Source organism: Solenopsis invicta, chromosome 6 (assembly GCF_016802725.1).
Source record: "Solenopsis invicta isolate M01_SB chromosome 6, UNIL_Sinv_3.0, whole genome shotgun sequence".
Lineage (NCBI taxonomy): Eukaryota > Metazoa > Arthropoda > Insecta > Hymenoptera > Formicidae > Solenopsis > Solenopsis invicta.
Genome location: NC_052669.1, coordinates 17822524 through 17880769, shown reverse-complemented (window position 1 = coordinate 17880769; position 58246 = coordinate 17822524). Strand labels below are relative to the sequence as shown.

The 58246-nt window shown below is 35.5% G+C and overlaps 1 protein-coding gene across 2 annotated transcripts; it reads left to right on the top strand.

Annotated features, from left to right (window-relative positions):
* The first annotated feature begins 46189 nt into the window (after positions 1-46189).
* On the top strand, positions 46190-49723 carry LOC120358065 (O-acyltransferase like protein-like). Of its 2 annotated transcripts, XR_005575026.1 has the most exons (5): positions 46190-48342; positions 48433-48528; positions 48826-48991; positions 49101-49180; positions 49430-49723. XR_005575026.1 is itself a non-coding variant. In XM_039450689.1 (3 exons), the coding sequence occupies exons 1-3, from the start codon at positions 48845-48847 to the stop codon at positions 49482-49484; spliced, it is 282 nt and encodes a 93-aa protein (XP_039306623.1). In that variant the 5' UTR covers positions 46190-48844; the 3' UTR covers positions 49485-49723. The 2 variants fall into 2 exon arrangements, 1 of the variants encoding a protein (XP_039306623.1); XM_039450689.1 differs by having other exon boundaries at positions 46190-48991.
* The last annotated feature ends 8523 nt before the right edge of the window (positions 49724-58246 follow it).

Here is a 58246-nt window from a genome sequence, read left to right as displayed (position 1 = left end):
GACTCTGGATAAAAGAAAAATTTAATGTAAAAGACATTTAATTATGAAAAACTTAAATTCTATTTGGTTACATTTGGGATTAACATAATAAATGAGTTTTACATAGATGTGCATGTGTGTGTATAACACATAAGTGTAGTATGCGGTAACATTGGCAGAGTAAGAAAATCTAAAAGAGTTCTTTCAGATTCATGGAGAGATGTAAGTCCAAATTTCACAAAATTACTATTAGTTTAATTACTTCAACGAGGTTGATAAGCTAGATCAGTGGGAAGTAGGAAGCTCTTCTAAACGTGAGAAAGTGTTAAGGGGAAGTAACGGCGGGGCTTTCTTCTTCTATTTGAAAAAAATTTATGGAGACAGAAATGAGGATTTCTTGTACTTTTTAGAAAAATTGTAGGGATCTATAGGGATCGAGGAGGATGAGTAGTTTTTTTGCTTCTTGACGGGAGGCTGAGGGAAAAGAAGGTGTTTCTAGAGGGGTTGGAGGAGGAGGTAAGGAGACAGTTTCTTCGGTTTCACGACGATATGAAAAAGGTTAGGCGAGAAGGAGTTTTCCGCTAGGTTTCGCGGAAGAGAATTGGAAGAATGATAAAACAAATCAGGGGAAAATGAAGAAAGAAAAACCGTTAGAGGAAGAGATGGCTTCCGAAAGCATGCGTTCTTTGGCGGTGTCGAATAAAGGGGGAGAATATTAGCGAAATGATTCAGGAGATCGGTCGGGACTAGGTTCCAGGTGCGATTGCAAATAGTCGTTCCAGCAGGCCGATTATGATTTATGAATGACGAGTTACAAGAAAAAAAAAAAAGAACGATTACCGATACGGCCGATGTTTTTTAGATGACAGTATCGTAAACAACTTTTCATCCAATAAAAAAGACACCTTTTAGACATCTTTTTGTGTTATACAAAAGATGACTAATAAAAGATATCTTTTCTTTATCTTTTAGATATCTTTCCATCTTGTACAAAAGATGACTAAAGCAAGATATCTTTTCTTTATCTTTTAGTCTTTGGTGCTGTTTGGGGAGTTGGTCTGTTTGAGTCAATCTGATCCGACTTATTATTTTCTATATTTGCAAAGATATAAAAACAAAACAGACTGTTAAAATCTTTATTACTAAAAATTCAGGGTTGGGTAGTGTCTAGTTAAAAAGATAAAAGTTAAGTTAAAAAGTTAAAAAGTTAAATATTTTTAACTTAACTTAGTTACATTTTTAGACTCTTGACTTTTAATTTAATTTAGTTACATTTTATCGGTAACTATTAACTTTTAATTCAACTTTTTTCAGGGTTGGGTAGTGTCTAGTTAAAAAGATAAAAGTTAAGTTAAAAAGTTAAAAAGTTAATTATTTTTAACTTAGTTACATTTTAGACTCTTAATTTTTAACTTTATTTAGTTACATCTCATCGATAACTATTAACTTTTAATTTAATTTTTTTGAAGTAAACCATGCCATAAATGGCCGCGAGATACCGCGCGCCTGCCTATAACTCTACATTTACAGTACAGAGTATAGGTATATAGGTGTATAGGTGTATAGCTTTAAGTCTCAAACTCAACTGTAAATTGTTTGCATACAAAACTGGCCATATTCCGTGTAGTGTGATTGTATGCTTCTAGAAGAATTGACCAATCACAAAGCTTAGAACGGCCCATTTCGTATACGCTAGTCGCAGCACTATTTACTATTTTTTCCCGCTCTCCATGAACGCACTAAACGCAGTATAGTCTGTATAGTCGATGTGGCTTCCACCTCTTTATACTAAACGCTGTTCGTGAAATTCCAATTTTGCAATTTACATCGCGAGTCTCTGAGATTTTGTGTAAAAACACTAAAAACATAAAAACACAATGAATGTTGACATTGTTGACGAATCTAATTCGTCTACGTCGAATGAAAAAGATTTCGATATTTCAGATTCGGGTTCCGATTTGTCGCAATCCACAGTTGATCGCGAAAGCATGCTATGTACGTGGTCTCACCTTCGTAATTTTTTTGAGTTCGACACTCATGATAAAAAAACCGGAAAATTGTCATTTCAGTGCTTGTTATGTAAACCCAAGAAAAAATACATATCGGCGTCAGTGTCTTCAAACTCGAATTTGAGAACGCACATCAAGGTAAATAAATATCCTAGTAAACTAAAAAAACATTTAGGCTATGTTTTCAATATAAGTTATATTTATATTTTATATTTGACATTTGTTAATTGTTATACATACAGCATTACATCCTAGTAAATTGGACGATTTTAACGAAGTTTCGAAAAAAAGAGCAGTTAAAAGAAATTTAGTACACGAAACGTTTGATGGGCCAAAGCGAGAAGTAAAGCAAAGGAAGTTGGATAATTTTGGAAAAAAAATCTTTTTAACTAAGCAAAAGTTTGAGCAAACCACTTTAAAGCTTATTGTCAATACTGCGTCTGCATTTTCATTTGTCGAGCATGAAGCATTTATCGAGTTTTGTGAAACAACAATTCAGCAAAGGCCTATGTCTCGCAAAACTCTTATGACGCACATTGATAAAACGTTCGAAAAAATGAAAATGGAATTGATCGAAGAGCTAAAGAAAGTAGAATTGTTATGTGTAACGGCAGATTGCTGGACGGCATTTAGAAGGTAGTACTGATCTATTTTTTTATACACAATTTTATTATAAATCGTCTCTTTTTATTCACTGTTATTGACCAATGATCGAATTATATTTTCGTCGTAGACGAAAGGACGAAGATCCTACTTGGGCATGACAATACACTGGTTGGATCCTGATACTCTGGAGAGAAAGTCAAAAGGACTTGCGTGACGTCGAGTTGAAGGGAGACATACACACGATGTTCTTGCAAGGGCAATTGAGATGGTATTAATTGAATTTGATGTCCAAGATAAGACGACATGCATTGTAACGGATAATACTAGAAATTTTGAAAAAGCTTTCAAGTAAGCAAATTTAGTGTCTAGTGAACTTAATTACGTAGTTACCTATATACATTCACCTTTAACGGAAAGTTAGAAAGTAAATAAATGCAATTTTGTAATTTAAAGGGGTTTAATAGATAATATTGTGGAATTAATAATACTATTTATATTTACAGAGTGTATAGTGAGTATAGTGACAATAGTGTCATTAAAGAAGAGGCTTTATTAAACAGAAAACAAACTTGGAGAACATCTCGAATCAATCGAGATATTGGAATTTTTAGCCAATAGTGAAGAAAGTTATAGACTACCACCTCAACACAGATGTGCTTCCCATACACTAAATTTAGTTAGTACCACCGATACGGCTTGCGCTGAAACAGATACTAATTACAAAGGAATTAGCAGAAGGGCATTTGCAAAATGTCAAGCTATTTTCAACAAGCAAAATCAATCGTCCGTTACAGCAGATATGGTTAAAACAAGTCTTGGAAGATACTTAAAAGTTCCAAACGCTACAAGGTAATAATTAGCCACTCAAACTTGTTTTTATACGATATAATACCTCGATACCATCTTCAGCTCAGGTTGTTCAGTGCAGGAGGGCTCGTTTTCGATCACCTTCGAGGAAAAATGTCTGATAAAAATTTCGAAATGGCGTTGTTACTTAATTTTAATAAGTATCTGTAAACAAAATGTAAAGTATGTTTCTTCAAATAAAGTGTATAATAAATATAGTGATGTTTGTTATTTCCGCTATTTGTAAGACCGTGAAACCCTGAAATCATGAAATAAAAAAAATTAACTTTTAACTTTTTAATTACTTGTTATTATTAACTTAACTTTTAATTCAATTAATTTCATTATGGGTTAACTTGTATCTAACTAAGTTAAATTTTCAAAGCTGTTAACTTTAACTTAACTTAAAAAAAGTTAAAAAAAAAATTAACTTACCCAACCCTGTAAAAATTAAAAAAAAGTAACAAAAAATAAATAATACATCCATCCAAAAATAAAGAAAAACATTTTTAATAAGTTGATACAATTTGAACAAAAATAACTTGTGTGTAACTTACAAATGTGTTTCTGGCGATTACTACAAACGTACAATATTTGTTTTGTTGTCATTGCTTGATGGATAAAATTTGCAGCGAGCACGTTTAGTAGTCACAGACGTTGAAGCAATGACTCGATTTACTTACTGCACTTTTAACTTTTACTACAATATTACGCGATTCTCTAATTCTTGGTATATAGTTCCTGCATGTAATGTGCGCATTTATAAGAGACTTGCCAAATTCTTCCATAAATAATCTTTTCTTTTAGTAAGTTTATTTTTATTCCAATCAAAATTTATTGCAGAAATAAATATCCACCCTGGCGAAAATAAAAGCATTTACAAACGTTTCTTTGGGGTTTACGTGAGTGTTTCGTAAGGATTTGTTAAGATTTTGGAAACGGCTAGAAAAGAATTTGTAGAGAGGAAGTTGCAACGTTAAGCGTTTGAAAGGCGCTTGTGTAAAGAGTTTGTAAGAATTTGTAGAGCGTTTATACGGCATTAAGCGTTTGTTATGGAATTGTGAGCGTTCGTTAAGCATTTGCTATGGATTTGTTCAGCAATTTTTAATCTGGGCTTCAATTCTTGAATTTATACGAAAAGTTTTTATAACTAAAAATTAATACTATAAACCAACAAAATTTTTTTAAATTTTTTTAGCAGATTTTATTATTTTTACTTTTATCTCTATTTATGTTTTGCATGTATTTTATTTCACAAATTATAATTGCAGATTATTTTGCACATTTTTAAAAACAAATTGGCGCGACGGGATTCAAACCTAAGATTTCGGAACGGTAACCTAGTACACTATCACTGATTGTGAGCTAATCGCACATTTATGGTGTCGTTAAAATTTAAATTTGAAGTTAAACTGACCAGGAAGATTTAAACAAACAAAAACTTATGCCGTGCAAACATTGTCGCTAGCCTTCAGATTCTTTATCCTTAAAAATTTTATTTATTTAAACAATTTTTTATTTATCCTTAGATATGTCTTATTTTTTATGAGTTACAGATTCAGCTATTATGTCCTATTTTTCAAAATTTTAAACTTAAAACTAATGCTTTAATTTTCCTACATACTTTAATTATAACTTAAATATTTTATGTTTTAAAATAATGGGATAAATCTTACATTGAAAAAATGTTTGTAGTATTAATAAATAAATTTAAGAAATGTTTTAATAACAAAATTTATTGTATTAACAAATTTTGTTTTCAGAATTCCTTTAATACATACAATGAATTTGATCATTGAGCTAATAAACAAACTTTATTAACTAATAAAATAATGCGTTAATACGTTGAATGTATTTAATCATTTCTATAGAATTTTATAATACACTTTATATAAGATAAGTTTATTGATTCCATGAACATGTTTATTTAAAAAATTAACTTTTTCATTGGTTCAGTTAAATGTTACATTAAGTTATGATTGTAAGCTGACGTTATTTGTCGTTTTCCTGATATCAAAATGTCATCAAAGACATTGTTTTGTAGTCAAATTAACGACAAATAACGCTAGCTTGTTACCTGGGATACAGTCAAGTATATTGTATTAATAAATAGTGATTTGTTCTATTAATGAATCAAATTAAGGCTAATAAAATTCTTTGTAATATTCACAATATTAGTTAAAAGTTTATTGTATCAATAAATTTCGAGTCAATGATCGTCATTCGTTGATACTACGAACATTTTTTCAGTATAAATTATATATATGTAAATAAAATATAGTTACAAATTTTTTAAATGTGTACATTATTAGTTATTTCAATTACGGTTAATTAAAATGTCATTCATATCCGTAAACAAAAAGTATAATGAATTTCAATACTCATAATTTTTAAGTTGTTATAAACTGAAATTTCATTAACACATACATTAATAGTTTCTTTTTAGTTACAGAGAATTTAAACTTCATTTAACTGGTGTATATTAAAAAATAATGAAATTTAAGAATGTAACTAACAGTGTGAGACATATTTCCTCACAAAATGTTGATAAAAAGAAAAACAATGACTCTTACTTTCCTATCTCTTAAGATAGAATAAGAGATGAAAAAGTTGTGAAAATATTGTCTATCAGCATTTTACTTAATTCTTGTACAAGTAGTTAAATGTTCTAAACATTTATTCATTCAAAACTACGTGGCTCTAAGACACATCCTCAAAATTAAAAGAAATGACGAAATGATGTGTATTAAACTGTCGCTCATCAAAGAACCATGTATTGTAATAAATTTACCTAATAATACTTATGTGTGTGAACTATCTTTTGGTTGTTAGCGGGATGATTAACCTGAAATGTATTCTAAATTGATTTATATAGTAATAAATTAATTTATAAATTTTTAATTTGTAAATTTATTTTTTTATTCCTTATTTATAGACAATTTTAAATGTATAATAGTTTTAATAAAATTATAAAAAATGAAGAACGTTAGAGGCTAGTATTAATTATTTTAAAGAAAATATTATTTCATTTTGGGAGAAAATGAACTTTCTTTTTTATTAACCTTCCATGTGAATAAAAATTGGAAAGAGATTTACAAGATGAGCATTTCTTGAACGGAGGGAAACGTTTAGTAAACGGCATTGGGAAAAGTGTTTACTAAACGTTTGAACGTCGGGCAGCAAATTCTCTTTACAAAGTTTTTTCAGTGTTTACTAATGTATTCTAAACAGCGTTGCTTGAGCGTTGCTAATTTTCATCAAACTTTATATACAACGTTTCATAGAAGTTCAAAAGCATTCTAATCTAACAGCGTTTCATAAGCGTTCTTACAAAGTTTGAAAGCGTATCAACTTTTAAAAAACCCTCAACAAACGATTGTAAAGGCTTTATAAAGTTTTTTATTTTTGTCAGGACACAGAACAAATGCATTGTACGCGGAAATGTTAATTATGCTGTAAAACACAATCATTGGCCAACGCTTTGTTTTTTTCTTACTAAAAAATTTTGTATAAATTTTGTAAAGACTAAACAAAACAAGTGCGCGCTACAAAGCTTTAAATATTACATAATTTCTTATACAAATTACATATTTGTAATGTTACTATTAATGTTACTATTAACCTCTCAATTTACATAGTTAAAATATGCGATTTTCACAATGACAACTGTTCACGAAGTAAGCGCTAAATAAGGTCCAATCAGCATAGGGTAAACTTGGATAAGATAGCCATAGTTTTTTAAAATCCAAAAAACATATTTTTATTTTTGTTATTTTTTAATAATATTTGATATATCACTTCACTGAAGCTTTAAGTTAATAATATTATCGAATTTAAAGACAAAATACTTAACAGAAAGTTAATCAAAGTTATCAAAATATTAAAACATATACATACATTGGCCATCTTACCTGACTTTTAAGGAAAAAATGGCCATGATATTACGGGACAGTTGGCCATACGTGTTTTATGTTAAAAATAAGTGTAACATTTTGCAAAATGATAAATAAAACTTCATACATTTATTATAAACATATATATATATATATATGTTTATAAAAAAATTACAATTGTTACGTTAATATTGCAGTATTTTAATTTTAATGTATTAATTTTTATTTTTGCAATATTGTAATAATTAAATTATGTGTAATAATATATACATTTATTTTAGATATATATGTATATAAAATTGCATATAATTTAATCATTATGATATTGCAATAATAAAAATTAATACCTAAAAATTAAAATATGATATTGCAATAATAACATAAAATTTACAAGTTTTCAAAATAAGGAAACAGATTTCTGTAATTGAAAGAAAAACAATGAATGTATGTTGTTAAACTTTTGATATAATTTTTCCACACACTTGACAAACATCAACAAATGGTGCACACGTTTAATGCAGCCATCGCTTGCAACGAATACATTGAATCCAATCCACTTTCTATGCTGTCAGCTCATAATCTTCCTCACATCCAACACATATATTTGATAGATTATTGGATACATGCAACTTAATTTTTTGTTTCAAACAACTTGGAACAGCTTTAGTATCAATTAGCGTTTTTTGAATTTTATTACATGTTTTTCTCATAGTTTTCTTAGGCGTATTTTTTAATTTTAATTTTATAATATTTTCAGAAGACGTTAAGTTAATAGTTTGATTATTTTGGCGTTTCAACCTAAGATTTTTTACAGATGGTATTGGAAAAATTTTATTTAAAATTTTTGTAGGAGAAACAATAACAGGTTGTTCCTTTTGATTAACAATATCAAGTTGAGCATCAACAATATTAGAATGGTCAAAAATATCAATGTTTTGTATACACTTTACTGAATTAACCTCAATTACGTTATGAGAATTAACAATACTAGAACAATCAAGAATATCAATGTTTTATATACTCTCTATTGAATTAACCTCAACTACATTATGAGAATTAACAATCCTAGAACAATCAAGAATATTAATGTTTTGTATATCTTCTATTGAATTAACCTTGCAACTATGTTATATTTATTTTCCGAAGGAATTGTAAGTAATGGAGAAATTGATCTCGCCAGAGTAGAATTTGTTGATGTATTATCATCAGATTTAACGTACGTATACTCAGGAATTGCATCAGGGTTGAAAGGATAAATACCAGTAGCTTTAAATCCCGAAATAGCATTTGCTGGTGTTGCTGATTTGCCCCAAGTCTCCAAATTGTAATCGTGTAAGTTTTCGGCCAAGATGATTTTTCAGCCATTTAGAGGCAGCATTAAAACAATTATTTTTTACTGACTTAAAAACAGCACGATCTAAAGGCTGTAAATAATGTGTGGTATGACTGGGAAGACAAATTAATAAAATGCCTTCAGATTGTGCAAATTCAAGCATTTCAATAGAATTGCAATGAGAAGAATGATCATCTAGTATCAAAGCTACAGTCTTTACTGGCTTTCGGGAAAGAAAATGCATTCTAAGCCAATCAAAAAATATTGTTATGTTTATATAAGCTGATTTTTCAGACATATAAACAATAAATCCTGGAGGCATCTTCAAATTCTGATTTTTTGTTTTTTTCGTTTCATTATACAATCCGAAGGAAGAAATATACCTTCTGCATTATAACAAACTATTACTGTTATTATTTTTTTTTCCAGATGTTACAGAAAAAACAGATTTTGTACCTTTCTCAGCAATAACTTGACTAGGACGATTATTTAATTGTAAACCAGTTTCATCCATATTAAAAATAGAAGCTGGCTTATTAAACAATCCATTTTGTTCAAAAATGTTATCAAGAAGTTTAAAATATTCGCTTACTTTTTGTTTATTCAAACTAAGACTTTTTACAAGAGATAAACTTTCTGATTTATGTATAGAAATATTAGGATGTCTAGACAAAAATGAGTAAAGCCACTCATATCCAGCTTTTTAAGTATCATTATTGAATCTGTGTTTAATATAAAATACTTAATATTATATGAAAACTGTTCATATATATTCATATCGATTTTAACCCTTACACACGTAAGTGGGTCTGAGAGATCCCATATGAAGTTTTGAATGCTTGCTATGTGAAGACGGAATGAGATAGAAGATTCAGACCAAGACGTAAAAAAAGTTTGAAATCTCCTCTTTTGATTGATATGGTTGATCAATTTTTTTGGTCAACTAGAATTCGAACGGCACGGCAGCAAAGTTTTGTTAGGGTCAATGCGACCCATATAGTGTGTAAGTGAAACTTTTTTTGTGAGTATTTTACATAAAAAAGCTTTACATAAAAAATACGTACAAACAAGTCGGTTTGTGGATGTTACTCGCATATATTCTTTCTAAAGTTGGAATACTATAAAATGCTGTAGAAAAGAAAGTTTTTCCGAAATATATCATGAAACACATAAATTTTCAATTTTAGAAACAATTTAATCAAAAATACCTCATATTCGCCTTGTTACATAAGTACATTTTTTAATAGAAGTGACAATGATATAATTTTTTTTTGAAAGTATGAATCTTTAGCTTTAAAACGTCATATTGTAAAGTTCTTCAAAGTTTTTTGTTGCAAAGATATGATTTTTTTTTTAAAGTGGATGGTTTAGATGTCCAAAAATACCTCATATTCTCCATCTTACATAATTATACTTTTTAAAAGAAATGACTTTGCTAAATTTTATTTTGAAAGTGTGACTCTTTAGCTTTAAAACGCCGTATTTGAAAGTCCTTAAACGTTTTTTGTTGCGAAAATATGATTTTTTGAAGAAAAAGTGGATTTTTGATCAATTTCTCATTTTTGCTTAATGGTTTTTCTTTTATAACTTTACAATAAATTGTTTTTCGCCAATGCCGATTGTGCAGTCACACTCCTGAGATTTTGAACTTTTGTTTTAAAAAAAAATTGTAGAAAAATATTGATTGTAATCAAAGTTATTGCTTCTCAAAGTTGAAAAAGTCTCCCAGACCCAAAAATGTGTTTCCGTATTTTACAGGATCGGTGTGTTTCGGCCGATGCCCTGGCGTGGACCTACGCCAGGGCAAAAGCCATCCGCCTTGAGGGGGGGATAGTCACCCCCAGGGCCGCCGCGTTGCTACGGGAGAGGGCCCGTCGGCGGGTGATGAGGTCATGGAAGAGGAACCTCATCGACAACCCGCCGGCGGCCGGATCTCGGATCTTGGAGGCCGTCCTACCTGGACGAATGGGTGGGCCGCCCGTTTGGCGGCTTGTCCTACAGGACGACACAGGTGCTCACCGGGCATGGCTGCTTCGGTGAGTACCTGTGCAGGATAAGGAAGGAGCCGACGACACAGTGCCACCACTGTGGCGCCGCCTGGGACTCCGCGCGGCACACGCTGGAAGAGTGTCCAGCGTGGGAAGAGCTGCGCGGAGTCTTGAGGGCCGAAGTGGGAGATGACCTCTCCCTGCCGGCCATCATTAGTCAGATGGTTGGCAGGGAGAGCGCCTGGAAGGCGGTCTCCTCCTACTGCGAGCGAGTCATGCTGCAGAAGGAGGAGGCCGAAAAGGTGCGGGAGCGTCAGCCGGGGGGGTCGTATGCCCCCAGGCGACGCGAGGAACAGAAGGGGCGGCGGAGACGGGGGTCACGTTTCGTCTCGGCCCCCGCCCCGACCAAGAAGAAGCGGCCCCCGCCCCCGGAGTTCCACCGGTCGACGGCGGGGCAGAAGAGCCGTGGCGGTCGCCCCCTCGCTCCCCACTATTGCGGAGGAGAGGGACGACGGCGACCGCCATCGAAATGATGAAATGGAGCGACCCTTCTCCCCTGCGGCTGCCGGCCCAGCTTACGGGACGCGCGACCGTGGGAGGAGGGCCCCTCCCCATGTAAGTGAGCCCGGCGAGGCAGACCTGACTTAACGGTCCGGGGGAGCGATCGCGCGTCACAATGCGCCATCGCTCCCCCTCTAGCGCCTCGCCGGGGTGCTGGTGGGGGGAGGGGAAGGAACTCCTTCCTACCTCCTCACCCCCCAACACGGAGAAGAGTATGCCGCCGCGCCGGACTAGTCCGGCGCGTAGGGGCCCGGGACATCCGGCCGGGGGGCCGGACTCCCGGGCTTTACCCCCGTAAACATCAAAAGGGGAAGAGGTGGGGGAGGGCTGGTGTCCCTCTCCCCCGACCTGAGGCCGGCTTGGCCTCACGGCCCTGCCGGGGGACCCGCACCAGGTGCCCCCGGCGTGCTGAGTCGGCCTCGGCCGACCGGTCCGGGGGGCTCCGGAAGCATGCTGCACGCGTTCCCGGAGTCCCCCAGCCAAGGACCAGAGCCGGACACCCGGAGGGGTTTTAGTGGGTATGCCCCCGTCGTCACGTCGACGGCGGGGGAGAGCCCCACATAACCGCCAGGTCTCCCCCGAGGCCTGGGGTATGCGGTAACGCATTTCCCCTTCGTCAAAAAAAAAAAAAAAAAAAAAAGGATCGGTGTGTTTAAGGGTTAATAAACCCTAAAATCAATTTTTCTCTAAATTTTTTATATAATTTTTTAGAATTTTTCAGAATATTTATAATTTTATAACTTTCTCACTTTGTATACGAATTGGAACATTTTTTAGAAATACTCAAAAAAATTTTCAAAATCTACATTTTTTTCTTAGAATTTTTCAGATATGTTATGAAATTTCCAAGATTTTTGTTCTATAATTTCTGATAAAATCTAAGAAAGTTAAAAGTATTTTTTAAAAATTATGGGATAAGAAATCTCAGAATATTTAAGAATACAACATGTATGAAAAATTCTAGAATAAAATGTAGAATTTTTGATTATTTCTAAGTATTTCTGAAAAAGGTTCTAATTCGTATAAAAATTATGAGATAAATTTTCATTCGAAAAGTTTAAGAAGATTATATATTTTTATAAGTACAATATTAAAATAACATTTAAAATTATTGCTCAATGCTATTAAAAGAAATACTTTTCTAAACTTAGCGATATTGCGTCTATTAAATCAATACTAAAAGAAACATTCCAGTTTGTTGTTCTAAAAAATTAAATTACATGACTATCAAATAATAGTAACCTAATTTATCAAATGTATAATAGTAACCTATCAAATGTGTTTGATTCAGGGATCGCGGTTCCTAACGGTCGCATACTGCACACAAACGTGCACGTTGTGTACGTACAATGTATTTCGAACAACGACATCAGAAATGCGAGCATACTTCAATACACACATACACGGCGTGTACACTCGTGTCAGCTTGTGATCATGCTACCAGGAGCCGCGAACAAGATTGTGAATTTACAGGAGAAGAAGTAGACTAGATTTTTTGTAAATAAGACAGATTTTATAACCTCATCTTCTATCATGACAAAATTCTAACCTTACAACATTTATAAATATTTATCGTAATATTTATCAAAGCTATAACAAAATGAAAATAAAAACTCTAATTACTTATTTTTGTTGCATATATCTACAATAATTACTTACAAAAAGCCAGTGTCACAAACTATGTGATAAGCACTTATAGAATTCTGACAGCTCTGACAATGAGATTAACTCGCTGCCGCTGACTCGCGTAAGAAAACGCGCGCGGGTTCCTTGCGTTGCGCGTTCACTTAGCGCGAAATGGTTCCGCGTATCTTGATGTCGACGATAGACGCATTCCACTTAACGCTTGCAAAACTTGCGATCGTTATTTTTCTTTGTTTAATATTTGATAACAAGGATAAAACAACAAGAAAATGATTTCAAGAGCATTGCGAGCATTAAGTGCAACACACCCAGAATTGACTAATATACCTTAAAAAAAGTGGGTCATCTTGTCCGAATTGTAAGGAAAAGATAGCCATAGTATATATAAAAAAATAACAAAAATTAAAGTACAAATTATAAGTCACATTACAATTTATGTACCTTTATTATATATGTAACGTTGATTATAGTAGCTTAACTGTAATTTATACGATGTTATAACAACTTTCAGAAGACACATGCAAAACTTTGCAGGCAGTCAAAAGTAAAAATATTATATAATATTCAGAATAAGATTATTTTAAATACTGAACGCATATAGATTACCTTAAATATTGATCATGCTTCAAAATGACTATACAAATACACTATTTAACAATTATTAGAGAAATTACAGACTATGGTCATCTTTTTCGTATGGCCATAATACCCCAAGTTTACCCTATCGAAAGAGTGATAACAATAAACTTCAAGAAATCGAGTATCGATGCAGTGCACTTTCTTAGATAAATCTTTATCTAACAATTAATAACAATTAATAAATATTTTCAAAATAATTATCATAATATTTATCATAAATATTTTGAAACAATTATGATTAATGTTTATGATCTGTCAAAATCATAAAAACATTTATTATTATTAATGTTTATGATAAATGTTTATAAAATATTAAAATAAATATTATAAATATTTTAGTAAATGTTTTATAAATATTTTGTATTATTTGGGATAATAATATAAATAAATAATAAAGTAATGAAATCTGTTTCCTTTTCTCGCAATATTTGATAATATTTCCAAAGATAATAAATTTGTTGCCAAACATTGGTTTATAACACAATAATAATCATTCAATCTAATTATGTTCCTTTTTGATATAAAACACTGTTGAATTTTAATTAGCACTATTGAAATATTAATTTTTCTTTTTCGGATTATATTGACCCGAACGTAAAGGAACATAACAATTAAAAATAAAAAAATAAAACAAAAATTTTTTTATTACAGTAAAGTTTTTAAGACATAAAACAAAGTCATGAAAGGCCAAAACGCTCACTTGTCACATAAAAATGTTATAGAGAAACAAAAATCATTTCGGGTCAAGTATTTAGACCCGAACAGACCAGCAGGGTTAACAGCGACGCGTCTCTTTCTAAAGGGTCAATCAGAGAAAAAAGTTACGCATTTATTCAAAAATAAAATAATAGGATGGTCATTTATTGGTCAAAGTCGGATTTTAAGATCGGATAGAAGATCCGTGCGCAGCAGGTGGCCTATTGGGTCTTGATACAGAAACGATGACCGGCTGGTTGGATTTGGTTGCAGACTGCTGTGCCCTTTCAATGTTCATTCGCGGTAAAGATCCGGTAAAGAGATTTTACTAACAAGGGAACTGTCACGGGTGTCCGGCGCCAAAACACGAAAATTTAAAAGATTAGATTTTTATCCCTCCAATAAAATCTTAAGATTTAGAAAAGAATTGTGCAAAACTCAGTGAAAAATTTAAATTTATTTCTTCTTGTTTGTCAAACAAAATGATTAAATTTAAAGATATTTAAGAATTTAAGGCACACTCGTAATTGGGCAAATAGCCACTGGTGATTTACGGAGCTTTTACTCTCCCTGTGAAAACCGTCGCGCCCTGCTCCCATTATGCACGTGTTAGCACGTGAATCTGGAAGGCATATTACGCGCACCTGTGTATGTGTGTGTTTCGTCATTTGCCACGTGATAACTGCCAAGTGGGTACCGATCAGATTGCTATCGCGCACATACATGAACACACACCTTACAAACGTCTCAATAGAAATGTCGATTTTAAATTACGATTTCCCGACATATAATATACGTATATGTATAATAATAAAGTATTTCACAATCGATTAAAGTCAACAGTACTATGATTAGTAGAAACAACCCTTTGTAATTTAGACCAGCTAAATGCCAAAATCGGGCGGCTATTTAACGTCTTTAATTAAGTCATGAGCGATACCATACCAGAATCGTCTTTATCTCCGCCCTTTATCTCCCATTCAACGAATTCGAGCCCTTTGAGTAGCCTAAAGCTCGTCTAGTTACATTGCACACACTTATTCGTATGTATGCGACACACGCGCTCGTTTACATGTGTGGTGTATGTTGCGAATCGAGTCCCCGAGTGCGTACGTGCGTGCGTGCGTGCGTGCGTGCGCGCGTGCGTGCGTGCGTGCGTGCGTGCGTATGTGCGTGTCAACCATTTGTGTTAATTCAAAACGCTATTAATTACAAGTATAATTTATTAGCTCTGTAATTTTTTCCTACTACGTGACACATTCCATCTCTCGGACTGCGGAGGTCCATCGATCGTGCCAGACGAAACGATCCGTCGACTGTCGATGATTGCTTCGATCACGCGATATAATAGCATTACCATTTGTTTGTTCTCTTAATCTCGTGCGGTGTTAAGATGCAAGCATCGCGCGTCGTATACGAAAGGAATAATTCTCTGTGATATTTCATGAGCGACCTTGATGGCCGTTCGAGTCGCTCGCAAAGTCAACGTAAAAATCCTTAATGAAGTTTCGGCTCGTTTATTTCCTTAGACATATTTAGGACAACGATCATTAATTCCTATGAGATGCGTTGCCCCTCCCTTTCCTGCCGCTTATAGGTATTTTTCCAAGACAACCGCTATAACGTAAGGAAACATTGCCATGATGAACGATTTAAAATTCCACTTAACGTGCACATTTATTCCTTATCTCCACGAAATCGCCGTCCGATTTGATTAAAGGTCTATGATTAACCGTGCCGGTGTAACTTTTGATTAAAGTTTTGCAAGTCTGGCAGTGCCCATGTAATTAATTAAACGCAGCATATCTGGGCACGCGCCGGCGCTCGATTCCCCTGAATGTTTATTCCATCAATTTTTGATTGAACATTAATTAATTAAGTAAACGCGTGCCGCCGTCGTCACTTTACCGAGTGACAGGAACCTATCTACATTTTGAACTAGTTTTTTTTCCTATAGAACGCGTGTGCTAGGAGAAAAAAGAAACCTGGAAATAACGACAGCTGCTTTATACTTCAGATTCGTTATTCACGTCGCGTCATTGTTCATGAAGCTTTTAAATCTTCACGAATTGTTTCACTCCCGAGTGCAAAATGACAGCAAAATTTTATAATTTTGAGAGCACGAAGAATTTGGATTAAAACAAACGTAATCGTGCCAAATACAAAAAAAATCGAATACAGAGCGCCACATAATTGCATTGTTAAAGCCCGTTTTGTAATTGGAAATTAAATAAATTGGTATGCAAATATTTTAGTATAGTACTTCCGTGCGTAATAGCAATGTGTTGTTATTGATATAATATCGGTAATATAATTTTATTGGGACGAAATGTAGATCGACAGCCATTTAATTGCACTAATCACGTCATGATTAGCGTAATATGTCCGTAACACAAAAATACATATAATTCCACAGTAGAGATTCAATCGAAATCTGCGAGAATACCCAGCTGGAGATTACCACGTGCGTGCGCGTTTGCGGTATATGGTTTTTGTTTCATTTTTCTCACTTGCACCGTATCATGACTTGTTTATAACGTTCTACGGCTGTATTGCGTTTTAAAAAGGTATACAGGTGTATGTACAACGGCGAATGGTCCCAGATAACAAAATGCCTGCATAGTGAGTGCACGGTGCGCGCACGTGTGCGTAATAATGGCACAGTGTGCCTGCACAGCACCATGCAGATATGTCCGCATTTGAGGCTCATATCGCCCGCACGTGTGAATGCCGCACGCATGCGGGCGACATGAATCTGATATGAGTGCACCAATTGAGATTCATATCGTCTACACACGTGAGTGCCACACGCGTGTGAGCAATATGAACTTTATTTTATTGTTAAATTATAAAATAATAAATAAAAATATTAAAATTATACATAGGACTATCTTAAAAAACGTACACTAATTATATATATATTTTTTATTATTGTTATTACGGTATATAACAAACATTATTATTATTATTATTAACGTGATATAACAAACTTTATCGCCATTAGCGCGACTTACATACGTTTCTTCCGAATATCTGACTGGCGAATCGGATATCTTCGTAGTCAAACGTTAGGTTAGATATCCTAACCTAAATAGTCGTCAACTTTAATGCTTGATATCTCGATTCGCGGGTCAGTCCGACACTTTTTTCTGCCAAATTCGTTCATTTCGTGCGAAAACGCGTCGAATAAACCTAAAAATCAGAGGTGGTGGGAGTAATCTTAACATTTACCCGAACATACAATAATAAACATGTATCTACATACCTCCAAATGATTTAATTATCCCTCCATCATACTTCTTTTTCTTAATTGGTACGGACTCGTTCAACCTTCCACTCTGCAATATAGTTAACTTAACGAATTATAATAGGATTGCATGAGCAAAATCCTAAGCACAATCAGTGTATGTATGTACTGTACACGCAGCTAACCGGCGAATGGAACTTTTTTTTCACAGTCACTGCGGTGCGTTCAGAATAAACGTGCGCGCAAGTTTAAACTTAGAAACTGGATTGTAATATTGCCTTACAATAAAATGGGATAAAATTTAAAAGTTAAAAAAGGAAGCACAATTTTGTAAATTACATAATACGTAATATTTTTAAATTCATAATTAAAATTGAAAATATTTAAAATAGATAAATAAATAGATAAATAATTTAATATATTAAATAAAAAATTATATGTATTATGTGTATATAATATAAAACTATATTATATACAGTTAAATTATATAAATTATGTATGTTATATATAAATTTCATATTGAAAATTATTTAAAAATTATAGTAAAAAAGAAACTGTATTTGTCCTACAATTTCTGATTAATTAGCAATAAAAATTACAAAAAAATCATATATAAAATGTTTCTTATGATACTAAAATATATATTTTTTATATATTGTTATATTAATAAGAACATTATATAAAATTGTAAAATGCATGATGATTTAATATTTTGGTCATTTTTTACTCCGTCACGTTGTGCAGGCAAAGTGATTGCGTTGGTGCATGCACGTGTGAGTATCATGTGAGGGTGATATAAATTCTCACCATGAAAAATACACCATGATAAATATACAATCATACACAACGATAGAATATATAAAATATTCTTTTCGATCACTCATATATCTTCTCACGCATGACTTCATAATGCCACCTTCCATGCACGCACACGTGCCGCTATCACATTGATAGGGCAATATGACTGCGATGTTGCACGCATACGTGATATCACGCTGTGAGGGTGACGTGAGCCGTCACAAATTGTTATCTGGGCGTGGTGGTGGTGATGGTGAGCGAGATGCATTTGTATTAACGTATTGCTGTGCGTCGACGAATGCAACAGATGACACCAATTAAAAAACGAGTTATCGATTACCGGTTTCCTTTTTTTCTTTCTTCCTCTGTCACACGGGCGTCCGTTTCGTCGTGACGATTATTTTTGCATTGCTTTCTGCAACGTGGCCCGTAAGAATCATCTTATGGATCAATATCTAAAATTTCAGCAATCTCGGAATGCACATGCAATATAGCTGCTAAATTCAATCGAACTTGTTGCATCGTAGAACGCATAACGCAAATATGCTTTTAACCTTCTCAAAGTAAGAAAAGAATACTGAACTGCTATTATTATACAGATTATGATAGCATTGAGATTTTTTGCAAGTGGTTCCTATCAAATGGATATAGGAAAAAATATTTATATAGCTGTCAATTACTTAAAAAATATTTATATGGTCACACTTTTGGTCCAACGTTTGTAAAAAGTTAATATATTTTACAACGTTGCCAAGCCATTATTTATTATAATAGAAAACACGTACTACAAATGCAAATACTACAAAACAGTACTCAAGAGTATGACATGAGGAGCATAATACGATTTTCCACTGTTCGCAAAGTGTAAGCGTAAAGTGGCGTACAGACTCGAGAATAGGGCATTTCATTCTACACAAAACAGGCTTGGAGAAAATGATATAACAAAGAAAATAATTTTTGCGCGCTAAATTGGTAATAGAAAGGGTTGGGATACAATACAAAATATTTTCAGGTATCATTGCCAGCACGAAAGAATTACTTTATAAAAAAATGTTTCTTATTTAAACAAATAACAGAAAAATGATTCCAGATGCTATTTTACATTTGAGAAATTAGTAAAAAAACTATAATTTTATATTTGTTTATATAAATAATATGCTTTAATTATACATATTTCATTTTTTCAATAACGTATATTATCTTGATCTAACAATTATATACACATATCAGTATAAAGTATTCACAGGTCATCATGAGGGATTAGTTCGCAGCGATCACGGAGGTCAAGCAACGTTCACCGGAGTCGCGACTTGGATGGGTGACCGCTTGAAAATTTCCGGAAAAAATTTCTAAGAAATTGATTTTTTTTTGCAAAAATTGTTTTTGAAACTATTACAAAAATGTTGTTTTGCTCACGTAGATTCCATTTGAATGATTTACGTAAAAAAAATGCAATAAATTATATTTAATTATGGATATAGGAAACGGATTCAATGTGTTCAGTTTCTATAAAATTCAATACTTTTTTTGCGGATTCAGAAACATGATTCATATGGATTTATCCAATCCAATCATTTCTCGTTTGCTGGGCAGTCATCTGAGCGGCTGATGCTTACAGTTTTTCCACTGTTTAACACTGTAAATGGTTGGTGGTCAATTGCAACGTGGTCATAAGACTTCCACCCCATCGGTAATATACTTGCTTTTTGATTTCACTTCTTTTGATGATATTATATTTGGTTTTATTTATTGTAGTTTTTGTTTGGTTTTACATTATTAATATGTCTATGTGTACGACTTTATACGAATATTTAACATTTAAAAAAAAGTGTGATTGTTCAATGGAATTGGTCTTCCGGAAAAATCATTAAAAAATAAAACACATTTGCAATAGTATCTCACAGGTGATGCAAAAAACTAAAAAAACTGATAAAGATAATAACATTAATTATGACTTTTGTTTTGTAATAAATTTATGTATCAATACCAATTATCTAAATGCATATTTAAAATAGATGCGTAAAATTGAACTTTTATATCTATTAATATGTAATAGGTATATTTATTAATATGTATACATATGTACACTGCCCGTCATTGATTCGACGGGTCATAGTAGATGGCTGACTTACCGACGTCATAGTCTAACATATACAATATATGCTAGACTGTGGCGTCGGTAAGTCAACTACTATGACCCGTCGAATCAATGACGGGTAGTATACATATATGTAATTCATGGATACTGTTTTTTTATAGTTAAATATATTATAAATAATATCTTTCCTTAGAGAAATGTAATACTGGCAATATTGAATTAGCTAGTAATTATTACTTATTTTAAATATTAAAAGTACTAATCAACAGTACTTTTAATACTCAAAATAAGTAATAATTACCAATTTAATTTATTAAAAATAAAACTACTATTTTCTTGTCATCTAAGGTAGCAGTCATATTTGAATCGCATCAAACGCGTGGTAAATCGTTCCTTTCTAAGTGCGCATCAACAAAATGAAACTGTACCAATTGCACAGCACAATGAATGCGATCTACGTTCTCAATGTGTGAATCGCCCCAGGTCTTCTCTCTCTCTCATGATCAGGCTCAACGAATTTGTTATTGTCCGCGCGAACCGAGTTGACCAATCAAACTACGGCAGAGCGACGTCAGTGAATATATAGTTCAAAGCTGGCTTTTTGGCCTCTTAAGGCGATGCTGAACCGGTCTGTATACGTGCATATTTTTGGACAGGCATTTCTCTTAATTGGCTTTATAGATCGTAAAATCCTTCTCCACAATTAAAGTAGTAACAAAAACATACACGGGAAACTATAATTTAGTACGAAAAACGAAAGTAAATTAAAAAATTATAGTTTAATTATCGGCTTCTGCAGCCGACTCGTGACAACATGTGCCCTATATAAAAGTTTTAGACTTTGTATGTATGAAATAAGTAGTTTACTGCGTATGAATTAAATAAAAGAACAATACGACGCTTGCAGAATGGTCCTAGAAGCTCTAGTATGAGAGAAATGGATGTCTGAAAATTGTTTATGTAATTTGCACGTGAATTGGTGCAAAGAGCAGAAATTGGGTTCATTGTAGTTCAGAGATCTTGCATTAGAGGCGCTAAAGTAAAAAAAACAAGGACAGATGAGTGCGTTTGACAAAGTGCGCTAGTCTATTCCCCTTACTCTTCGCCTCACGCGCGACCAACAGTTCGCCGAAAAAAAATCTACAGCAATCTGCAGTATCGATGTTAAGTGAGTTCCACCGTCAGTTCAGCATCGCCTTAACTATGTAGGAAACAACCGTCCCACATGTTCTCACATCTACATGGCATCAGTAACATCTCAGCGGTCCTTGCAAGACGTCGGATCTTGTGTGTTAAGTTAGGTATAGTTGTTACTAGAAATACTTCCCACGATGGCCTACAGCTTGACTCTTAGAGACAGCCATTTTAGACGAATCCACAAAGTTTTTGAGAACAATTGTTTTACTACGCACACCTTGGAACCGCTAATAGTATCCCGTTTGGTTCTAGACGGACGTGTGAGTCTGCATAAATTTTTAATGCCATAAATTTTGGCAATGAAATCGCGATTATTTTAATGATGCTTCTTATTTACGCCTTAGAATTACTTTATATACTATTGTTGTTTTTCGCATTGTAATCTGCAGGATTGGAACGTAACGCGGTTTGTCGCGTTATCGTTACAATTACTTTTTTTTTATAACGAATCTGTTGTGTCTTCAGCAGGAATAACACTAATATTTTTACACTGTAGTTTCGTATAATCAGTATAGCTTGCACATTTAAATTTACATAATACAATTAATAGACGACGCAATAGACAACGCGTGTAAATTGTCCGCGTATGCAATATTATAACAGTCACATTTGCATTCGATGACGCTCGTATACGTCTCACAAGAGCAACATACATAACCCGGGTCACCAATTTTGACAAAACTTTACAATTATGTAGTATTAGTATAGAAGTACTAAATGCTAAACGGAGATCATGCATTACTTAACCGTTGACGTAAAATCGCTGTTTGAATTTCACCATATAGCTTTAATGCAATTTATAATGTAATTTAATGTAATTTTGCACACTTTCGGGTCATAATAATTACAAAAACAAGTAATAAAATTCACAGCTAGACATTAAAAATGTCTTTTATGTGTCTGTATTGCTGTTGAAATTATATTATGACGCAGCTGCAGCCCCTCTTCCTTAGAATTTCACGTTTTACTTCTCCCTCCTCTCGCCTATCTAACCAAAAAGAGACAGCATCCTTTTCAGGTAGTATTTTTCTAGATGCCGTTGAGACGCCAATTTGAAGCACGGACAGCACCGGCAGCCAGAGGCTGAGATTTCGCTGGTCGGCCGCGTACATACGTGTAACTCGGTCCTGTGCCGAAGCATCTGCCATCTAAGAAGCGTTGAAGAAGTGAACTACAAGTACAAATCGGTAAGTCAACTTCTACAATAAAACGTGGGGACAACCATTATCATACACCCTGTATATTATTAATGACTGTTACAGCGTTTTACCCTAAGAGGATAACATACCGACAGAACACTGTAATATACTCAGCGCTCGTTAGATGACAGCTGCGCCGAGCAGTGCCGAGTGATACGTACGTATAGGCCCCTGCTAAAAAATTTTCCTCAGATTATTTTTATATAATTTTTCAAAATGTCTGTATAATTTTATAGTTTTTTCAGACTTTTTCATAAAAATTGGAATACTTTTTATAAATATTTAGAATGTCTATATCTTTTTTCAAAATTTTTAAATGTGTTAACTATGAAATATCCTAAGATTTCTATTATTTTTTGTTGTATAATTTCATATAAAATATTATAAAATTTAAAATAGTTAAAAATATTTTATAAAAATTATAGGATAAGAAATCTCAGAACATTTCAGAATTCACACGTATAAAAAGTTCAAAGAAAAAATGTACACTTTTCAAGTAATTCTGATTATTTCCGAAAAATGTTCCAATTTGTACAACGATTATGAGAAAAACTTTTATTAGAGAAAACTTTTATTATGTTTTTGAGAAAAATATGAAAAATTCTTATAATTATGGAATTGCTCTAAAAAGTTATGCTATTTTTTATTTCTTGTTGGAAAAAGATTTAAGAAAATGTTAGAAAATTTGAAGAATTTCACATAACTTTACATACGAATATTTTGAGAAATTATGTAATTTCTTATGTTATGTCTTTTTTGGAAAAGTGTGTCAAAATATTAAAAAATTTAAAAATTTTTTAATATTTTTTTATGGGATTGTTTTCTGATCTTATTGTGATATTACGAAGCTTTATATTTTATGTTTTAGTGAAAAATGTAAAAAAATTTGAAAAAATTTTCACACAAGTTTACACAATTATTTATAAATTGTCGGCATGATACATTATGAAAACTTTTATAGAAAATTATGATAAAAGTTTCTCCAGGGAAAGTTGTGCATACTCCGTTATATTTTGCATTTATTACTTAGATTATTACTTTTATTTATTAATTTGATTAATAAATAAACGTAGTACGCAATAACGTAAATTAAAATACTAAATACATTTTATATATACATAATATAAAAATGATGTATAAAAATGATGATAATTAGATTTTTTTAAATCTTTTTCCAACAAGAAATAAAAAAATACCATAACTTTTCAGAGCGTTTCCATAATTATGATAATTTTTTATATTTTTCTCGAAAACATCCCTAATAAAAGTCTTTCTCGTAATCTTTGTACGAATTGAAACATTTTTCGGAAATAATTAAAATTACTTGGAAAGTGTACACCCAAGGACTTTGATTCTGTCCATGGTGAAATTTTCCAAACTAAGAAGTCTACATACTCGCAGTTCATGATTAATAAACCGACTAGAGTTTATTGGTTGTTAAGTTAATCATGAACTGTAAGTATGTAGAAAGATAGCGACTTTTCAGTTTGGAAAATTTCCCCATGGACAGAATTAAAGTCCTTGGGTGTACATCTTCTCTTTAAACTTTTTATACGTGTGAATTCTGAAATGTTCTGAGATTTCTCATCCTATAATTTTTATAAAATACTTTTAACTATTTTAAATTTTATAATATTTTATCTGAAATTATACAATAAAAAATAATAGAAATCTTAGGATCAATACTTCATTGTTAACACATTTAAAAATTTTGAAAAAGGATAGAGACATTTTAGGTATTTATAAAAAGTATTTCAATTCTTATAAAAAAGTCTGAAAAAACTGTAAAATTATACAGACATTTTGAAAAATTATATAAAAGTAATCAGAAAAATTTTTTAGCAGGAGCCTATACGTACGTATCACTCGGCACTGCTCGGCGCAGCTGTCATCTAACGAGCGCTGAGTATATTACGGTGTTCTGTCGGTATGTTATCCTCTTAGGGTAAAACGCTGTAACAGTCATTAATAGGGGAAAGTAGGTAAATTGCACGCACCTAAGGGAAATTTATCGCAGTGAAGTGATTTTTAAAGTTGAAATCGATACGAGTACAGAAATAGAAACTTTAAACATTTTTTTATCATTATGTATTGTCATATTGAACAATTTTTTATTTGATAATGCTATATTCAGCAAAAAGAAGCAAGTGGTTAAACGAAAAAATTTCTCGGGCCTTGGGTAATTGTACGTGCGGTTGGATAAATGGACGCGGAGGAAAAATGAGGTTATAGCCCATTCTTTTAACTACACTACACTGCACTACACTGTACTAGTGGCACTATAGTTGATCTCACGTGGTCTCACGCCTTTCAAGATGGATGCGTAAAATTGTCGACGGCGGACTTGATTTGATAAATAAACAATTACTGGATGACTATTTAATTAAATTTAATAAACAATAGCTCAAAGAACGCAGGAAAAAACGTACTTTTGTTAGGTATAACAAAATTAAACGAATAAAGTAAAAATACAGACTTATTGCCTTATTTTCTGAACGCCAAAATCGCAAGAAAAATCATGATTTTACTTTTTCTTATTTTTTAAATTAACTACGTTTTTAAATGATATAACGTATGGTTAAATATTTAAAAAATGCTTTCAGCCTACAAATATCGTCGTGATATAAGTTTTATTCATCGGGAAGGTGCCAAACCACGAAGCGTACAATTACCCAGTGCGTACAATAACCCTACTTTCCCCTAATCACCCTATATATGAATAATTATACGTATATTAAATATACATACAATTATTTATACATATAAGTTAGTAGGAAAATCTCAATTTTCCTACAACATTTATTAAATTATACGACTTTAAAATCTTGCATAAAAATTTTAATCGGCAATTATGTAGGTGTATTTAGAAAAATAGATGCGGAAGTATTGACCTGTTGTAAGACAATGATAACTATCGATGTAATTTCAAAATATTTCAAAGTTTTCGGCAAAACTATGACAATATATATCAATTTTTTTTATTTTAATGATATATTTACAAAATTAGAAAGAAATTGAAAAAAAAATATAGCTGTGCTATGCATGGAACATTTATAAATATTATTAATCCATATACATGTTTACAAAAATCTTAATTATTTCTAAATTACAAGAAATATTGCAATATGAAATATATTACACATATTCAGCATGGTGACATGTTAAATAAAGAACCAAACGGTATCGAAATCATTATAAAATTGTGAATAATTGCACTAAGATGATAATAAATTATTACAATTAGAAGCAGTTTTGTTAAAATATCATCTCAGGAATATTTGTCACAAATGAAATAAGTCTGAAATCGTTTGATTCTTCATATGAATGTTTCACAATTATTTGAAAAATCGTTTGATTCTTTAATTAAAATGTTACCATACTGAATGTGTAATATTTTACACAGCAATATTTCTACATCATAATTTAGAAATAATTGTGCATTTTGATAAACATTTATTTGGATTAATTCTTTTACAAATGTTTTACGTTTAGCACAGCTATAAGTATCTTTCGTAATTATTTTTTTCCAAATTTAATTTTGCAAATATATCACTAAAATGATTTGCATATCGTTGTAGTTTTACCGAAATACTTTGAAATTAATTGAACAATTATCAATATTTTATAAAAACTCAATACTTCTACATCTATTTTTCTAAATGTACCTACATAATTGCTGACTACAATTTTTATGCAAGATTTTGTCATATAATTTAATAAATGTCCTATCGGAGAATGTCGCACGTCTTATCGCCAATTCGACAACTCCACATTTGAAATCACATATAGCTGTTAGTATTGCTGTAACATGATTTTGAATCTCGAGATTCTTCAATTGAATTCTGGCAATCACAGTATTTAGTAACTTAATACGGCAATTAAAATATGTTTAAAAGATTTAAGTCCACTCTTGGCCACCAAGCGCGTTTTTATTTAACAAGTATTTATATATATAAAATAAATATAACTATTACTTAAATTATTTTTTTCCTATAACCTGTTTTCTCACATTTACTTTATTTTATATAAATATTTATTTATACAAACGTACATAGTGTTGCTCAATGGAAACCGCGAGAAGGTGATGGTCTCTTCCGTCAGGAGAAAAATATAAAAAATTTTTATCTATACTTGAAAGTAAGAAGAATTATAAGCAATATTTAATCAGCTACATTGTTTTACAATATTAACTAGTCGCATAAAAAATGGAATTAATTAACATTGCAAAATAATGTAACTAATTAAATATCACTTTCAAAATAAATTTTTTACATTTCCCTCAGTGTGTGTGTGTGTGTGTGTGTGTGTGTGTGTGTGTGTGTGTGTGTGTGTGTGCGCGCGCGCGCGCGCGCGCGCGCGTGTGTTGCGTACTTACATTGACACGTTCTTGTCGAACGATCTCCTTACGGACAAAATATTTTATACACTCGTCTCCTTTTAGCATTTAGTACTTCTATACTAATACTACATAACTGTAAAGTTTCATCAAAATCGGTGACCCGGGTTATGTATGTTGCCCTTGTCAGACGATTAAGTTACGACAATGGTTACGGGACAATGCTACCTTGAGTCTGAAGACATCATCTAGAAACAACTACACTGATTGTGAGTTGCAACTTCCGATCGATCCTTGACGAGAGAGGGAGTCAAAACGGCTCGGATACTACCAATACTTAATGTTTGATGTAACAATTCGCGTCTTCGAATACTTTCGCACGTACGATCCACGACCGTGATTTTCAGATAGAAAAATGATTCATTGGGATTTGATTCGCCTCATATATACTTTTGATAAACTCGCGGTTTCGTTCTGATTGGTAAATTGTCTTAAACTCTGGTCCGGTTTGGCAAGTCTTATTCTTTACAACTTGAAATGCTTTCTACGGTCGCAGCTAGATCTTCGTGCTTTTTTATTTGTGTAATTTTATATACTTTCTTATTTTTTTAGATTATAAACGCGACATGATAAGTGTTGTAGGTATACTCTGTAACTTTTAACGACAGCTCGGTATCGTTACAGTGTCGTTGCGCAGCTTTTCTACCATGTGTAATATCTGTGCAACGACGCTGTAACGATACCGAATTGTCGCTAAGGCCCGGTTTTTCATTATCTAGTTAACTTGTAGTTAAACTTAACCTGGTGTTTCAACCAATGAGCTTCACTTATGACATCATCATGAGTGAAGCTCATTGGATAAAATCGGTATAAAAATTAAATTACTAATTAATTTAAATAATTTTTTATGCTCTACTATCCCTCCTTAATCCCAAAAAACTGCAGAACCTAGAAAATTATTAATAAAGGGAGTTCTTGACATTTTACTCACCGATTTAATAAAATTTTATAGATATGTAGTATTTATTTATATTTTTACTGTAATAAAGAAATTTGTTGTGAATATTTGGCATTCTTGAAAAAATAATTTTATTTTGTTTTTTTTTCTTAAATCTTGTATTTAATCTTATATTTAATCTTATATATTTAAATTGTTATATATAATTTTTAAATTGTTTTTAATTATTTAATGTAAAATATGTTATTTTTTTTAATCAAGGAACTTAAAAATGCTCTTTTATTATTAATTAAATTAAAATTTCTTATGAATACAAAAAACATATTTGTAATAAAAATTTACATTCACTGTTTTAAAGTTTTTATAAAGTTAATAATGGATTCTTAATGTGATCAAACAAGTTCACGAATATACGTTAAAATTTTTGTAAATGACAATAATATTCCATCTTGCCAAATAAAAATTATTCTACTAAAGTGTATTTCTTTGCCAGTCTTGTGACGTATATTTTTATTACAGACCAGTAGAATTGAGCATTGTTCGTTATTTTTTGAATAATTTTTTATTTAGATGACTATTTAAATAAAATTTTATTTGTTATTCGTTATTTGTATTATAGACATTATTTATTATTCGCATTATTCATTATTCATTTTTTGAATAAATTTTTATTAGAGTAAAAAATTATTCTTTAATCAGAAATAAAATTTTATTTGAAAATATTGTTATTCGAGATAGACAAATAAATTTTTATTTGAATAACAGTTATTCAAATTAGGTTATAAAACGTAGGAAATGCGAGTCAAACGCGGTAATTAGTACGTCAATAATAACATGTACGAGGTGTGTTCAAAAAGTATCGCGAATTTTGAATTTTCGCGGGTTACGTATATTCGAATTTCGATCTTTTTGTGGCGTTATGTTGGTACTCATGTCTCTCACTTATGCCGACAAGCTCGGCCATTTTGAATGTTCACTTAATTGTTGACAGCTGCTTTGCTTGCACGTGTTTTGGATCGTCTTCGATTTTTACCTATTCAAAAAAATGGATCAAAGAACCTGTATCAAATTTTGTGTGAAAAACGAAATTAAGTGCGCGGATGCATTCCGAATGTTGACTGTGGCATACGGAGAAGCTACCTTGGACCGAAGCAACGTTTATCGGTGGTACAAAATGTTCTCAGAAGGCCGAGAAGATGTGAACGACGAAGAGCGTGCCGGACGCCCGAGCACTTCAACAACAGACGAAAAAATTAATGAAGTGGAGAAAATGGTATTGGCCAATCGTCGAATCACCGTTAGAGAAGTTGCTGAGGACCTAAACATATCGATTGGCTCGTGCCATTCGATTTTTATCAATGATTTGGGCATGAGACGGGTCGCCGCGAAATTCGTACCAAAATTGCTCAATTGCGACCAAAAACAGCATCGCATGAACATTGCTAATGAGATGTTGGACTCTGTCCGCGACGACCCAAATTTGCTCCAGAGGGTCATAACTGGTGACGAATCGTGGGTTTATGGTTATGACGTGGAAACCAAAGCTCAATCATCTCAATGGAAGCTGCCGCACGAACCAAGACCGAAAAAAGCGCGCCAAGTTCGGTCGAATGTGAAAGTTTTGCTGACAGTTTTCTTCGATTGCAGGGGCGTGGTGCATCATGAGTTCTTGCCACAGGGTAGAACGGTCAATAAGGAATATTACCTGCAAGTTATGCGCAATTTGCGCGAAGCAATCCGCCAGAAACGCCCGGATTTGTGGAAGAACAAAAATTGGCTTTTGCACCACGATAACGCCCCTGCTCACACATCGTTGCTTGTGCGCGACTTTTTGGCCAAAAACAACACACTAATGATGCCGCAGCCACCGTATTCCCCAGATCTGGCCCCCTGTGACTTTTTCTTGTTCCCTAAACTGAAGAGGCCCATGAAAGGATGACGTTACGCTACGCTTGACGAGATAAAGACGGCATCGAAGGAGGAGCTGAACAAGATAAAAAAAAATGATTTTTTGAAGTGCTTCGAAGATTGGAAAAACCATTGGCACAAGTGTATAATATCTTATGGGGATTACTTTGAAGGGGACAAAATAGATATTCATGAATAAATAAATAATTTTTGAAAAAACACAAAATTCGCGATACTTTTTGAACACACCTCGTACATATATTTAAGTCTTAAAAAATTATTCGTTATTTATTATTTTTATTCAAAAAATTGCTCATTTCTGCAGACAAGTTAAAAATTGTGCACCTGGCTAAGATGTTATTTTTACACTTGAATTATTTTTTGCGCTGCGTTATAGATAAATTTTATAATATCTGTTTTATTCCGACAATAACAACTTTGCTCTTCTCAAAAGATTGTATCATTATACAGGTATTGGCCAGACTTCAGTAAAAAAGAAAAAGGCGCCTACAGGCAAAAACCTTATAATATTACATCAACATCTGTTTACTTGGTTTATCTGTATAAGCTTAATTGCGTTATTTTGTGTCTCTGTACACACTCAGAAATTTAATAGCATTCGTATTCAAACAATGCCCGTTTACGCTATTGCTTCAAAAGCCGATCTTCTCAATTCAACAACATGTGGAAAAAAGTTACAGAACCTCCGAGATGCTGTTGATCAACGGATACTGTGGAACTTAAAAGGTAGGTAAAATTCTTAATCATAATCATATTGATATTAATACTAAACTTAAATATTAATCTAAATACTGAAATCGGATTAAAAAAATAAAAAAAGATTGGGCAAGAATGCCTTCAACAGTTGCAGCTAGATCATCGTGCTTGTATTGTTTGTGTGATTTTATATACTTTACTCAAATTCAATGAACTGCATGCCGAATTAATTTTCAGTCATAACACAGTTCTGAACAAGATTATCAAGTAATATCACGTATTATTAAATTGAGATTAATATTAACCCTCCCCTCCCCCTTGAAAAAACTGTAAAGAAATTATTGCAAAAAATATCACCTCAGCCAGGGTTCGAATCTGGGACCTCCCGAATCTCCGATACAGGTGTCTTAGCCAACTCGACCACTGAGGCTGTGATGATATTTCTCGCAATAATCGACTATGAGTTAGAAGGCTTTTCCAAGGCAGCGTGACTTTTAAAGTAGTAGAGAGATATTTTGACCGTTACGGTATCAATACAATGGGCAAGAATGTCTTCAACAGTTGCAGCTAGATCTTCATGCTTGTATTGTTTGTGTGATTTTATATACTTTATTTAAATTCAAATTTTTAGGGGGGGGGGGAGGAAAGAGTTAATATTAATCTCAATTTAATAATACGTGATATTACTTAATCTTGTTCAATTTAGAACTGTGTTATGACTGAAAATTAATTCGGCACGCAGTTCATTGAATTTGAGTAAAGTATATAAAATCACACAAACAATACAAGCACGAAGATCTAGCTGCAACTGTTGAAGGCATTCTTGCCCAATTCGTATTGATACAGTAACGGTCAAAATATCTCTCTACTACTTAAAAAAAGATTATTCATCTTTATTCTGATAACTCTGCAACTCTTCTACAACATTGCAAGGACATAACATTGAAACATTGAAACACTGTTATATTAACGTTGCGTCATGTCTCTGAGACATCTATACAATAGTCCGGGAGGTAATGACACAAATTTTTGACCAATATCGACAAAGCTGATTTTCATTTGTACAGTTGTTTTCGTGTTACAAATGAATAAAATGACCGTCAACCCACGATCCCGCGGAACGGGGGGCTTCCGCAGTGTATTTAAATAGTTTTTTTATTATAACGACTAAAGTATTGAAGTTAGGTAAAATATGTCTATAATCTTTATTGTAGAGCTTATCACGAGCTTCGTTGTTTGTTTTACCTTTCTTTTTGTAAAATAAATATTTTTGGAAATAATTAAAAAAACTATTTTTTTTTCTCTAAGTATATCTCGAAAACTGTACGAGAGCGCCAATTAATTTATAAGGAAAAGTTGTTTAGTATCCTTGCCTCTATAACATGTGTCAAGGTCAACATGATTGGAACTGAGTCCCCTATATTGCATAATTACCCTATTTTTTTCACATATTAGTATGAGTGACTGACGCACGACGTTCCGCAGTTGTCGCGGCTGACGGTATCCTTTCGACATTTTATGTCGAATGTTGTCAATAGTAAGTACAAGAATTTTCAGCTTTGTCGATATTAACTTTTCGTTAATATTAACACTTCTTTTTTTACATTGTTGAGACACTGTGGAAACCCCCCGTCCCGCGGGATCGTGGGCTGAAGGTCATTTTATTATTCATTTGTAACACGAAAACAAATGTATAAATGAAAATCAGCTTTGTCGATGTTAGTTGAAAATTTGTGTCATTACCTCCCAGACTACAAGGATGCAGCAACTACATTTAGCAGACAAAACAGATCAGTAAGCAGTCGGTGATTTTTATTGGGATTAATTTCTCCACTTATAAGTACAGTGAAGAACTAAAGGCAACGACCAATCATATTAAAGAATTATAAGCTCTTACTGATCTGTTTTATCTGCTAAACATATAATCATTATTAATAAAAGAAAAAACAAATGTTTAATTATATTTAAATTGTTTTATTCTTGTATTTTTGTAGAGAAATACACATACTTTAATAAACAATAAATTATATAAAACTATATTATTTTAAAAAAACTTTCATTTAATGGCACTTTTTACAATTTTTATGGAAGTAAAGGTTGCCACATTTAAATGCTTTTTAACATCAGTTACTGTAAGTTGACTTTCAATTTCTTTTAAATTTTCTTATAGCATAAATGTAATGTCTTATACGACGACATTAAGTAATATTAATGATAAAAAAAAGAATGACGTGGAGAGTAAGCATCTCTTGATACTATTCAGAATTAAAGTAGAATTGAGATTATTTCATCAAATCTTGTGAGATTTTACGTTTTCTCTTGCGTGCAGAAGTGTATTCCCTCATCAGATCAGAAGCATATGCATTAGGGTTAAGAAATTAACTAATAATAAGAAAAAGCCGGTACTTATTTCGTGTAAACAGTCTAATTTTTATTTTTAGTTTTAGATTCCAGTGGTGGATATAAACCAGGGTTTTTTTACGGAAATAATTATTGACTAGGCAGTCGTAGCCAATGTCTCGATATAATGAACAGCGATCCTCAACAAGAAATTTTGCCATTCGAATTAAACTATTTTATTGGTCATTTTAGACAAAATAGTACACTTCAATATCGCATACATCTATTCGAAGAGGTAAATTTATAAAACTGTTATCTGATAAGAAGGATAAAAAGACGCTTTGGAATAATATGTTTTATTCTAGAATGTGATAACGCTAGGACTTTGTCTACCAGCATCATGTTCCACACATAATCTAAGCTTTATTTTGGAAAAAATGTTACATGATAAAGATATCTTAATGTTTGACCTTTATTCCGCTGATCTCAATCTGATTCAAGTTAAAAATTTAAAGTACGATGACAAGTTGCTATCCGGTAGCGCGTTATTTTTTATCTGGTAAGTTGTAGAGAAAAAATGATAATTATTTCAAAATACAAACATAATAATATTATGTAGCAATAAGATGTAATAATATTTTTAAAAATTTTATTTTTATCCCTTACAAGAATATAAAGATTAAATAACGTCAATATTTTATTTACAATATAGGTTTAGGGTTTTGTTTCATGACAATAATCGGAACAATGTATGACATATTCGTTTATCAAAAAAGTGTAGAAAAAAATGAGATGAATCAAATTAATAGGAGTAAGTATATCATATTAACACAAAATTTTTACTTTAACAAATTACAATTTTGATGTACTACAGACTTCATTTTCTAAATATTAGGTTTATTTTCTCGTATTAATCTTTTAATTTCTTATCAAATTATTAATTTCTTGTTTAACTATTTACTAGATTATTTAATAGTTTGCTGTGACTCAACTATCATTTTCAATAATTAATAATTAGTAAAATAACATTTTTTGCTATATCTTGCATATTTGCGCGGTTGTATGAATTTTAATTTCTTTAAATATTATTTTTAATTTCAAACTTTAAATCTTTTCACTTTTACATTAGTATTAAAGGTTTTGAATTATGCTTTAGATATCAAAGATGTGTCCAAAAAAGAAATAAAACTAAATTCGTCTACGCATTGGAAAAGTATAATTGGAACAGTATTAATATGTTTCTCCGCTCATACAAATACACGAGAAATGTTCAATACAAAATTAAATGGCACTGTTACGTCCCGACCGAGCGCGGTGCCGAGTCGGCAAAGAGCGCGCGTTTCGGCGGGGCCGGCTGTTTTCGAAGCACGAGCTTCGGGGACCTCACAGCCCAGGGGCGGATCGCGTGACCGGATTTACCGGCGGCCGGGCCCAATTTCTCCGCGATAGGGGATCGAGAGGGGATTTTTATATCGCCTTAGAATGGATGCCGCGAGAGTGCCAAAATGGTTGCGTCGGAATCATTCCACGGCTTGTCATGCTTGTTTTAATGGGGCGTCGTGATTTATCTTTCGGTGACGCTTGTTGGGATGGCGATGGGGCCCTGAAGCTGTTGCCTTGATTGCAGACTGCGCCGGTCAGGCGATGGGTGACCCCCGTCCTTCTTGGCTATCCGGTTGTTCTCAGGTCTCGGTGGTAGTGCCTCGGATTGTTCACTACATTCGCGGTGTTGCATGCATGGAAGCGGGGGAGGTTAGGCGTGGAAATTGAGCAAAAGCGTTTGTGTGTAAACTACCCTTTTATTACTACAAGCATAAAAGGTAAGAAGCAGGTTACAAAGACACAATTTAAAACTACGACTACATTAAAATTAAGTTTATAGTGGATTTTGAACTAGGATTAAAATTAAAGTGGATCTCGAATTAGGATTGGAATTAAAATTAGAGTGGATCTTGAAATGGGATTGGTTAATGTTGGATTTGGATTTAATTTTGAACTTAATCTTGGAAATAGAAAGACTTGCTTAAACTGGTCAGCGCGTACTAGTAGCTCGGGGGGAACTCGGTCGCTGCAATTGCGACACGGAACCGTTCCGGCTACACTAGCCCTGATCTCAACTGTCGAGTTCGAACTGCCCGGAGTCGCGGGCTGCATCCCTATTTATATGATCTCTAGACAAAACTCTGAGAAAAGCGCGGCAAGTCGGTACTCTTAGTGGGGGTCGCTGCTGATGCAACCACCGCTCGGATTTTCTTAAATGAAGAAACTCAAATTTATGGATCTCAAGTGCCGTGCGAGCAAACTTCTCCGCCGCGACCATCCGGCACTGAAAAATGTCAAGGAAGTGTCAGTTCACGATTTTATGACTTTAACGGTCGCGCGACAGATTTCTCTGTCGCTGTAGCTTTCAAGTGCCGTGTGAGCGGACTTTTCCGCCGCAACCACCCGGCGCTGAAAAATGTTGGATTGAGATTTTATTACTTTTCGAGTGTCATGGGCGCAGTTTTTCTCTAGCGACCCTCCGTCACTGGAAAATGTTAATTACGATTTTACGACTTACTGGCCGTGCATGCAGATCACTCTGCCGCAATTATCCGGCGCTGGGAAATGTTAGATAGACATTAGTCTATGATTTTTATGACTTATTGGCCGTGCGTGCAGATCACTCTGCCGCGACTATCCGGCGATGGAAAATGTTAAGAACAAGACGCGACCTGACACTTGAATCTGTTAGTGAATGCCGACTTGCCAGTCTGCTCAATATCGGTGTCGAAAAATTATACCCGCAGAGTCGCAGACGTGACATCCCCTCTCTTAGGGAAAGAAAAATGTTGAATGTAAGTTCAACATTTTTCTTACAAATTACCAAAACTAGCGCTGAATATTCAAATGACAATTAAAGAAAATTTATTATGCTGAAGGACGCTTACTCTTAGGATAAAATGTAAAAAAAAATTAGAGATAGAAATTAATTTAATTACAATCTTTGGGGTGATTAGTACAATTTTCTTTCAAGGCGAATTTTTTACTCTGTTGAAATATTTACGCAATTTGCCATATGATGTCTCGTTGTTGACGTCTTTGTTCTCTTGATCTGAGCTGTCTCGGAGGCTGGTGCAGTAGGAGAATTAGTCGATCCAGGGAGATTGGTTCCTTGAAGTGCAGCTGTTGACTCTGCGTTGACAAAGATATATTCTTGTGTCGGAGGTTTTGATCTCGGGTTACCATAATGTAATAGGAGATTTGTGACCGAGCTCCAAATTGCGCTTAACAGATGTATACTCCATCCGTAGACAGAATGCAAGGCGTATCCGTGTATCATTATGTCAATTACAAGTTTTGTTAGGCGAGCGATAACAAAAATAGCAAGCACTCCTGCACTTGCTGAACCAAAAGTTACGAATCCGCTCCATATCCCCTTGCCTGTATTCTCTGCAATGTGGTTCAGGGCTTGTTCGTCGAGCAATCTCATCATCGAAATGCTCCCGTGTTCAATAGTCTGGCCCATTGCGCCTCGTGCAATGGCATTCAAAGTGTACGGTCGTTCGACAGGAAACATAATGTGATTCCTTAGGCGGTCGAGGTCTTCTGGCGTGTCTATGCCGCTCGTAGCTAGGTAGTCCGGTCTGACATATTTTTACTTTGGCTTTGTCAGTGGTTGAATGATGGGTGGTGCCAGTATTATGGTCGGCCTATTGTCTATGCGATACCATGTATCCTGTACCTTGTACATACTCGGAATAAGGTTATTGCAATCCCGTTGTGTTCCTTTCTTTGTTAGAATTCGAGAACGGGGTATCACAAAATAAGAGGTATTCCGGTAAGTGACCGGAAATTCGTTGAAACAATTTTTCGAGTGCCTTATTTTGCATTCGACGGAGACGCACTTGATTAGATGGATGACTTCTCCACTGGTAATTGCCGTATAGCCTGGAGTCTTCATAATGCGAAAGGCCATTTCGTCTGGTGCGATGCTGGCCAATGAAAGTGCGTTCTGAAGGACTTGTGTTTCTAATGTACATTTTTGTTCCATGATGTCGCGGTACAATTGTGTGAGTTGCGTTTTTATATGCTTCTCTACGTAAAGAAACTTTGAATTTACGTAGGTGAATATGTCCAGATCGTTTAACGCTATTTTCGATCGGGTTTTAAAAGTGCGGCCCTTTTGTGTTTCCAAAATCAGTAGCCTGGGGTGTTCCGTTGGGTACAATTTATAGCCGCATACGTTGATTTCTTTTCCTTCCAGCTTAGTTAGTGCAAAGGTCGTCTCACGCGTGGTGACGGTGTAGATTATCGGTGACGTTTGATTCGGTTTTGGGGAGAGCCTATTTGCCAAGCCTTCGTAAATGACGTCATAATGATCGAATCGGCAGCTATCTATGGTAGCGATGCTCCAGTACGTTTCCAATCCGTCGGTGTCCTTGCACATCCGGTTGGCTGTAGAACATCGCGTGCCAGAGGGTAGTATGATCTCCTTCGAGGATTTTTTAACGGACGCTTCAAAAGTGCGGAGGACGATTTTCACGGATACTTGGATAATTACCTGCTCCCAGTTTCCATAACCATCGGAGTATGGTGCGCTTACGCAAGTTGCGTCCGTGCCGGCTCGTCCAGCCAGCGTGACGCTGCGCCAGTGTGTGGTGTTTGGTTGCAACCGGTCAATGACGGCTGAGCCGAGAGTTAAAGAGCCTGTCTTGTGAAGGCGACGGCATCCGTCGGCTCCTAAATCTCGTAGGTATTCCTTGCGTCTGTCCTTAACGACAGATATATGGGAATGCATTCCGCAATAGTACACCGTTCGATCTATTTTAACTAGGCACTGAGTCACAGAGATTTGGTCGAAGTCGGACAACTGTAATAATTGCATATACACTTCCGTGTTGACGGATTCAAAATTATCCACCTCACATGTTCCAGTAATAAAAGAGTCGTGATATTGAGTCCCTCACCGCTGCAATCGTATCCAACGAGTTTGTTTGCAATTAACGGTAATGTGGAAAGAATAAAGATGAGATATGGATCCATGCTGCGCCTTTGTATTCGGCGGTCGCTTCTTTACTGCCGACGATCCTTTGCCTGCGTCGGGTCTGAGGGTCGGGTCCGGAGAGAACATCGTGGCATCGCTATATCTAAGGAGGAGTAGGGATGTTTCCTACGGCTAACTTAAGTTTATCGGTGTGGACCGTACGCGTTTTATCTCTTTTTATTTCTAGCTTAACGTTTTTGTTTTCTAACACTTTGATTATTTTATAACGTCCTATATATTGGCTAGATAGCTTATTTTTTAATGGTTCCCTTAGCATGTACACAAAGTCGCCTATATTAAAATTTTGGTCGCATTTTTTGATCATAGTAATGTTTGGATCTTAATTTAGAATTGATTAAATTCTTGCGCGCTATATTCTGGACTTCGCAAATTTTATTGAATAGGTCGCTTAGATATTGGGAATAAGTTTCATTTTTCTCCATATCTAATACAGGGTCGCTCGACGGAGTTTCGGCGACCTTTCCAAAACAGCTCATGCGGCGTGTACCTTCATGCACGCTGGTATTGTAGGAAAAACACGCTAGTCTGAGATACTCGTTCCAGTTATCCTTTTCAACAAATTGTTTCAAATATTCACACAGAACATGGTGAGATCTTTCCACAGAGCCGTTCGATTGCGGCCTATATGCAGTGGTTCTGCATTTTTTGATTTTAAATTTTCGTGCCACATTTTTCATGAGGCTGCTTCCGAAGTTTCTACCCTGGTCAGTGAGAACCGCTTTAGGAGCGCCAAACGTGCAGATGAATTCGTTCGCAAACGCTTCGGCTATGTCTGGGGCGGTAGTACGCCTTAATGGAATAGCGAGGAAATATTTGGACAAAAGGTCTTGAATGGTCAGAATATAACTGTGCCCGTCTTCGGTCATGGGCAGAAGGCCCATAATATCCATAGATATCTTCTCGAACGCGCTGTTCGGAGTGTCTGTCAGAGTCATTGGTTGTCTGGTTTTCAATCGTACTAATTTCTTTAATTGGCAATCACGACAGTTGCGAATAAAATTTTGTACATCCTCTTTTATTTTAGACCAATGATATCTGTATTTAATTCTATTCAGAGTTTTAGTGACTCCTTTAGGCTACCTATCGCGGAGCAATGATTTTCCTTGATGATATCTGTGCGGTCTTGTTCCGAGGGAACCTTTATTTCGTTAGAACAAATTATAATTTTAGCCGGAAAGTCTCTAAATTCTCGCGCCAGAAGAGTGCGAACTGTATCCCGGGTGATATCAATAACGGGACCTTTAGCTAATGATACAGTCTTGAGCTGGAGCTCGTTGACTACATCACGAAATGAGCCTATCACTTCTTTTAATGTTTCTAACTGTAAAGTGGCGAAAACGCGATCTTCAATTATAAGAACGATTAAATTTTTCTTCCCTAAATTAATGACTTTTGCGCGGCCAACCATAGTTTCCTCTATCCGCGGTAACTGATTTGACTCTTGTAGAATGCGTGTCCTGATATCACACGGTTTGCCATTGAGCATTGTAAAGATTACGATATTATCATTACGAGTCTGTAGACTGTCACGTACGTCGATTATTTGAGCTCTGTTTGGAAGTGGCGGTTCGTTTGCAGGGTCTGAGAGGGGTTCGTCTGATTCAGAGTCACTTTCGCTGTCGGATAATGATTCTACTTCTGAGGGAAGATCGAATTTTACGACTTTTCAAGGGCGCGATTTTTCGGTCGCAGTTGGTTCAAGTGGAGGCGTCAGGTCGGTGTTTTGTGACGGATTTATTGCAGGCGGCTGTCGGTTTTTAATGCGTTGGGACCGACGAAGCGGTGTAGTGTTTTGTTTATCTTGGGACAAGGGGAAGATTCCGTGCGAAACAGGGTTTTGAGACAAAGCGTCTGCGTTTGCATTTGCTTTTCCCACTTTGTATACAACTTCGTAGTCATACTCAGCTAGTTTTAATCGCCATCGAACGAGTCGTGAGGTGGGATCCTTTACCGAATGTAACTAAACAAGAGGTTTATGGTCGGTGACAAGGGTAAATTTCCGCCCGTAGAGGTACGGTCTAAAGTAATTGACACAATAAATAATAGCTAAAAGTTCTTTTTCTATCGTCGAGTAATTACTCTCGACGGTGTTCAACAGACGCGATGTGTAAGCGATCGGTAAATCTTTCTCTATAGTGCCTTGACTCAGCACGCCGCCAATAGCGTAATCCGAAGCGTCGGTTGTCACAACAAAAGGTTGCATGAAATCCGGATACTGTAGTATTGGTTTTGAACATAATGCTTGGCGTAATTGCGTGAAGGCCTCCTCCTGCGCTCCTGACCAAACGTTTTATCTTTCTTTAATAGGGTTGTCAACGGCTTTGCGGTCTTTGAAAAATTAGGTATAAACCGGCGATAATATCCGGCGAGTCCTAGGAATTGTTGAATGTTTTTAGTGCTTGCAGGCCGGGGAAATTTCTCTACGGCTTGGACCTTTTGTGGGTCAGGCTTCACACCGTCCGCGCTTATTACATGACCTAAGTATACAACCTCTTTCTTCAGAAACTCACACTTGTCTGGTTAAAGTTTCAGATTTGCTTTTCTGAGTCTGTCGGCTAACTTATTGAACTTAATAATATGCTCACGCAATGAGCTGGCATATAGAACTATATCGTCGAAGTATATAAATAACTCTGTGCCTTGCAGGCCCGATAACACCCGATCCATGAGGCGTTGAAACGTCGCAGGGGCGTTTTTCAGCCCGAACGGCATGCGGTTAAATTGATAGTGCCCATAGGGCGTGGAGAAAGCCGTCTTCTGCGCATCTGCTTTATGCATCTGCCTTATGCATCTGGTGAAAACCCGACACTAAGTCAAATACGCTGAGGTATTTTGCGCTGCTTAACTGATCTAAAATTTCCGTGATATTCGGCAGGGGGTATGCGTCACCGACCGTTTTTTTGTTTAGAGCGCGGTAGTCTATTACCATGCGCCATCTTTTATTTCCTTGAGAGTCGGCCTTTTTCGGCACAACCCACAAAGGAGAGTTATAAGGAGAATCGGAGGGGGAAATAACTCCGTTCTCTAGGAGGGTCTGAACTTGTGTATTTATCTCCTCCTTATGGATGGGGGGAAAGTGATATAGTTTCGTATGGATTGGAATTTCGTCGGAGGTAATGATCTTATGAGAGGTTACGCTCGTACAACCGAGCTTGTCTTTTGGGAGTTGAAATAGGTCACTATGCTTCTCTATAATTTCATTCACGTGTTCCGATTCTTTGTGATTTAGATGCTCGAGTCGAAGTAGTTCTTTAATCTTTTCGATGCGGTTGCCATCGGAGGCGTCTACCGTGGATATAAAAGCTACGCGATGCCCTAAAGCAAGATTATCTTTTACGTTGATTGGATTTAGAATACTTTCCGCGCTGCTAACGGGGGGATTTTGAGAAGTAGAATTGATTTGATTTAGAATATTTTCCGTGCCACTAACGGAATTTTGAGAATTAGGAACAAATGAGTCTAGAACTTTTCCCGCGCCGCTAACGGGGGGATTTTGAGAGATAAAGTCAAGTTCTTGTAATTCAATTGTAGGCACGATTAATTCGCGATCTGTATCGCTTGAATTTACTACTTGGATATAAACTTTTCCGTCTCTGTTTGTAACAACGGCGTCGCCGAGATATACGCCCTTACAGACGCTAAATCGCGGTACGTATCCGACGGCTACCCCTGGGTTCTTTATCCTAAGATAAAAGGTAGCTCTCGATCGGCCCGGTATAACCACCGTTTCACGATGAGCAAAAGAAATCTTGGTTTCTCGCCATTGGACAACTCGATTAACAAAATCTATACTTGCGGAGACGCGGAGGAAGTCCGATCCTAGGATACCTTCCTGCACGATCGGAAAATTATTTGAAAATACGTGAATGTGCATGAGATAACCCATGAAATTAATTTAAGTGGACCCGAGTGTTTCTACTTGCCCGTCGGTTATGCCGCTAAGGCGTAGCGTGTCGCTCCGACATACGGGTGTCTCGGGGTGGATGCTTCTTTCCTTTACAAGATTTGGTGCAGCCCCTGTGTCGACCATGAAATTTGTCTCTTGCAGGAGGCCGACCGCATTTACAGCGATGGTGGGGGCATGAGAAAAGTCTGAAGGATTTAGGACTGCGACTCGGGCATTTTGCCTGTTGTCGCTTCGATGGGATTGACTGGACGCGAGCGGGGGTGGGGAGGCCTGTCTCAAGGAGCGTCCACCCGCCTCGAGGGGCTGTTCTCGTTTCCTTGCCTCGCCTGAGAGTATTATACTCTTGTTTTCGGCATTCTTCGATTTCGTGCCCGGAATATTTACAATATCGACACCATTTTCCGGGCGAGTTATTGTAATTTCGAGAGGCGTTATTATCACTGCCTGCTCGGGCCGTTCTATTATATCGATAGCTGTCGTTACGACTAAAGTCGTGGGTATCGCGGCGACGAGAGTCATATGTCTCGTTACGGTGCGAATCGTGGTACCGGGCGCTTTCCGCTCGCCAATTGTCTCATGGCGGGCTGCTCGGTTGCCTAGCCGGCAGATAATCGCGTTTATACAGGCATACGGATGACGGCGTTAAATCGAGGGTGGAACGTCTCTCTGTGCCGCGCTTCAGTTTACGTAAATTTTCGTATCTCTGAATCTCTAATTCGTCTCGTTTTGCAATTATTTTAACCGCGACAAATGCTTCGAAGGGGCAAAGCTGTTTTTCGGGTTCAAGTTGCAAACGGAATCGTAACGGTAAATCCGCGTAGAAAGATTTAGCTGTTAACTCATCGATTTCTACAACGACCTGAGGACTCAATATACCGTGAGCTCGACGCTCCGAGTTGAGAATGGCTACTCTAAGCTCTTTTACGCGACTAATGTAATCTAAGATGTGTTTATTGGCCTTAAGATAAACCGTACTGAGTTTTCCGCGATACTGGGCTATAGTATTAGCGGACCCAAACGCTCCGTTTAAAAGATCGATTAACTGAGCTACTGTATCACAGGGCTCGTCTTCCACCGCGGAGTATGCACGACCACGAAGTTTGTTTATTAACAATGTTACGTCCAGAGTTGAAGTAGGATAGGTAAGACATGGAGGGAGAAAGGAGAGACGTAACAACTTGAGAATGTGCCCACGAGGCACAGGCAGGCCGCGTCGACAACCCAGAATATATGGATCAATGGGTCCACAGCGGGGGGCCCAATGACAAACACTCAGGGTGTTCCGCGTCCCTCGGTCCTGTTTTGAGGCAGCAAATTTAATTGCTTTACCTCGGGATCGAACCTAGTGGTTGGCTTAATAGAGCAAGGGATGATGAGTGAGGTGGAGAAATTAATTAAACTCCTTATAATCAGTCATTGATTTATTGAAAGAAAATGTGAAAGATAAATATGTATAAAAAAAAAGGATTAATTCTATGTAAAAGTAATTTATTACAGATTAGAGCTGGTAAGGCCCACAATTTAGTAATACAAAAAAAATCCGCAGACTCGCGATACAAAGCTCGAAGTTAACAATTAAATTATGCACATTTATATATACATATATATATATATATATATATATATATATATATATAATTTTATATATACTATATATATATTTACATTTATAATATTCTATATTAGTGTAACAAACAGAGTATTCGCAAGTGTGTATGTGTGTCTATATTGGGACTTCATTTAATACGGCGGTATTGGGGCGAAAGTGATTTAAAAATATTAGTTTGGGAATTAGATAATATTTTGGATATATATGGGGGAGATACACGGGGACTGGTGCATCGGGGGGAGACAGAGAAAGGAAGACACGGACCGCTTCGAGGTCAAATACTTCGGGGCCGATAGAGAATGCGCCAGGAGGGAGTGGGACAGAAGAGATCGGAAACATTGAGAGAATTAACTCTAGCGACTGAAGAGGACCAGGGGCAAAATAACAACGTGGGGGGGAGGTGAAGGTAGCTCCTCTACGATCTCTATACTGAGCGCGGGGCTAGGAGAACGATCCTGGTCCTCGAGATCATGCGATCCAAGGATCGGAGGGGTGGAGCAAGGTTGCTCCTTCTCCTCGTGGGGCCCTACGTTTGGGAAATCCGCAGGAGGTTGATCTTCCTCCAAATTGAGAATCTCAGGGGTCGGAGATCCCTGAGAAGAGAGCGAAATGGGAGAGTCCGGGAAGATTCTATAGGTTATTTGAGAATCGGGGGAGTCGGCGCGAAGAAAATTATCTATGGGGGAGTCAGCGCGAAGATTTTCTACGGGGGAGTCGGGGCGCGGAGAATTATCTAAGGGGGAGTCGGCGCGATAAAAACTATCTACTGGGGAGTCGGCGCGGAGAAAATTATCTACGGGGGAGTGGGGGAAAAATGCGAATGGGGGAAGTCGCTCTTCTTCCGGTGCGACCGGCGAGTACGAGATAGGGGGGCAAAGTCGATTGACTTGGGCGGCGATCTGGTGGATTTCCTCCTCAATGGCTTCGAGGCGGCGGATTCGGCGATTACGGCGATTTCGGCGGCGCTTCGCGGCTGCTCGTGACCGGTTTTTATGAATTTTGGGGACTTTATTCACTAAAATAAAAAAAAAAATATTCCGTTTCTCTCTTTTGGCGAAAAGTTAAAATTTAGACAACCTCTCGAGTTAACTCGAGTGGAGTTCGAGTGAAATCGAGGGAAAAGATCGGAAGTAAAGAAAAAGGGTTCGACAGAATCTAAGGGGAGAGAGGGAAACGAGAATTCTTACGAGAAAATCCCTAGAAAGGAAAGGATTTAAAGATAAAGAAATTCTTTCGGATTAACTCTTACGAGTTAATCCCAGGAAAGAGAAGAATTAAAAATAAAGAGTTTCTTTCGGATTAACTTTTACGAGTTAATCCCAAGAAAGAAAAGAATTAAAAATACAGAGATTTTTTCGGATTAACTCTCACGAGTTAATCCCAAGAAAGAAAAGAATTTAAAGATAAAGAGATTCTTTCGGATTAACTCTTACGAGTTAATCCCAAAAAAGAGAAGAATTAAAAATAAAGAGTTTCTTTCGGATTAACTCTTACGAGTTAATCCCAAGAAAGAAAAGAATTAAAAATACAGAGATTCTTTCGGATTAACTCTCACGAGTTAATCCCAAGAAAAAAAAGAATTTAAAGATAAAGAGATTCTTTCGGATTAACTCTTACGAGTTAATCCCGAGAAAGAAAAGAATTTAAAGATAAAGAGAGAGAGAGAGAGAGAGAGAGAGAGAAAGAGAGAGAGAGAGAGTATGGAGAGGAGCATGGAGAGGAAAGAGTAATAACCTCAATAAATGTATTATGTTCAAAATCTTTCGCGCTAGAGAGAGAAAGGGTGTTCGAAGAACGAGAGCGAAACAAACGGTTGATTCGGGACTTACTGCTTGCAGATTGTAGCGTGAGTCGATGCAGGTGAATGCTATTCTCTCGGAGCCGCAGGGCTTCAAACTGGGCCGGACTCGGCGGGAGGTAATAGATCCGGTCGGGGGTGTTCCGGGTCCAATGGACAATGGTCCGCAGATCCCAACCGGGGACGTTTGAACTGACACTTTTTCCTCTCGACCGAGACTTGCGCTGCGCACGAGTTTAAAGGCCGCGGATCCGAGAGTCGCAGAACTCGGGCATGCAATATGCCACGGAACTGCGATTCGGATGAAGACGAGACTAGGCTGAACCGAACTGTACGGTCTGCGTGAAGCGAACTGTGTATTGTGAACTGCGAACTACGAACTTCGTACTGCGCGCTCCGCTGGAAGACGCACCTATTTATACTATTTTTCATCTATGATTCCCTTTGTCCCTTCGAGGGCCGTGTGCACCACTTTATTCATTAATACACCTACGTGCAATATTTACTTTTACGACTTTTTTATATTCCTCGGTAATTGTTATCCGAGAAAGCGGCAGGTTTGACAATTGAACTCTCAGAAGCATTAAATGTCAAAAAATTCTTTGATTTGTCGCTATGCGGGTGTCGGGCATCAGAACTCAAAGGGATGCACACGTGCGTCTTCCAGCTCCCTGATTTTACTATCTTGGGTGTTTCCGGTATCGAGCAACGGTGTTACCTCAGATCTCCTCAATTGATGAATTTATAACTACTTAATTCGTGACATCCGGTTATTGCCGTGAGAGTCACCGAATTCTTGGGCTCGGGGTGAGATCACCGTCGCTCGCCTGTTAATTAGAATATCCGCTGGTTGCGAAGGAAAGAATCGTTACTCCGCAGGACGTAACAACAATCTCGTTAGTGATTTCTCGTAATTTGGCGGTACAATATCGCAGGCACGTCGGCATGCGCGTGCAAATTGTGAAAAAGGGACGCCAAAATGTGTTACACCCTTGATCGCTTCGCGAAGAGATATCTTAGGCATGTGCGTTGCATGCGCGTCGGGTACAGGTTCATTAAATGAGGAATGCCGATTGTTAGAATCAAAAAATGGCTGTCCTGGAGGTAAGCTCGGACTATGCGCTTCCGGACGTCTATTTTTGACCTAGTGCCTGAGTGAATTAATCTCGCGCATCATCTCATTCTTTAGCGCCGCGAACATATTTCTTACGTCGGATGCAAGAGTCAAATTTACTTCTTTAGTGCGTTCAAGTGTTCTGCGTTCTTTTTCCAACTGCATTCTTTCGCGGTCTATCGCGGCGGCTTTTGTCTTTCGCTCGTCTCTTAATTGTTTTTCATGTTTATCTTGTGCTAACCGTACTGCATCTAATTCCTCCTCGATGAGGGCCGTTTTGGCCATGGTTTTCGCGAAGTTGCGGGTTTCCATTATTGGAGCGATCGATTCCACCGCTGTCACCAGACAATTTAACAATTATGTTACGTCCCGACCGAGCGCGATGCCGAGTCGGCAAAGAGTGCGCGTTTCGGCGGGGCAGGCTGTTTTCGAAGCACGAGCTTCGAGGACCCCACAGCCCAGGAACGGATTGCGTGGCCGGATTTACTGGCAGACGGGCCTGATTTCTCCGCGATAGGGGATCGAGAGGGGATTTTTATATTGTTTTAGAAGGGATGCCGCGAGAGTGCCAAAATGGTTGCGTTGGAATCATTCCACGGTTTGTTATGCTTGTTTTAATGAGGCGTCGTGATTTATCTTTTGGTGACGCTTGTTGGGATGGCGATGGGGCCCTGAAGCTGTTGCCTTGGTTGCAGACTGCGCCGGTCAGGCGATGAGTGGCCCCCGTCTCTTTTGGCTGTCCGGTTGTTCTCAGGTCTCGGTGGTAGTGCCTCGGATTGTTCACTACTTTCGCGGTGTTGCATACATGGAAGCGAGGGAGGTTAAGCGTGGAAATTGAGCAAAAGCGTTTGTATGTAAACTACTCTTTTATTACTACAAGCATAAAGAGTAAGAAGCGGGTTACAAAGATACAATTTAAAACTACAACTACATTAAAATTAAGCTTACAGTGAATTTTGAACTAGGATTAAAATTAAAGTAGATCTCAAATTAGGATTGGAATTAAAATTAGAGTGGATCTTGAAATAGGATTGGTTAATGTTGGATTTGGATTTGATCTTGAACTTGATCTTGGAAATAGAAAGACTCGCTTGAACTGGTCAGCGCGTACTAGTAGCTTGAGGGGAACTCGGTCACTGCAATTGCGACACGGGACCGTCCCGGCTACACTAGCCCTGATCTCAACTGTCGAGTTCGAACTGTCCAGAGTCGCGGGCTGCATCCCTATTTATATGATTTTTAGACAAAGCTCTGAGAAAAGCGTGGCAAGTCAATACTCCTAGTGGGGGTTGCTGCTGATGCAACCACCGTTCGGATTTTCTTAAATGAGGAAACTCAAATTTATGGATCTCAAGTGTCGTGCGAGCAAACTTTTCCGCCGCGACCATCCGGCACTGAAAAATGTCAAAAAAATGTCAGTTCACGATTTTATGACTTTAACAATCGCACGACAGATTTCTCTGTCGCGGTAGCTTTCAAGTGCCGTGTGGCGGACTTCTCCGCCGCAACCATCCGGCGCTGGAAAATGTTGGATTGAGATTTTATCACTTTTCGAGTGTCGTGGGCGCAGCTTTTCTCTAGCGACCCTCCGTTACTGGAAAATGTTAATTACGATTTTACGACTTACTGGCCGTGCATGCAGATCACTCTGCCGCGACTATCCGGCGCTGGAAAATGTTAAGAACAGGATGCGACCTGACAGTTGAATTTGTTAGTGAATGCCGACTTGCCAGTCTGCTTAATATCGATGTCGAAAAATTATACCCGCAGCGTTGCGGACGTGACACATAATAGCGGTTCTTCAGGGCTTAAAAGTTTTAAATATGAGTATTATAATTGCATTTCACTGCATATATTTTGGAATAAATTCTTTTGGTGAGTACATTTTGGACTTTTCTACAGAATGAATAATTTTTTGTTTCTTGTTTTTCATTTCATATAATAAAAATTGCTTTTTATTTGCAGGGAATAAAGTATGGATATGGAAAAATATGGCAAATTTTTATAATTTACTTAATCCAATGATTGGATTTGTATCAGTCGATATTTATTTCTTTTCAAGTGAGTTTTTGGTAGCTCATTAGTATTTGAGGGATAAAGTAAACAAAATTCCGATTAAGCCAATTCGATATAGAGAAAAATTAAATAAACTTTTTATCAATATAGTAAAAAGATTTCTTCGGTATGTTTTTTGATTTGCAAACATAATAAACAATAATAAACATAATAAAATTACTAATTTAATGAATGAAATAAACATATTTGCATGATGTATAAAATTTGAAAATTAATTTTTAATTTTAATATTTGAATAAATAATTGCTTTTTTTCACATTAATAATTAAAATTTTTGTTAAGGTTAACACCAGTTTACATAATGGTATTAGAAATATTGCAGTTAAGCTCAGTTTGGTTTGACAAAACATCGCAATTTTACATATCCGAGAGATTTCACGAAACTTGCGCAAAATATTGGTGGAGAAATCTTCTGTTCATAAATAATTTCTTCGATGTCGATGCAATGGTATGAACACATTTAATTAAAATTGTCTTAAATTAAAATAATACGTTAAAAATGCAATATTGAAATAATAATTGAACTTAAAACTTTTATTCTATAACTTTCATTACAGTGCATGAATTGGAGCTGGTATTTAGCCGTTGATACGCAATGTTATGTAATTGTTTTAATGATATTAATTTTATCAACTAGGTAAGTAATCAATTGTAGATTATAGATATAGTAGGGGAAACTGGGGCTCAAAAGGGTACAATTGCGTTTTATTTATATACTTATGAAAGAAACAAAGGAAAGTTATTGTAATCCTTAAAGCGCTAAAATATTATTTAATAATAATAATATTCTTAAAATATTATTTAATATTAATAAAAAATGATTATATGTTTGTTCCTGATAATATGAATATTATACAAGAAGAAAATAATATTCTTATTGTTACAGATATCATGAACTGTATAGACTTTCAAATGTTTTATACCGCCATGGACAAGAATAAATTCATTTATTATTGGTACAGTTACAAGTTATATTTTAATTAAATTAAATAATAAATTATTCTGGAAAAAGGTTAAGTATTATTCTTGTGTAACAGAGAAGAAGAGGGTATTACGGCTACTGTGGACATAATGGCTATCCCCATTATCTCCATTATTAGGTGACGAATTCTAATAATTGTTTATGAAATTATTCAATTAGTAGCCCGCCGTTTTTTAATAGCGTTAATATGCCAATACACAATAGCTTACAATTGTTATAAGGCATTTTTACTTTCGAATACTTCTAAACTTTTTCAAGATACAGTAGCATTTAATTACGCATATTTTCTTGTTTTTAAACTTGAGTGTATAATATTATCACATGAATGTAATTCGTACACTGCGAGTTATGCAGAGTTAAATAATAACATGGGTTTTTGTTAATACGGTTTTTTAAATGAAATTTTTATATTAAAATATTTCTTTGATAAATCAATTGTTATTCTAAAAGGTGGTATTCAGAAATATTAGAAATATCATTTGATGTTTGCTGTTTAATGTTATACGGAAATAAAATGATATTTCTAATGATATCTCTAAAGTCTTCAAACGCAGAAAAATTTTAAATCAGGAAAATTCAAAATAATAGAAAATTAAAAATATATAATTGTGTAACAAAATACTGTGTTTTTTAAACCAAACCGATTTTTTAATAATTATTTTTGGGTTAGCCATATTACTACCACTTTTTTTCTTCCACCAATTATGCAGTGCGTCACATTTTATAAATTACGTCCTAAGTAATAAATATTTTATTCATTACTTTGAGTCTAGAATCAATTAAACAACACTTTAGCAAATATAATCGTTCAAATTTCAATATAAAATGTTGATTATAAACAAAGTTATACAATAAAATGAGAATGGGTGCCATATTATCCTCTTCTCCTCTATTAAAAAAATAAAGGAGAGTAGTAATTATGGAATATATAAATTATTATAATTTATTTTTAATTTTTTAATAAATTTATTAATATATGATACAATAATGTTTGATATAATAAATAAATATGTATTATAATAATTTGATATATATTTTAGAAAACTATAATTCTATCCCAAGCAACACAGTTACGTTTAATAAATGTTTAATAAACGTTTAGCCGAAACGTTTTTGTGATGTATAAAAATACGTTTATTAACCGGTCGAAATGTCTCGTATAAAAACGGTATTTTACACTAGTAAAAAAAACGTTAAATAAACGTTGTAAAGTAAACGTTGTTGTAGATATAACGCCTGTGGCCGCACTCTACTCACGAGAAGATCCCCCGCGACGTGGCCACCTAGCGGTGGCGCCAGCACTCACTTGTTAAATCCATTTCAATCCGAAATTACAGGATTTCATAAATTATAATTAAATCGAATTTTAATGCGATGTGACACGCTAAGACGCTGACAATTCTTGTGTGCCATTTTTAAATAAAGAGATATTTTGATGACAACATTATAAATCACAAAAAATTTATATGTAAACTCTCTGAAGATTATTAACTTTTAAATATAATGAAATATCTTATTTATATTATACTTTTTACGTCTCAATTATTATAATTATATAATTACATTTGAAAGAACACGTTTAAAAATTGTCTTATAAAACGTTTTTATAACGTTTATTAAATTGGTACAAAAAACGTCTCAAATTTTAAACGTTTATTTTTCAGTTTATACGTATAAAATTGATTTTCAACGTTTATTAAACGTATTCTTAAACTAACTGTGTTGCTTGGGATGTTGGTGCGTCTTTTGTCTTGCCAGCTCTTGTAATATTTTCGTATTATTTGCGATTTACAAGCAATATGTATCTGGATTAGCTATCGCTGTTTATGTTGGTTTACAAAAACGCTTTGGTCTATTGGTATTGCATAGATCGTAATAGCGTGTGTTACTAAACACGGAGGTATGTTCATTTATTATTATATAAATTTATCAAAAAACAGTGTTTGTCTAATGTGTAATGTATAAAAATGCATATATACATACACAGTATACGTATATGTATATATAATACATCAAGGGGAACCACTCTTGAATTCTGGTATACAATCCTCTAGAAGGCCATTGAATTCCTCGAAGTCCGGTGAAGTCTGATGAAGTCCGTTGAAGTTGGGCATAGACCGATGAATTTCGATGAAGTGGCCATGGTAGCCACTTGAAGTTTTTAGTTTTCGTAATAAATTTGTGGTTGAAATTGATTACCAGAGAGTACACATGCTGTTTTAAAAAAAAAGGACATCTAAAGTTTTGATTATACCATTTTGCAAAGAACAAGTTAGCGAATTTCAGCGTAGTTTGATAAAATCTTGAAGTCAGAAGTTCAGGTGTATGTGTACACCTATTTTCTAAGTGGTTACCCCCTCAATGTACGTATAACGTTTGCATGCACGCGCACGCCTATATACATACGCACATATATGTATTTATATTATATTTTAAATTTTGTTATAGTTTAAAAATCTATCATTTTCATTATATGTTTATTTTTGTTGTAGGAATTGTTAATAAATTTCTGCCGTTCAAAGGCTGGATTCCTTTGAGTAGACTCACCTATTGCGTTTATCTTTTGCATCCTATTGTTTATGCTCATAATTAATCATTTCTATCACATTGCATTTATTTTACGTTTTGAAAATAGCGCGCTCTCAGGGCAGCAACTCAACCCTCAATAATCGCGGCAGCGATAGATGTCATCGCGAGCGTTGGCCAGTTCTAGAGTCCTATATAAAGAGAGAAGCGTCATCGAACCCCTACCACAACCTTCAGTATCCAATTGAGTCCTCCACCGCCATTTTGGGACCGCTTTAACGTCATCAAACACCATTCGTATCATTCTACAAACAGCTGTGGCCACAATATGGCTACTCGCATAGCCAATCAAGTATCAATCAGATTACCAATCAGAGCTTCGGACATCAATGTCGCTTCTCTCTTTATATAGGACTCTAGCCAGTTCCGTCTAGCGAGGGATATCTCTCTTGTCCGTCGTCATCGTAGACACTATTCTTCTTGTTCTGTTGTTCGGTACCAGAGCGTCGAGAGCTTGTAAAAATTTTGCAATAAAGATTTGTTTCTGAGTTCAATTTTGCTATTCAACACCTATCATTATACGATCGCTTAATTTATACAGTGAAACAATCATCAATACATTTAGAATTTCTGCCGTTTGTAAGTATACGAATATTCTATTAATTAATATTAAAATTTCAATATTAAAAAATGTAGTAACTTAATTTGATCTTTGGGTCCAGGTTGTTCTATCTGTGGGATACATTATGGTTAGTTACTTTTGCGCTTACGTATTATCTATGATAGTGGAAACATCTTGTCTCCTTTTAATGCGAACGTTCATCCAAAACCGTTCAACTAAAATAATAGTTAAAAAGGTACTTTAATATAAATTGGTCCCAACAAATGGTCCTTCGAGCCGGATAGAGGTCGAATCATAGTCCAGATACGATTCGAGTCTGATTCGAAAAAAACGTGAACGCATTTACGGCAATTTCACAAGGCAAGTTAACCAAGCGATAGATCCAAGATGTTGGAAAACGCCGGCAATCTGAGGAAGGCACGTGGATACGTAAAGGCAAAGCTCACAAGGTTGAGAATGCAAACGCTGCAAATTGTCAAAGAGAGAGGCGAGCTTGACAAGGAGCAAGCCGAGTCAAGGTTGGAAAAGCTAGAGGAGATTTATTGAGGCTTTGAGGGTATCCAAACGCAATTGCTAGAGAAGGTGAGCGATCTCAACGAAGACGACACCGCGGAAGAAGAGGTATTTGAACAGAAATACTTCAAGGTAAAATCTATATTAAAACGATTTTTGAGAGTGCCATCGGAAGGTATCGAGTCAAGCGGTATAATCGTTCGATTGTTGCGACAGCAATCCGAGCTGATACAACGTATCGGGAGCGGTGCGCACAGCGATGTGTCGGCCATGACACCAAGTGCAGAAAACGACGCAATTGCGGCCATTTTTGCACGCCAAACAGACATTCTCGATCGCGTAGTTACAGCAAACTCGCATAACGTCGACAATAGGGTTAAGCTTCCTACGATAAAACTTCCGCGATTTGACGGTAAAATCGAGGAGTGGAAATTCTTTTTTGACAATTTTTGTTCTATTATACACGATAAGCCACATTTATCGGACATTGGAAAATTTCAATATTTAACGTTGTCTGTTTCCGGTGAAGCCGCGAAAATCATCGAATCGATTGAATTAACTAGCCAAAACTATAGGACCGCGTGGGACTTATTGCGACAGCGATATGACGATCCCAGGTCACTCAAAAAGAAACATATTCAATGCTTATTTGCCATGCCCGTGGTAACGAAGGAGTCCTCGAGGGCACTTCGTGAATTAATAAACTATGCTTCCAGGCACTTGCGAGTACTAAAGGTTCTAGGTTCCCCTACAGAAGCTTGGGACGAGCTTGTTTTACACATGATAGAAACAAAGGTTGACGTCAAAACTCTTCGTGCTTGGGAGGAACAGATAAAATCTAGTGAGAATCCTAGTCTGGTGGACATGTTGGAATTTCTTAGAGGAAAATGCCAAACGCTAGAGCGGATTGAGTCAAGGACGGTCGATAAAATAGAAAAGTCTAGCAAGGAAGGTGAGCATCGAAACAAGGGATCTATAACGACAGGTACGAAATCTCAATCGTATAACAAAGGCGAGTCAATTAAGAAAACAACGTTAGCAGCCTCATTAGGCTCCGGTAAGTGCTATTTTTGCAATGATGAGAATTACTTTATCTATTACTGTGAAAAGTTTTTAGCATTATCGGTACCCGATTGCATCAATGAAGTCAAACGGTTGAGACTTTGCATAAATTGTCTTAGAAATAATCACTTTGTTAAAAATTGTAAAATGGGTCCTTGTCGAGAGTGCACGCAAAAGCACAATACATTATGTCATTTAGCGCAGGAAAATAAAGCGTCTATAAATAAACCAATAAATTCGCAATCTTAAGATGAAGCAAACAAGGAAAATAATATGTTGGTGCATCATACTTCGAATAATTCACAAGGACGTCACGTGCTTATGGCCACCGCTGTCGTTGAAGCTATTCGGCATGATGGTTCCGTGGTTCAATTGCGTGTGCTTCTAGATAGCGCGAGCAAAGCCAATTTTGTAACAAGAGATATACACAATAAGTTAGGATTAAAACAATGCAGAGTTTCGGAAATCGTTTCCGGTTAAAACGATATAGAAAACAAAATTTACAATTTGTGCGATGTGCACATTAAGTCAAGGCATTCCAGTTTCGAGACAAACGTTCAATGTTTTATCGTGCCAAAGATTGCTAAATGTCTGCCATCCATGAGGATAGAGTATGAGCAGTCGAAAATTCCGAATGACATTAGTTTGGCTAACTGTGAATTTTACAAACCTGGTCCAATAGACATGTTGCTAGGAGCGGAATTTTACTATGATTTGCTACAAACGGGTAAAATCTATTTTGGTGGAAATCGGTTGATTCTACAAAATATCAAATTTGGTTGGGTGATAGCTGGCTTCATACAGCTTACCGCATTAAAAAATCAATTCCACAAGCAAGAATCATTATGTGCGATGATTTGTTCCTTAAAGTCTGAAGTTTCATTGAGCAAAGATCTTGAAAGATTTTGGAAACTGGAAAGCTATGACGATAATAAGATAGGAAATCTATCCTTTGACGAAATAGAGTGTGAGAGTCATTTTGAGCGAAATACTACGCGAGCGGATGACGATAGATTCATTGTAAGGTTGCCATTTTGCAAGACAAACAAGCTTATCGGTAATAACAAGGAAATAGCATTGAGACGATTATATCAACTTGAACGCAGATTTAAGGACAATAACGCCTTTTATACTTGATATGTAAAGTTTATGTCCGAATATATCGAACTAGGGCATATGTCGATCGCAAGCAAACCTTTAGATAATTGCGAAAACGTGGTCTCCCTCACCATGGAGTGCTCAAAGAGAGTAGCAGTAGTACTAAGCCAGCAGGTTCCGATAGCGCACATCCCGATAGCACACAAACCACTCACAATAGCAGATGCCTAGAGATTTTCCGTAGGTTGGGTTAGATAAGTCAAGATGATTGGTTGGTGGGCTATTGAGGTGTGCGCTATCGGAACCCTCCCGTACTAAGCTACGTGTCGTGTTTGACGCATCGTCTAAAATTAGTAAAGGCACGTTATTGAATGATGCTCTTTTTGTCGGGCCCACGTTGCAAGACAATTTAGTTGACATTGTTATTAGATTCAGATTTTATGATATAGCGATAACTACCGATCTGCAAAAAATGTATCGCCAAGTGTCGGTACACAGCGACGATCGTAATTTTCAACGCATTCTATGGAGGTTCTCAATCGACGATCCCGTTAGAGAGTCTCAATTAAATACGGTTACCTATGATCAAGCGTGCGCGTCATATCTATCGATACGATGCTTGAGGCAACTCGCTACTAAAGGTTCAGAGCGCTATCCATTGGCAGCTCGAGCGTTGTTAAATAATACGTATGTGGACGATATAATTACCAGCGCAAACACGATCGAGGATGTACAAAATTTGCAAAAGCAATTAGTCAATTTGTTGTCCGAGGGAAAATTTGAAGCTCATAAATGGTGCTTAAATTTGAGTCTTGCATTAGAAGATGTTCCTATAGAGGCTGTGTTCCGTTTTCACTGGCAGTGCAGTAAATGTGACGTTATGACAGTACACTGTCACAACTGTTCCAATATTACTGCATTATTGCCAGCACTGCTATAGCATCGTATTTTGGAACAGCATAGTAGCCATATTGCACTGTAGCTACCTCACCTTGGAAGCTGCAGTAGTCACAGTGGCAATATGCCCACACAACACGAAGTCGACTATGAGCCGACTTTAAGCTGACTATAAAAGGCAAGAGTTGACTTTTAAGTCAATCTGCCAGTCGACTGTGAGTCGACTGATAGTAGACGAATGTCCCAAAAGTAGTTGACTGTCAGTCGACTTTTCAAGTTGACAATAAGTTGACTGTGAGTCGACTATTTGTCGACTATTAGTCACTACAATTTATATAGTCGTATAAAATACGATTGATAAATCAATAATTTAAACGTAATAAATTATAGTTTCCAAAAAAATATTTCTTCCTTTTGGTTCAAAAGGATTAAATAAAGATTAAATTTGAATTAAACATTTATATACAAGATTTAATAACAATACAAATTGTTATTTACACGTAAAAATATAAAATTTTATGTGGAACAGCGAACCACATACACATCACATTTGAAAAGAACGAAAGCGAATTTCGTCTCGAGATTACAACAATTAATTCCCAAAAGTTTTACTGAAGTGCGATTTAGAAAAACAGTCGCGGTAGCGCCTAGATATAATGCTTGTGGCCGCACTCGACTCACGAGAAAATCTTCCGCGGCGTGGCCACCTAGTGGAAGCCGCGCAAGCCGCGAAGACGCGAAGACTGGCGTCGCGAAAAAGCTTTGAGACCATAGACATAGTACAAAGTCTATGTTTGAGATTCAAAACCAAAGCAAATCGCTCGATTTTTGAGAGCACCGTAATATGTTTTTACGTGTAAAATAACTATTAATAATTGAATGTCTTGGATTTTAACCATATTCGATATTTCTAAAATGATTTATAAATGTTTTTCATTTCATAAATAATATACGTTTTCAATAAACCTTTAATTAGCTATACCGAATGTGTATAAAATACGTTTATTATTCGTTTAAATATTGCTGCAATGAAAACATATAAATATAATTTACGTTTAAACTTTTATTAACATATTTACATTAAAAAGTATATTATACCTGGATATTAAATTCTATTTTTGATAGGTTATTTAAAGGGACAACTTTTACAAATCATAAACGTATTTAAGAAATGTTTATTTAATTAGTATATAATTGTATTTGATAGTATTTTTATACGTGTTATAAATATTTCTGGCATTTTATAAACCATTTTTCAACGTATAAAATACGTTCCGTATTATATATATGTGATAAGAACGATTATTATAAACGTACTATATATTGCACTAACGTATAAAAACCGTTTTACCTATATACGTATCTGCCACATATCTATACCTGTTTTATACCATACTTGCGTTTAATAAACGTATAAAACAATCCAGTTCTTATTGGGTTTATTGTGAATAGTCGACTAATAATCATTTATATATTAACTATTAAAAGTACTGTGCTGGTGATTATTGCAAATAACCTGATTATGAAATCAATAATCATTTCATAAAAGAACTATTGGGGAATGATTATTGCAAATAATCTCATTATGAAATCAATAATCACTCATTCAAAAACTATTAGGAAATGATTATTGCGAATAACCCAATTATTAGATGCTACATAATCACTATTAGAGAATGAATAATCACTATTGTAAGTCAATAGTGATTATTAGCTTTCCAATAGTTCATTTCCGTAAGGAACGCTAACAAGCTACAAGCAAATTAAAACTAAGATTTCTTTTTATATTGTCTTTTTGGCTAGATAAAATATCTATCATTTATATCTTTTCGCTTTGTCGAAAAGATATAAATAACTTAAAAGAGTATAAGATCTTTTGTCATAAAAAGAACAAAGTTTTCGTCGACTTTGAGTTATATTTCAGTCGACTATTTATTAACCATTTGTCGACTTTCAAAAATCGACAAATAGTCAACAAACAGTTAATTGCTGTCGAGTTATAG

Bases quoted from the DNA above. Each gene is read 5' to 3' on its own strand.
- LOC120358065 (XM_039450689.1), top strand. From the start codon at position 48,845: ATGGTATTAGAAATATTGCAGTTAAGCTCAGTTTGGTTTGACAAAACA. The intron at 48,992-49,100 runs GTATGAACACAT...CTTTCATTACAG, and splicing joins TCTTCGATGTCGATGCAATG to TGCATGAATTGGAGCTGGTA. The intron at 49,181-49,429 runs GTAAGTAATCAA...TTATTGTTACAG, and splicing joins ATATTAATTTTATCAACTAG to ATATCATGAACTGTATAGAC.